Raw genomic sequence first — 69,591 nt, 5'->3', positions numbered from 1 at the left:
CCGCGATTAGGGCACTGACACAGATCGCTGCAAGATTTCACAGGCGTCTCATTACGGCTGACTCGGGCTCGGCGAGGCTTATATAACTCATCTTGCATAAACCTGTCACCCGCAGGAGCTGCTCCGCCGCCCGGCCCCGCCAGCGCCGCCTCGGGGGGCTCCGGGGCCACCGGGAGCTCCCCCCGCGCTGTCCCCGCCTCGCTGAGCCCCCGTGCGGGGAGGGGTTGGGGGTCCCGAGCTGCCTGGGAGGGCTCGGGGGTTGTGCTGGTGTGGGAAAGGATGGAAGGGAATTGGAGCGGGCTTGGGAGGGGTTAAAGGATCTTCGGATCCTCGAGGGGTGAAGGGAACCTCCCAAAATCCAAAATCAGACTGGTGTCAGCGCTAGAGGAACATCTCCTAAGGGAATGTCTCGGGGGTGGGAGGGGTTAAAGGATCTTCGGATCCTCGAGGGGTGAAGGGAACCCCCCAAAATCCGCCAAACTCCCCAAAATGGAGTCAGCCTGGTCAGAGGAGGATCCTTCAGGGGAATGTCACAGGTTTGGGAGGGGTTAAAGGATCTCCAGACACTCGGAGGGGTGAAGGGAATCCCCCAAAATCCACCAAACTCCCCCAAATGGAGTCAGCCTGGTCAGAAAAGGATATTTCAGGGGAATGTCACAGGTTTGAGGGGTTCAAGGGACCCTCAGGCCCTTGGGGGAGTGGAAGGAACCCCAAAATCCAGTTCTGCTGGAAGAGGAGGAAATGTCACAGCTCTGGGAAGGGGGAAGGACCCCCGGAGCCCCCCAGGATCACGGATTTGCCGGATGAGCACGGATGGGAGCGGGTCCTGTAGGGAGCCTCGCTCTGCTGCTCCCGCTCCCGGGATCAGAATTCCGGGATCAGAATTCCAGCAGCTGGAGCCAGGCCAGGGCTCAGTGGAGCTCGGGGACCGCCAGGCCCGGCTGTGGCCTCGGGCAGCCGGGAGCTCCCCAGGAATTGCAGCTGGAAGAGGAATTGTGGGAGAGCTGCTGCCTCTGGAATTCTGTGCTGGGGAGTAGGATGTTCCCGGTGCAATGGGGACCTCTGGAATTCCGTGATGGAGACTGGGATGCTCCCAGGGCAAAGCTGGCACAGGGACCTCTGGAATCCCGTCCTGAGGATTGGGATGTTCCCAATCCAAGGGATCCTGAGGCACCACTGGCCGGGCATCCTGTACAGGGATCCGGGATGTTCCCAGTGCAAACCCAACACTGGAACCTGTGGAACCCCAAACTGGGAATTGGGATGTTCCCAGTGCAAACCCAACACTGGAACCTGTGGGATCCCAAACTGGGAATTGGGATGTTCCCAGTGCAAACCCGGCACTGGAACCTGTGGAACCTCAAACTGGGAATTGGGATGTTCCCAGTGCAAACCCGGCACTGGAACCTGTGGGATCCCAAACTGGGAATTGGGATGTTCCCAGTGCAAACCCAGCACTGGAACCTGTGGAACCCCAAACTGGGAATTGGGATGTTCCCAGTCCATCCCATGGCTCCGCAGAGCCCTCCCAGCCGCTCTGACCCCGCTCCCCGAAGGGCTCCGGGCGCCCCCTCCCCGCAATTAATCCCAGGGTCATTAACGACCGACCCCGAACGGGCCCGGGGGCTGTCAGGGAACATTTGGGGTCATTCCCCCCTCATCTCCCAACATTTCGGGTCTGAGGCTCCCCCCGCAGCTCCCAGCCCGCGTTCCGGGGGGTTTTGTTCTCCCGGGGGTGCTGAAGGCCCCCGCTTCCCACCGAGGAGTTTGGGTGTGCAGAGCCTTCCCTGGGATCTTCCCAATCCCTGATTTTGTGGATCGGTTACCGGCAGCGTTTTGGGATCGGGAGCCCGGTGGACAAAACAGATCCCTGAACCCCGAGGTGCCCCAGGGGCTGCGGGATTGTTCCTGAGCGAGAGGAGGGAATTCCTGCCACCGCCGCTTGCTCCCAGACACCTCGGAGCCGAGGATGCCAGGGAATGCTGGCGCTGGCCAGAACAGCTAATTAAGGATAAATCATTAACGATGAGCCCTGCCTCGCTGTGGGGGGTGGGGGTGGCACCCCGGGTGCCAATCCCATGGATGCGCCATAGGGACCCCAGCGCTGCCACCTGCAATCGCGTCCCGCCCCTTCCTCTGTCCCTTTTCCCTCGTGTCGCTGTTAAAGCAGCGCGGGGACATCTCCCCGACATCCCAGCCTTATCATTAAATGTAAATTACGGGCAATAATCGCTGGCGGGAGCGGCGAGGAGAGAGGAGCAGGGATGGGCTCAGATGGGAAAATGGAGAGCGAAAAGCAAATCTGGACCATTAGCCCGGAGCAGGAGCGGCCGCTTCCCCGTCCTGGCTCCGGGCAGAGCTCCGGGGCCGCTCCCGCTCCTCCGGAGGGAAAAGCGGGAGCGAGAACCGGAATCCGAGGGGCTGGAGCGGTGCCGGTGCTCGCTCTTCCCGCTCCCTTTCCCATCCCAAATCCCCTTTTCCCCTCACCCATGGAGGTTGGAGCCTCCAGCCCGGCCCCGGCTCAACCCCTTTAATCTGCTCCTGTCAGCTGCTGCCGAGCGGGATCGAAATCCCAAATCCGCCTCCCTAAATCCGGCAGGATAACGCCAGGCGGGGAGGGAGATGCTATCAGCTCCTTTTTGCCACGCTCTCCCCGCTCCCTCTTCCCTTCCCATCCCTCCTGGCGGGCTCTGCCTCCTCCTCCTCCTCCTCCTTGGAAGCAGCCGAGGATCCTGAAGGATTTGGGGGTCTCTCTGTGCCCCCTCCCCTCCCCACGCTGCGCTGGGACCTTTCCATCCCCCTCCGAGGCTGCTGGAGCCGATTCTCCGGGGGAAGAGCGGCCTTGCCATCAATTAGAGGATAAAAACCAGGATAATTTTATCAATGGGGAGGTGGGGATTCGCTGTCCCGGATAATGGGAGCATCATGGCTCCAATTAAAGTTGGGAATATTCATCCCGGAGCCGAGCTGACGTTTATTGGGCTGTCAGAGTCAATCTCCTTCAAGAGCTGCTTCTCCAAGCACTTTGGATTATGGATCATTCCTGCCTTTTTAACAAATCACTTTTGGGGTGGGTTTTGATGTTCTCGGTTTCCCCTGAAAGAAGAAAAATCCAGCGGCACAACCCGACCCCGTTCCCGGGAGCTGTTCCTGGTTACATCGGTATGGAAACCCAAAAATTCCGGGCGCGAGGCCGGGATCCCTCCTGGGAAGCTCTGGGAATGTGAGAAATCCCAAAAAACAGGAGGGACGCTCTGTCCTGGCTGTGCCTTGCTCCAGCAGGACGCTGGAATTGCTGTTTTTTGATGCTGGCAGAGCTCCAGGCTCCCACCTGAGCCACCTGCCAACCTCTGGATGCTCCAGCGACAAAAAAACCCAACGGTGGAGCAGGGGATGCTGTCAGGAAAATTGTCCCCGGCGGGTGACGGCAGCCGCTGTCACACAAACGTCTGCAGCCACCGCTGGTTTTGCTCCAATTCCAGCGGTTTCCTCTGGATTTCCAGCACGGCGGGAGGGAAAAGGTCCCCGGGCCTCTCTGCCGGTGCCACCCCCCCGGGGCCAGCGGGGATTGATGGCTCTGGCTCCTCCGCGCTGGGGAAAAGGATGATTTTTATTTTTATTTTTATTTTTAACGCCTCCTCCCACAGCTCGCAGCTTCCCAACCTGCGGGGAGCGGGATGGGAACGGCTTCCAGCCCCATCCTTGGATGTGCCTGGAATTCCTGCTGCCCTGCTTCCCTCATCCCAGGGCGGGGCTGAGCTCTCGGCCTGCTCCAGCCCGCACTGATCCCCGCCGGGATCTCCGGCATCTCCAGGAGCTGGGAATGCGGTGTCTGGCTGAGCCCGATCCCGTGAACATCCCTGGGGAGGGGAATCCACGGATCGGGGCAAAAATCCATCCCAGCAGTTAAATCCCCCATTCCAGGGCTGGATGGAATTCCCTGTGCCCGGGGAAGGGGAGGGGGTCCCAAGGCTGAGCCCCCGCCCGGAGGGGCCAGGACACGGAGCCAGAGACTCAGCGCATTCCCTGTTCCTGGAATTCCGGCTCCCGGGAGCTGCCTGGCCAGGGCTGTTCCAGGATATTTTCCAGACCATTTGCGCGGGCACCTCCAGGTCATTTCGATCACTTTAAGCCACTTATCTGCCCATTTTCCTGCCCATAATATTTCCCTAATTCGATTACTCTGCAGCCTCCGCTCCTGCAGGGAAAGCAGCGGCAGAATTCACCCGGAGCCAGCGGCTGGGCCACGGCCAGCGGCTCTGTCCTTGTGGGGACACTGGGGACACTCCCGGGGACATAGGGGACACCCCCGGGGACATTGGGAACACTCCTGGGGACACTGGGACACCCCCGGAGACACTGGGGCACCCCCGGGGACATTGGAGACACTCCTGGGGACACCCTCGGGGATATTTGGGACACCCCTGGGGATACTGGGGACACTGGGGACACTCCTGGGGACACAGGGGCCACCCCCAGGGACATCTGGGACACTCCTGGGGACACTGGGGACACCCCTGGGGACACTCCTGGGGACACCCCCGGGGACACTCCTGGGGACACCCCCGGGGAGTCCCCCAGGGCCTGTCCGGTGAGCTGCCAGCCCCAGGCCGGGTGCAGCCACCCCCAGCTGCTCCAAGGATCCCGATTTATCCATTCCAGGAAAAACGGGAGAGTTTGGGATTAAAATCCCAACATGGATCCCAAACTGGGATTAAAGGGGAGGGAGGGGATCCCAAATGGGATTGGAAAGGGGGGAGGGAGGGGAGGGAGGGAGGGAGAGGAGGGAGGGAGGGAGGGAGAGGAGGGAGAGGAGGGAGGGAGGGAGGGAGGGAGGGAGGGAGGGAGGGAGGGAGGGAGGGAGGGAGGGAGGGAGGGAGGGAGGAAGGGAGGAAGGGAGGAAGGGAGGAAGGGAGGAAGGGAGGAAGGGAGGAAGGGAGGAAGGGAGGAAGGGAGGGAGGGAGGGAGGGAGGGAGGGAGGGAGGGAGGGAGGGAGGGAGGGAGGGAGGGAGGGAGGAAGGAAGGAAGGAAGGAAGGAAGGAAGGAAGGAAGGAAGGAAGGAAGGAAGGAAGGAAGGAAGGAAGGAAGGAAGGAAGGAAGGAAGGAAGGAAGGAAGGAAGGAAGGAAGGAAGGAAGGAAGGAAGGAAGGAAGGAAGGAAGGAAGGAAGGAAGGAAGGAAGGAAGGAAGGAAGGAAGGAAGGAAGGAAGGAAGGAAGGAAGGAAGGAAGGAAGGAAGGAAGGAAGGAAGGAAGGAAGGAAGGAAGGAAGGAAGGAAGGAAGGAAGGAAGGAAGGAAGGAAGGAAGGAAGGAAGGAAGGAAGGAAGGAAGGAAGGAAGGAAGGAAGGAAGGAAGGATTCTGCTTCCAATAGAAATTCCATTCTGGGAGCCACAGGGAATTGTTTGTATTTTTGTTCCTTTTTTTAAACTTTTAGCCAAGTTTTCCTTTGGAAAGGGATCTTCTCCTGGAAAAGACAGGTTTGAACTTTTGGATGGTGCTTGAAACGTCATTCCCAAGGGAGACTGGCAGGGAGCTGCAGGATCTGCTTTTCCAGGAGGGCTTGGAATGTTCTCACTGCCTCCTCTTGTCCTCCTGGAACGTTCCTCAGCGAAACCCAGGAGTGACAGGAAAATCCCAGGATTTTCCCACCCATGAGCTCTGGGATGTGGAGCCTTTGCTCCATGGAAAGGGAGGAATTTTCCAAGGTTTCTCCAACAGGGATTTCCTGCCTCAGATGGAGATGGGAATGGGGCTGGATTTGGGATGGGGATGATGGAGGCCTGGATGAATTCCTTGAGTTCTTGGAATTTCCCCGTGCCCAACCCAGCTGTCCATGCTTTCCCCATGGATTCTTTTCCCTTGGGAATGGCCTAAGGAGCAGGAAAACCACCCCTAGCCACGGGAATTCACCTCCCTGAGGAAGAGGATGGAGCAGCTCCCGTGCTGGGGATGGGATCAGCCTCCTTAAATCCCATTTTTCCCATTGATCCAACCCATTCCCATTGAGGACTGAGATGGGAGCAGCGCTCCTGACTCCCAGCACCAAAACATCCCCAGTTAAACTGGAAAAGGAAAGTGGCAAATCCCAAAAGTCCCGACTTCATCCCTGCCCTGCGCCTCCCCTCGGGATGTTCCCAAGGGATTCCCGTCCCCAGCGCTGCTCCAGGCCCCGGGAATGTTTTTCCATGAGGATCACGGAGCTGGCCGGGGAGGAGAAGCGGCTGCTGGAGGAGCCTGGAGCGGCGGGCAGGAGCAGATCCCGCGGCTCCGAGTGTTCCTGCCGGGATGAGACAAATCCAAAGGGATCTCGCCAAGTTCCTCGGTGCCAGAGAGGCTGCGGCAGCTCCCGCCTCGTGTTCCCGAGGTGTTTTCCCAGGATCTGAAGCCGGTGTCTCACCCCGGGCTGGCAGCTCCCGCCTCGGCCTTTCCCGAGGATGCGATCCCGCCCATCCCCGTTTTCCAAAGGGTTTTCCTCGCTCCTTCCCCGGTGGGAGGTGGGAGGCTGCCAGACACTGCTGGGAAGCGGCATCCATGGAAATCGTGGAATGGTTTTGTTTGGAAGGGATTTAAACCCATCCCGTTCCTGCCACGGCCGGGGACACCTGGCAGCATCCCGCTGGATCCAGCCTGGCCTTGGACACGTCCAGAGATGGCGCAGCCACAGCTGCTCTGGGAATTCCATCCCACCACCCTCCCAGGGAAGGATTTCTAGCACCTAATTCCCGTTTTCCATGGGATGGGGATCCTCTCCTGGCACCCCCAGGAACGAGGGGATGGATGGATCCTCCTCTGCCGATACACAGGAATGTCACGTTTTTCCAGACGTTTCCCAGTCCTGCTGCTCCACTGGAGCCGTGGAGGCTCGGGAAGAGCAGCCAAGGACGCCGCGTCCAGCCCAGCGCTCCCGCAATTACTCACTTAACATCCCGGGAGTGCATGGAAATCTCATTCCCGCATCGGGAGCGGCCGCCCAGCCCCGGCCGAGCTTTTAGTGAAACTCGATTTGCTGCGTTCGCTGCCCAGGTCGGGTGCGGGACTGGAGCCGGCCCCGCTCCGTGGCTGCTCCCACGTCATTCCCGAGCTCCCCTGTCCTGGGAACAATTCCCTGTGCCCTCATCCCATGGGAACAATTTCCTGTGCCCTCATCCCTGTGCCCTCATCCCCTGGGGAACAATTCCCTGTGCCCTCATCCCCTGGGAACAATTCCCTGTTCCCTCATCCCATGGGAACAATTCCCTGTGACTCCATCCCTGTGCCCTCATCCCCTGGGAACAATTCCCTGTGCCCTCATCCCCTGGGAACAATTCCCTGTGCCCTCATCCCCTGGGAACAATTCCCTGTTCCCTCATCCCTGTTCCCTCATCCCCTGGGAACAATTCCCTGTGCCCTCATCCCCTGGGAACAATTCCCTGTGCCCTCATCCCCTGGGAACAATTCCCTGTGCCCTCATCCCTGTGTCCTCATCCCATGGGAACAATTCCCTGTGACTCCATCCCTGTTCTTTCCCTTCGATTGGAACAATTCCCTCTCCTTTGCCTCCATCCCTGCTCCCTCAATCCAATGGGAACAATTCCATTTGCCTCCATTCCTGCTCCCTCAATCCAACGGGAACAATTCCCTCTCCTTTCCCCCATCCCTGCCCCTCCATCCCATGGGAACACTCTGGTTGTCCATGGAAGGCTCTTCCAGTCCATCCCAGGAGGTTCCTGATCCCAAATCCCGCCCGTCCCCTCTCTGAATTCCCACCATGGGGCTCCGGGGCTGGATCCACATTCGGACACCGAGGGCAGAGCGAGCAGGAATCTGTTCCTTGGCACAAAAAATTCCCGAGCGCTTCCCTTCCAGCGGCGGCGTCTGGCTCAGGTGCCGAGGGCTGGGCTGGAAATGTCAGCTGCGATTTGGGGCTGACGGCGGTGACAGCAGCTGAGGTGACAGCTCCGCTCCCCGGGGAGGGGCCGCGCCTGTCCCCCCCTGGGCCACCGGGGAGTGGCTCTGCCGTGTGCGGGTCACCCGAAATTCCCGAAAATTCCGTGACAGGAGGAGGTGGCTGTGACATCCTTGGTGGCACTGGGACTGTCCCCTCTCAGAGCCACCAGGGGAGTGGCTTTGCCTTGTGCGGGTCACCTCAAATTCCCCAAAATTCGGTGACAGGAGTCACCTCAATTTCCCCAAAATTCGGTGACAGGAGGAGGTGGCTGGGGCATCCCTGGTGGCACTGGGACTGTCCCCTCTCAGAGCCACCAGGGGAGTGGCTTTGCCTTGTGCGGATCACCCGAAATTCCCCAAAATTCACTGACAGGACTCTCCTCAAATTGCCGAAAGTTTGGTGACAGGAGGGGGTCGCTGCAGCGCCTGTGGTGGCACTGGGATTGTCCCCTCTCAGAGCCACCAGGGGAGTGGCTCTGCCGTGTGCGGGTCACCGCAAATTCCCAAAAATTCACCCCAAAATTCGGTGACAAGAGTCACCTCAAATTCCCAAAAATCCACTGACAGGAGTCACCCCAAATTCCCAAAATTTCACTGACAGGAGGAGGTGGCTGCGACATCCCCAGGCACCGTCGCTGGTGGCACCGTCCCAGTTTGGTGCTGGAATCCTGGGATAGGCAGAATCTGTGGGATGTGCCTTTGTCACTCCTGGAAGCAGAGAGGTGGAATTTTAGGGAAGGTTTGGGAATCTCTGGCAGGGCAGGGCCACGGAGCCGGATGGGCCCCGTGTCGGAGCATTCCATGGGCAGGAGAATCCCGAATTCCCAAAAGGTGCTCCCGGGCAGGCCGGGGCTGGGGTGGGAGCCACCAAACCCAGCTGGCACCTCCGGGAGCTCCCACCAGCCCTGGGCTTTATCCAGAGGGGGTTTGGAATCAGTCGAGTTCCTTTTCATCCCGGCTCCTTCTTCCCCCGTGGTTCCCGAGCCGTCAGGAAGCAGCAGGGGAGGGCTTGGGTTCCCCGGCAGAGGTTAAAGAGGCAAAATCAGCTCAGAAAACAGCAGCGAGGGCAAAAATAGCCTCGGCTTTGCGTGGAGCTGTCGGGGTCCATCAGTGTCGGGGTGTTCCAAGGACTCCCATCGCCACGAGGCGGCTGCTGGCTCCTCCTGGGAACGCGATCCCTGAGGAATCACCCGCGGGAAGTGCGAGCGGAGAGCCCTGGCCGGGCCCTGCAGGGAGGATGAGGATGAGGATGAGAGGTTCCCCGGCAGCGGGAAGTGCGGAGGAGCTCTGGGAAGGGGGAGGGAATGTCCCCAAGGGTGTCCTTGTGCCCGCAGTGAACTCGCCGTGCCCTCCGAGCTGCCAGCGCTGGGGCAAACCTTGCCCAGAGTGAAAAAGAATGGAAAATGTTGGAGCCTCATCTGCAAGGGCAGGAAATGAATTCCAGGCCGGGCTGGGGTCGTGGGAGGTGTCGCTGCCATGGCAGGGGTGCCTTTAAGACTTTAAGGTCCCTTCCAAAGCAAATGGGTCTAAAATGGGTGGAATTCCAGGGTTTTGGAGCTCAAAGGGAATAATCAGAGCGGGCTCGGTTTGCTGCACATCCCGGGAGGACAAAGCCCTGATCCGGGAATTCCGGCCCCAAATTGGGCTCTGCAAACGGAGCAGCAGCTCAGGGAGGCGATTCGCTGGTCCCGCTCCATCCCTGGGATTCAGGAGCCCCGGGACTGGGAGCAGAGGTGAGGTTCGGCCTTCCAGCCATCCCTGAGACCCTAAAAACTCCCAGAGGTGCTAAAAAAACCCCGCTTGAGGCTCAGGTTGCTGCAGGTGCCTGAAATGAGGCATTTCCTGGAGGGCAGAGCCAGGGGAAGCGGCCCCGGGGTGCGGATGTCCCCTCTGCTCGTGCCAGTGTCCCTGCCGGGGACAAAGCCAGCCCGCAGCCGAGGTGCTGAGGCTCCTCCCGGTGTTTTTGGGACGAGGAGCGGCTCTGTCCCCGTGGATAACACCGTTCGTTCCTAATCCAGCACGGGAACGAGCTCGGCCGCGTTAATGGGATCGGAATTAAAACCCGGAGCCGGGAGGGAGAGCAAATCCAGCCCATCCCAACGGGATTTAAAGGGAGCGAGGGGAGGAATCAACTCCTGTGCGGGAACAAAGCCGCGCCACGGAGGGGTCTCCATCCCGCAGGGAACGCTGGAGCGGGATCCTCTGGAAGTGCTCCAGGGGTGCCCGTCCCTGCCGGAGGCACTGGGAGCACTGGGAGCTGCCTGTGTCCCTGCAATCGGCTTTGCTGATTAACCTTGTCATCCCCAAAAGGCCGCCAATAAAGCTGTGGAGTTTCTTGGGTGGTTTGTTTTTCCCTTCCCCCCAAATCCGAATATTTCTGTGGGCGCTCGCTGCTCTCCCCCGGCATAACGAGGCCTTGCCGATCTCCTCTGATCCCAAACCCCTCTGCATCCCATCCTAATCCCTCCCTTTTCCCTCTGAGCCGCTTCAGACAGAGCCCTCTTTGTGCCGGCAGGGCTGGGAAGGGCCCGGACCGTCCCCGCGCCATCCTCGCTTCTCCCGAAGGAGAATCCAACCTCCCCTTCCCACAGAAGCCGCGTGAGGAGCGAGGATGGGCAGCGGGGTGCTGCCCCTGATTCCAGATGCTCCCGGGATGTGAATTCGGCTGGAATAAATCCCAAAGGAGAGGCCAGGAAGCCGCCGGCTCCTGCTGAGGCGCCGCGATCAGTCCCGAGCTGGGAACGCTCCGGGATTAACCCCGTGCCACCCCTCCCTCCCGGGCAGGATCAATTAATGTGCTCAGGTAATTAGAGGGGGGCATTTCCCGCTGGATCCCGCTGTTCCCACCCCCAGCAGGCTCTGAGGGAATAAAATCCAGGGAAAGGGCGGCTGGAGCCGAGCGGAGCCGCTGAGGGGACAAAAAGGCTCAGGGGTCACCGGGGGGGGCCTGAGGTTCCCCCTGGCACCGGCCCGGGCCTGGGAAGGGCGGGCAGGGAGGGAATGGAGAGGCCGAGGAGTTGGGAGAGGAGCGGATCCCTGCTCTGGGAATTCTCTCCCTGGCTCCGAGGTGCCACGGAGACAGGAATTAATGAGGAAATCAGGTGGGATTGATCCAGGGATCCAGGCAGGATTGATCTGGGGATCCTGGCAGGATTGATCCAGGGATCCAGGCGGGATTGATCCAGGGATCCTGGCAGGATTGATCTGGGGATCCAGGCAGGATTGATCTGGGGATCCAGGTGGGATTGATCCAGGGATCCTGGCAGGATTTATCCAGGGATCCCGGTAGGGAATGAGCAGGAATTTGCTCTCCTGAGGAAGGGGCAGTGGGCCCTGGGCACGGCCCGAAGCCGCTCCCGCTGTTCCTGGGGTCGCATCAGAGCACGAAGAGGAGGGAGAAGAGCGGGATCCGCGTCCCGGGAATGGCACTGCTGGGAATTCTGCCTGCAGGGGGATGGGTGTAACACCCAGAACAAGGAGCCCGGTCACTGCCGGCTCCACTCGGGAATGGGGAGAGCTCCCCAAACCCCCTCCTGCTCCCCAGCCCCTTTGCGGGGTGATCCAAGTGGAGAATCCTCCCCATTCCCGCTTCCCGGGATAGGATCCACCATCTCCGGGGCTTGTGGGGTCCTGACCCCAAATCACGGACAGAGAGAGGGGTGAGAGTTCGGGCACCCCATGGGGGCGGGAGGATGAGGACGAGGAAGCCGGGGAGGCTGCACCGTGTCCCTGCAGTGGGGTGGTGACCCCATTCCCGGTGTGGGGCAGAGGGGAAGGATGAACAAGGAATTTCCGATGGGAATTTTGGGTTCCCTGGGCTGGGGGCGTGTCACATGTGGGTGTGACCCTCCCAAAAAAAACCCCGCAGTGGGGAGGGCGCAGCACCCGCTGGGTGCCCCCGTTCGGGTGGGGTCCCCCTGCGACCCCAGCGGTCCCCCATTCCCGTGGCCGTCACCCACCCAGGGCTGTGGCACTGTGTCCCCGCAGCTCCCCCGGTGCCCCCCCGGTGCCCCCCTCCCCTCCCACCCCACCCCACCCACCCCACCCCACCCTCCTCTCCCCCTCCCTCGGATGCAGCCCCGGGGGTGGAATTTGGGGCGGGCGGGGGTCTCGCCTTCGCCTCTGCGGCAGCGCCCGGGGTCCCCGGAGGGGCCGGGCAGGTGCATCCCAGCGAGGAGAGGGACGGATGGGAGATGGAGAGGGAGGATAAGGCGGACGGCGAGCCGGGGGGTCCGCGCGGAGCCCTCCCGACCCCCGCCCCGGGCGGAAGGGCGGCCCCGGCGGAGGGGCGGGCGGGGGCAGGGGCGGGGAGGGGACGGCGGCCCCGCCGGCTCTGCCCCTTCGCCGGGGCTCGGCGGAGCGCAGCCGCCCCTCGCCGCGCCCCCTCCCCGGCAGCCGGAGCTCGGCAGAAGCCGGCGGGAGCCCGGCGGAGCCGCCGAGCCCGGAGCGCGCAGCGGAGCCCGGCGGGGATGCGGGAGGCGGCGAGCGGCTGAGGACCCGGCTCCGCGCCGGGCGGAGCACACCCCCCTTCCCTTCGCTTCCAGCCCACCGGATTTGGGATCTACCTGACCGCCTTGGGATTTATTAATTTTTAATTTTTTTTATTGTTCCCCCCCACCTTTTTTTTTTTTTTTTTTTTTCTGATTTTTTTTTTTTGCCCGATTTTTAACATTTTTATTTTTTTTGCACACGTGGAGGAGCGCGTGGATTTCCTACCATGATCTTGGCAAACGCCTTCTGCATCGTCCTCTTCGTAGGTGAGTGGCCCCGGCGGGGGTGCCGGAGGGGGGTGGCGGCTGTCGCCTGGCCGAGGTGGCGCGTCCCCCCCGGGGCGAGGGGCTGAGCCAGCGAGCGAGCCCCTCCGAGCTGGCACGGGCGCTGCGGCACCAGAGGGGCACGGAGAGGGCTTTAACTTCATTTCCTATTCCCCGGCAACTTGAAATGGGGAGGGGGACACGGGAGACACGGGGGACACGGGGGACACGGGGGACACGGGGGACACGGGGGACACGGGGGGCACAAGCCCAGCCGCCCCCCTCGGGGCCGGATCGCCCAGGAGCCGAGCCCTGCCCGTCTCCCTTCCCTTCTCCCCTCGGTAAACCGGCACGGATCGGCGTTTCGGGGGAGATCTCCCCGCTTCTCCCCCGTGTCTCCCGCTGCCCTCCATCCTGGCTGCTCCCCCCCCACCCCTCCGCGCCATTCCAGAGGTTGGGAACGCGGCGTGGAGACTCGGCTGGGAAAGTTGAGCTCGTGGCTCGGGTGCCTGCGCTGGGGAATCGCGCCCGGATCGCGCCGGAGCCGCGGGCGGCTCGGCTCGGAGGAGCTTTGTGCCGGGAGAACGCTCCCAATTCCCGGGGCAGCCTCCTCTGGAAGGAGCCGCTGGAAAGGGGAGCGCCCGCAGCCTGCGCTGCCTTTGGGGTGAAAAGGAGAGGAAATGGGCAATGCTCGGGCTCTGCCCTCCGCGGATCGGGCGTGTCGCGCTCCCGGTGCCATTCCCGGCTCCCGCATCCCGCGGCTGCCTGGGAAGCGATCCCAGCTCGCTGCAGCGCCCGGAGAACTTTGCGGAGCCGGCCTGGCTCGGGCACCAGGGACAGGGACCAGGGACAGGCACCAGGGACAGGGACACGAGGCACCAGGGACAGGGACACGAGGCACCAGGGACAGGGACACGAGGCACCAGGGACGGGCACCAGGGACGGGGACAGGGACACGAGGCCGCCGGGGGAGGCTCGGAGCTTGGCACGGCCTCGTTCCAGAGGGACGCGGGGCTGGGGGTGCTCTGCTCCCGGCTGGAATGGGGGGCACGGGCTCTGCCCTGCTCCCGGCTCCACCCGAAACGGGGAGGGGGCACTCGGGGGGTTGGGGGTACCCTCGAGGGGGTGCCCGGGGGGTGCGTGCGCCTCAAAGCTTTGGGGAGGGGGGGACAGAAAGCTGAGCAGGCGGGGGTCGAGCTCTGGGTGGGGAGATCCCTTGCCCGGGGAGTGCCGGGATCGGGGGGCTCGGGCGGTGCCCTCGGACAGAGGGAAAGAGGTGCTCGGGGGGCGGGGTGGGGACACGAGTGGGGACAGAGTGGGGGGAAAGGTGCTTCAGCCTGGCTGCAGGCACAGCTGGACATCTGGACGTGTGTCCAGGCACAGCTGGATGGCTCATGGAGAGATTTGGGGTGCAGGGACCCCTCAAGAGGACAGGGTCACCCCACTTCAGGCATCCAAACCGGGGCCCACCCGCCCTCACAGTGGGGCTGGCATCGGAGCAGGACACGGTGTCCCTCCACCCCCTCATTCCCGGGTGTGCCCCCCACCATTCCTGGGTGTCCCTTCCCACCATTCCTGGGTGTCCTCCCGGCTCTGTGGCCGCAGGGCGAGGATGAGGAGCTGGACCCCGAGCAGGGACCCTGCACCCCCAGGTTTAGGGATGAGGTGACCACGACGCTTTCCACGGTGTGGCCTCGAGGTGAGGATCCTGGAGCAGGGAACATCCAGCTCTTCCCATCTGGGATCATTCCCGGGAAGCCTGAAAATCCCTTTGCTCCTGGCTGGGAAGCTGCATGTTCCAGAGTGATCCTCGCCAGGAGAAATAATTCCCTCTGAAGCTGCCGGGTGTCCAAAGGTCTCCGGCAGAAGCAGAGCAGGAGAACATGGATTAGAGCTCGGGAAGAGGCGGCTGGAGCTGGGAGAAGCCGTGGGAGAGGCAGGAAAAGGGGCCATGGCCTTGTGCAGCCTCCTGCAAATCCTCACCGTGCTCCGGCACCCCGAGCCTGCCGAGGATTAGTCGGGAATTCTCTGCAGATGTTTCAGCGTGGGGAGCTCGGGGAGGGCGGCTCTGCCGGGAGGGGTTTTTGGGGATAGAAAATGCCCCTCCTCAGTTTCCCCCTCCATCCAAACTCCCCTCTGGAGCCTCGCTGGGAATGCGGAGCAGGAGGAGCGGGGGGCTCTGGGAAAATCCCCCAGCCCGGGCTGATTCCTGCGGGATTTGGGAGAACCACGACAAAGGGCTGTGCCTGCCCTTCCTGCTCCAGCGGGATGTGCCCGGCTCCAGGATCTGCCCCCGATAGTGCCGGATGCTCCGGGATGCTCCCGGACCCTGTTCCCTGCAAAACCGTGGGAGAAAGGTGGAAAAAATGGCAAAAGCCCAGGATTGGGGCCAGCTCAGCCACACAGCCCATCTCTGCTGCTTCCAGAGGGTGGATTTACCGTGGCATTCCCAGTCCTGGCACCGGGATGTGCTGCTGAGGACACACAAGGATATTCCAGGTGGTCCTCGGGCATCAGGGCAAGGATGTGTCCGTGCCTGTGGAGACAGGAATGCGGCCAGAGGGGATTTTTGGGAAGAGAACTGGGATTTCTGGAGAAGTGTGGAGCTGGGAGCTGGCTTGGGGCAAGCACGGCTGGAGCTGGGAGAGGATGGAATGTGGGGGAGCTCTGGAATGGTTCTCCATGTCTGCTGGAGCTCTGGAATGGCTTTTCACACCCAGTGGAACTCTGGAATGGTTCTCCGTGTCCACTGGAGATCTGGAATGGTTCTCCATGTCCATGGAATTCTGGAATGGCTCTCCATGTCCATGGAATTCTGGAATGGCTCTCCATGTCCATGGAATTCTGGAATAGCTCTCCATGTCCATGGAATTCTGAAATGGCTCTCCACGCCCACTGGAGCTGAGGGATGAATCTCCGTATCTGGTGGAGCTGTGGGATGGCTTTCCACACCCCGCTGAGCCCTCAAAAGGCTCTGTGTCCGTGGAGCTCTGGAATAACTTGTCACGTCCATGGAATTCTGGAATAGCTCTCCAAGCCCAGTGGATCACTCTGGAATGGCTCTGCATGGCCAGTGGATCTCTGGAATAGCTCTCCAAGCCCGGTGGATCACTTTGGAATGGCTCTCCATGCCTGATGGATCTCTGGAATAGCTCTCCAAGACCAGTGGAGCTCTGGAATAACTCTCCGTTCCCGAAGGAGATCTGGGATAGCTCTCCATTCCAGTGGATCTCTGGGATAGCTCTCCATTCCAGTGGATCTCTGGGATAGCTCTCCATGCTCAGTGGATATCTGGAATAGCTCTCCATGCTCAGTGGATCACTCTGGGATAGCTCTCTGTGCTCAGTGGATCACTCTGGAATAGCTCTCCATGCTCAGTGGATCACTCTGGGATAGCTCTCCATGCTCAGTGGATCACTCTGGGATAGCACTCTGTGCTCAGTGGATCTCTGGGATAGCTCTCCATTCCAGTGGATCTCTGGGATAGCTCTCCATGCTCAGTGGATCACTCTGGAATAGCTCTCCATGCCCTGAGGATCACTCTGGGATAGCTCTCTGTGCTCAGTGGATCTCTGGGATAGCTCTCCATGCTCAGTGGATCTCTGGGATAGCTCTCCATGCTCAGTGGATCTCTGGGATAGCTCTCCATGCTCAGTGGATCACTCTGGGATAGCTCTCTGTGCCCGGTGGATCACTCTGGAATGTCTCCAAGGCCCTGGAGCGGTTTCCCTGCGGCCACAGCTGCGGCAGGATCGGGTTTTCCCAGCTGGATGCCTCGGGATGGGATTTCCCGGCCTGTGAAGGTGCAGAGTTCCAAAGGCTCATCCCAAAGCACCATCCATGGTGTGCCAAGGCTCCAGCATTCCCACCCCCGGGATCAGCCTTTGGGAGTGCCTGTGTCTCCTCTGGGAATGTCCTTCCATGGATCCCGGATCCTGCCATGGATCCCGCCTGCCTCCCGTGTGGAATATAATCCTGGCAGGCCAGGCCTGGCCTTCCCGAGGGGAATCTGCTGCTCCAGACTGGATCTAACGTGGATGTGGTGGCTCCTGGACGTTCTCCAGACCTCTCGAAACCCAGCGGGGTTTGTTTGGGGACATCGGATGAACACCGGCATTGCTGGGATCTCTGAGATCTCTGAGATCTCTGGGATCTCTGGGATCTCTGGAATCTGCTCTGCGCAGTGACCGCAGCCAGCAGAGGTGTCCCCACCTGAGCCCTGTCCCTCCTCAAAGCTCCCCTGGCAGCTGAGGTGGGCACAGCTGGCTACGGCCACCTGCTCCTGTGGGGCACAGAGAGGGACAGTCCCAGTGCCACCTGCCCCAGAGCCACCAGCCCCAGTGCCACCTGCCCCAGTGCCACCAGCCCCAGTGCCACCTGCCCCAGTGCCACCAGCCCCAGTGACACCAGCCCCAGTGCCACCTGCCCCAGTGCCACCAGCCCCAGTGACACCAGCCCCAGTGCCACCTGCCCCAGTGACACCAGCCCCAGTGACACCAGCCCCAGTGCCACCTGCCCCAGTGACACCAGCCCCAGTGCCACCTGCCCCAGTGCCACCTGCCCCAGTGCCACCAGCCCCAGTGCTACTTGCTCCTGTGGGGCACAGGGAGGGACAGTCCCAGTGCCACCTGCCCCAGTGCTACCTGCCCCAGTGCCATCTGCTCCTGTGGGGCACAGGGAGGGACAGCCCCAGTGCCACCAGCCCCAGTGCCACCGGCCCCAGTGCCACCTGCCCCAGTGCCATCTGTTCCTGTGGGGCACAGCGGGACCCCAGTGCCACCAGCTCCAGTGCCACCCACTCCCGTGGGACACAGGGAAGAGACAAGTGCCCAGCCCCGGGGGTGGCAGGGGGGGACACACGGGTGGCCCCTGTCGCGTTCCTGTAGGTGTCACTGTCCCCCTGCCAGACCCGGGCTGGGAAGGGGCTGCCGGCGGTGGCCGGGATGGTGCCAGGCGGGAGGGGACGGGGACGCGGCTCCCGGGGGCCCTCACCGAGGGGTCACCCCTGCCCTCCGCCCTCGGGGGGCACCAGGGCGGACACAGAGCGGGGTCCCCTCCCCATCACCCCCTCCAGGGTCCCCTCCAGGTCCTGTCATTCCCATTTTTGCTGCTCCAGGGCTTTCCCTGGAAGCTGGAGGGTGGAGGAGGGGGGCCAGGAGTGACAGCGGCTCCTGCCCAGGCGCTGCCTGTCCCCAATTCCCCCGAGAGGCCACAAGCCAGGCTTGGTCCTGGATTTAGCAGGAATCTATTTCCAGGAGGAAAAACCAACACGGAAATGATGGGAATGGTGGGAGAGCTGTGGGAATGCGGGGGGCAGGAGGGGACGGGGCTGGCCCGGTGCCATCCCGGAGGGAAGAGCCTGTTCCGAGCCGCAGCTGCCCCGCGGCCCTGGCGAGGCTGAGCGCTCCAAAAGCCATGAGTCAGATGCCCTAAAAACCCCGTGACGGGGCTGAAAACGATGAGCAGCCAAATCCAAGCTGAAGAGCGGCGTGTGCAGGGAATTGGGATGGACTCGCTGCTTCCCGTGACTCCGGAGAGCGCCGGGAACGCGCCGGGTTATTGATTTGTTTGGATGGAATATGGAACGCGAGATCCCGGAGCCGAGGTGTGGGGTTAACCCTGCTCCTTCCCAGCCCGCACCTGGGAATCTCAGCTGCCGGAGGAGCCAGCGGCATCCCTGGAAGTGCTCCAGGCCAGGCTGGACAAGGCTTGGAGCAGCCTGGGATAGGGAAGGTGTCCCTGCCCGTGGTGGTTTTAAGGTCTCTTCCCACCCAAAGCGTCCCATGGTTGTCAGATCTCGCTCCATGGGCAAGGACACCTTCCACCAGCCCAGGCTTCTCCAAGGTGGCCTTGGGCATTTCCAGGGATGAGGCAGCCACAGATCCACTGGGAATTCCATCCCAGCCCCTCCCTGCCTTCCCAGAGAGGAATTCCTTCCATTTCTGCAACCTCAATTTCTCCTCTTTCAGTTCGACCTTTAAAAGCCCTTCCAACCCAGACAATTCCATGATTCCCTGGCACTCCCCGGCTTTTCCAGCTCAACATTTAAAACCCATCCCAAGACCAATCATTCCAAGATTCTGTGGCACTCCCAGGCTTTCAGCTCCATCTTTAAAATCCCTTCCAACCCAGGCAATTCCAAGATTCCCAGGCCGGGTTTAGCCAGGCTGGGCTGACCTCAGGTGACACCAGCGGGATGCTGGGGCGGGATCTTTGGCAGAATTCCTCTCCTTTGGTGGAGGGAAAGAGAGAAAAAAGGAAGGAAAAAAGCAAATTAAAACCTGTGGTGAATGATCTCAACCACCTCCAGGTCCAGCTTTCCCATCCTCAGGTACACCTTGCCCATGGAATTCCAGAATTCCCAGACTGCTTTGGGCTGGAAAGGGGCTTGAAAATCTCATCCCAAACCCCCTCCCGCCTCTTGGAGCAGTGCAGGGGATTTTGGCACAACCTCAGGTGGATTTGGGGCTCCCCAGTGCTGAGTCTGAGGTGCCCATCTGAATTTCCTGGGGGTTTCATTGGAATTCCTTGGGGTGTTCACTGGAATTTCCAGGGTGCCCATTCCTCTTTCCTGAGGTGTTCATCTGCTCTAGCTGAGCTGCTCACCTGGGGTTTTAAATCTGAATTTCCTGGGGTTTCAATCTGAGTTTTGTGGTGTTTTCATCTGAGTTTTGTGGGGTTTTCATCTGAATTTCCTAGGGGTGCCCATTTTTTTCTCACTGGGGTCCACAGCTGCCCTATCTGGGGGAGTTCTGTGGGAGGGTGCCAGGAGGTGAGGGTGCTCCAGAGGGTGAGGATGTTCCAGGGGGTGAGCATGCTCCAGGAGGTGATGTACTCCTGTGGGAGGGTGCTCCTCTGGTTGAGGATGCTCCAGAGGGTGACGAAGTTTCAGAGGGTGAGGATGCTCCTGAGGGAGGGTGTCAGGAGGTCAGGATGCTCCTGTGGTTGAGGATACTCCTGAGGGAAGGTACCAGGAGGTGAGGATGTTCCAGGGGATGAGGATGTTCCAGGAGGTGAGGATGTTCCAGGAGGTGAGGATGTTCCAGGGGTGAGGATGTTCCAGGAGGTGAGGATGTTCCAGGAGGTGAGGATGTTCCAGGGGATGAGGATGTTCAGGGGGTGAGGATGTTCCAGGGGGTGAGGATGTTCCAGGAGTGAGGATGTTCAGGGGGTGAGGATGTTCCAGGGGTGAGGATGTTCCAGGAGGTGAGGATGTTCCAGGGGGTGAGGATGTTCCAGGGGGTGAGGATGTTCCAGGAGGTGAGGATGTTCCAGAGGGAGAGTACCAGGGGGTGCGGATGTTCCAAGGGCTGAGGATATTCCTGAAGGAAGGTACCAGGAGATGAGGATGCTCCAGGAAGTGAGGCTGCTCCTAAAAGACGGCGCTCACCTTCCTCCCTCACCTGTGCCCTCTCTCTCCCTCTCTCTGTCCCTCCCTCGCCCTCCCCCGGCCCAGATGAGATCCTGCGCTCGCTGGCCGGGCCCCCCTCGCCTCCAGCGCCGGCCCCGCCGAGCTGGCGAGTGCCCGTGGACTGCGTGCGAGCCAACGAGCTGTGCGCGGGTGAGCCCGGCTGCAGCTCCCGCTACCGCACCCTGCGGCAGTGCCTGGCCGGGCGCGACAGGAACACCATGCTGGCCAACAAGGAGTGCCAGGCGGCCCTGGAGGTGCTGCAGGAGAGCGCCCTGTACCACTGCCGCTGCAAGAGGGGCATGAAGAAGGAGCTGCAGTGCCTTCAGATCTACTGGAGCATCCACCTGGGGCTGACCGAAGGTACCGCAGAGCGTGGCGGGGTGGCCTGGGGCGGTGGGGGTGGGGAGAGGGGTCCCAGTGAGGAGTTCTGGGGTAGTGGGGATGGGAGAGGGGTCCCAGTGAGGAGTTGTGGGGATGGGGAGAGGGGAGAGTGGTCCCAGTGAGGAGTTGTGGGGTGGTGGGGATGGGGAGAGGGGTCTTGGTGAGGAGTTTTGGGGTGGTGGGGATGGGGAGACCCCAATGGAGCTCCCTGGGGGTGATGGGGATGGGGAGAGCCTGATGGAGAGCCTTGGGGTGATGGGGAGGAGGATCCTCAATGGAGAGTTCTGGGGTGATTTGGGATGGGGAGAGGGGTCCCAGTGAGGAGTTGTGGGGTGCTGGGGATGGGAGAGGGGTCCCCATGGAGAGTTCTGGGGATGGGGAGAGGGGTCCTGCTGAAGAGCCTTGGAAAGTGGCTTAAAAATGGGGAGAGAGGTCTCCAATGGAGAGTTCTGGGGTGATTGGGGATGGGGAGACCCCAATGGATCAGCCTTGGGGTGATGGAGACGGGGAGAGGGGTCCTGTCCTGGTTTAGGACAAATTTGGAAGGAAAATTCCAAAGGGGAGCCTCTAAAAAGCAGAATGAAGCGGCCCCGCTCCCGGCTGGCTCAGGAAAAGTCACCCCAGGACAGAGGAGTCCCCAAGGGAGCACCCTGGGGGTGGTGGGGATGGGGAGGGGGTTTGGGTGAGCTGGGGGAAATGGGGTGAGGGGTGGTTTGGCAGCTCGGGCAGGGCAGGTGAGCAGGCCAGGAAATCCAGATTAAAACCTCAGGAAATTCAGATTAAAACCCCAAGAAATTCAGATGAAAACCCCCAAAACTCAGATGAAAACCCCAGGAAATTCAGATTGAAACCCCAGGAAATTCAGATTTAAAACCCCAGGTGAGCAGCTCAGCTAGAGCAGATGAACACCTCAGGAAAGAGGAATGGGCACCCTGGAAATTCCAGTGAAAATCCCAGGAAATTCCAGTGAACACCCCAAGGAATTCCAATGAACCCCCAGGAAATTCAGATGGGCACCTCAGACTCAGCACTGGGGAGCCCCAAATCCACCTGAGGTTGTGCCAAAATCCCCTGCACTGCTCCAAGAGGCAGGAGGGGGTTTGGGATGAGATTTTTAAGCCCCTTTCCAGCCCAAAGCAGTCTGGGAATTCTGGAATTCCATGGGCAAGGTGTACCTGGGGATGGGAAAGCTGGACCTGAGGATGAAGGGGTTGTGCCTGAGGATGTAGGAAACCTGTTCCAGAGGGTGGGAAAACCATTCCAGAGGGTGGGAAAACCATTCCAGAGGGTGGGAAAACTGTTCCAGAGGATGTGTGAGAGCTGTACCTGAGCTCCCCTGGGCACAATTCCCTCCCAATCTGGGTCAGCGCAGGAAGCAGCGAGCCCCAAACCCGGCCCAGAGCGGGAATTACGCCTTAATTGTTTTCTCTCCCTCATTAACAATCTTCTCCCAGGGTTTTGCGGGAATGAATGAGGGAACAGGGATGGGAATTGTACCTGGAGGAGGAGGGAAGGGCAGGGATTAAGGAGAGGTGGAAGCTCTGCTGCGATCCTTTACACAAACCAGGAAAAGCCGCCGGGAACCCAAATTTGGGCCTTTTAGCGGCAATTCTGGGGTTGCCCCGCTGCATCCGAGCTCTCCCTGCTGTTTGGGAGGCTCCAGCCTCATTTCTGGGGGTTAATTGAGCTCCAGGCAGGCCCGGTGCCCTTCCAACGCTCGCTAATTTCCCTGGCGAGCAGCAGGAGTCAAGCGGCTGTTCCATTATTTATGGCCGCGATGGAGGGGAGGGCGCGGGGCCGCCTGAACGCGCTTGGATAAAGTGGGAAAGGCGGAGAGGGCAGAGGGAATGGCCTGGAGAGGGATTTGGATCCTGCTCCCGTTCCTGGTGATGATCAGGAGTGAATGGAGCCACCCTCGGGCTGTTCCAAATCCCTGAATTCCCAAATTCCATCTCCCTGAGAGCAGCAGTGACACCGCTGGGATTCCACAGATTCCCAGATTTCTCCCAGATTTCCCAGGAATGTTGCTGTGGAGCGGGATTTGGATCCTGTTCCCATTCCCAGTGATGATCAGGAGTGGCCGGAGCCGCCCTTAGGCTGTTCCAAATTCCCAAATTCCCAAATTCCCTAATTCCATCTCCCTGAGAGCAGCGGTGACACCGCTGGGATCCCGCAGGGAATGGAGACATCCCAGTGGGATCTTTCCCTCCCAGATTTCCCGGGAATGTTGCTGTGGAACAGGATTTGGATCCTGTTCCCATTCCCAGTGAGGATCAGGAATGGCCGGAGCCACCCTTAGGCTGTTCCAAATTCCCGAATTCCCGAATTCCTGAATTCCCAAATTCCCAAATTCCCTAATTCCATCTCCCTGAGAGCAGCGGTGACACCGCTGGGATCCCACAGGGAACGGGGACATCCCAGCGGGATCTTTCCCTCCCAGATTTCCCGGGAATGTCGCTGGGCTCGGAGCAAACCCTCCCGCTTTGCTCCCCCTCTCCTTTCCCACATGAGGGTTTCCAAGTGATCCCCAAATTCCGCAGGAAAAAGGCTGCTGCCTCAGTACAACGACAACTCTGGGATCCTCTTGGTGGAAAACCTGGAATTCCCGGAATTCCCATTATCCCCAGCACCGGGGCGGGCAGGAAGGGGGGGCACAGTCCCAATCCTGGCTCCAGCAGGATCCAGCCCTTCCCATTCCACGTGGAATTTTTCACGTTCTGGAAGATTTGGGACCATCTGGGATCCAAGCATGGATTCTGAGGAAGGAATGCCTGGAACAGCGGGATCGACACTCCAGCAGCCTCCAAGCTGGAGCTTTCAAAGTCCGGCCGATGATTATTTATTTGTGTATTTCTATTTTCATCTCCATTATTTACATTTTTTCTGTGGCTGCTGGGGTTTGGGGAGAGCCTTTCCTCCCCCGAGAGCTCCTTGTCCTGAAATCCGATTTTTCCCAATTTTTTCCTGGAGTTAAACCCAGCAAAACCTCCTGGATTTACCCTGAAATCAAAGGTGGGAGAGGGGTGAATTTTTCTCCTGCCTGGATCAGGGTCTTTCTGGAAGGGGTGGATTGGGATAAACCCATCTGAGGGGTCAGTGGTGAAGGGCATGGGAATATTCCCATTTTCCCAAGGAATGGTGTGGAAAACCATCCTGCAATCTGTGGTTTTTTTAGTTTTTTAAGGTTTTTTGGTTTTAGGTTTTTTTTAGGATTTTTTTTTGTTTGTTTTTAGAGGGGATTTTTTTTTTTAGGTTTTCAGGGGTATTTTTAGGTTTTTAGAGGGCTTTTTTAGGTTCTTAGAGTTTTTTTTTTTTTAAGTTTTAAGGGGGTTTTTAGGTATTTTTAATGGTTTTTAGGGTTTTTTAAGGGTTTTTTTAGGTTTTCAGGTTTGTTTTTTTTTAGGTTTTAAGTGGTTTTAGGGCATTTCGTAACAATAAAAGAACCCAGAGTTGAGTGTGGACCCCAAATCTTCCAGCCTCGAACTCAGCGCCCATCCCCATGGAATTCCCAATCCCAGTTCCCTCAGCTCCCAGAACCCTGTGTCAGAAGGCAGCCCTGACCTCCCAAGCAGGCCAAATCCCCCAAACCAATCCCAAATCCCCTTTTCCTTTAATTCCTGACCCATTTTGCTTTCCCCTCCCTGGGAACTGGGGCAGGATGGGGGGTGCCTGTCCCTGGAGCTGTCCGAGATTATTCACCGCCAGCTTTAATTTGCTTTTTCCTCCCTTTTTTTCCCTCCTTTTCCTCCCACCAAAGGAGAAGAATTTTATGAAGCCTCCCCGTACGAGCCGGTCACCTCTCGTCTCTCTGATATATTCAGACTCGCTTCAATTTTCTCAGGTAATAAAAGCGCCGTGTTTTATCTCCTGCTGCTGAGGCAGAGCCGTTCCCAGGCAGGGAAAACCTCCCCCTCCCTCCCGGGCCTTCATCCCTCGCTCCTCCAGCTCCTCCAGCCTCTCCTTCCCTCCCGTTCTCCCCGGATTTGGGGCTCCCCAGAATCATTTTTGGGGCTTGGATGCATTTTGGGGTGGATTCTTTCTGTTTCAGGCCGGGATTTAGGATTTTATCTCTTGGCCCCAGCTGCCTCCAGGTTGGGTTTATACAAAATTGCTGGAAAACCTGGAATTCCCGGAATTCCCTTAATCCGTGTTGCACAACCCCAGCCCCAGCGGGGTGCAGCGGCTCCGTTCCACGCGGAATTCTGGAGGATTTGGGACCCTCAGGATGGGGTGGAGCTTGGGGGTGCCCGTTTGCTGTTCCCTGCCTTGGGCAGCAGCCTCGAGCCCAGCTCTGGGAATTCTGCTGGGAGAGGGGTGCTGAGACCCCTGGAGCATCCCTGTGTCCCTTTGGAGTATCCCAGTGTCCCTTGGAACCCTTTGGAACATCCCAGTATCCCTTTGGAGCATCCCTGTGTCCCTTTGGAGCATCCCAATGTCCCTTGGAACATCCCTGAGCCTTTTTGGAGTCTTTGGAGCATCCCTGCATCCCTTGGAACCCTTGGAACATCCCCATACCCCAAAGAACATTCCTGAGCCCTTTGGAATCCTTTGAAGCATCCCTGAACCCCTTGGAAGATCCCTGAGTCCTTTAGAGCAGCCCCGTGTCCCTTTGGAGCATCCCTGAGCCCTTTGGAATCCTTTGGAGCATCCCCATGTCCCTTTGGAACATCCCTGTGTCCCTTAGAACATTTCTGAGTCACTTGGAATGTCCCTGATCCCCTTGGAGCATCCCTGATCCCCTTGGAGCATCCCGGTTTCCTCCTCCAGGGAACCCAAACTCCTCCACCACCGGGAACTTTGTTTTTCCCACCCATTCCCGTGACGGCGTTCCCGGGTCACCCCTCAGCCCCTTCCCAAATCCTCAGGGCGCTGCCTCGGCTCCTCCTCGCTCCTCCTGACCCTTCCCAATGCTGGGATTTGGGGGGGTCCCACTGTCCCCACACCTGGGGACACCCCCAGCTCACCTGGGACACTCCCAGCTCACCTGGGGGTACCCTCAGCTCACCTGGGGACACCCTCAGCTCACCTGGGGACATCCCAGCTCACCTGGGACACCTTCAGCTCACCTGGGACACTCCCAGCTCACCTGGGGGTACCCTCAGCTCACCTGGGGCACCCCCAGCTCACCTGGGACACCTTCAGCTCACCTGCGGACACCCTCAGCTCACCTGGGGGTACCCTCAGCTCACCTGGGGACACCCTCAGCTCACCTGGGGACACCCCCAGCTCACCTGGGACACCTTCAGCTCACCTGCGGACACCCTCAGCTCACCTGGGGGTACCCTCAGCTCACCTGGGGACACCCTCAGCTCACCTGGGGACACCCCCAGCTCACTTGGGCACACCCCCAGCTCACCTGGGGACACCCTCAGCTCACTTGGGGACACCCCCAGCTCACCTGGGACACCCCCAGCTCACCTGGGGACAGCTCAGAGTGGGGCTGGCACCTCCCCCCGCCGCCTTTCAGGCCCCTCCATCAATTTTCCCGGCTTTTCCAAGTGAATTTTCCCACGGGTTTTTGGGATGACGCTGCCACCCCCCACTCCCGTCTCCTTTCTGGGATTACATTGGAGTCAGGAAAACGTTGGAGCTGCTGGGAAGAACAGGAATTTAGGTGGGGAAAAAGAGGATTTAGGTGGGAAAAGGAGGATTTAGGTGGGAAAAGGAGGATTTAGGTAGGGAAAAGGAGTATCTGGGTGGGAAAAGGAGGATTTAGGTGGGAAAAGGAGGATTTAGGTGGGGAAAAGGGGATTTAAGAGGTGCTTAAATTGGTTGTGCAACCCCCGTGTAACCCCCGCGTAACCCGCGTGTAAAAAGCGCGGATCATCCTCCCCAGGCAGCGGGGGCAGAGAATCCTGGGATGTGAATCCCGAGGAAATCACAGCCTGTCGAGCTCCCGTTGGGAATTCTCAAGCTCTGGGTGGGCATCCAGCCCTTCCTCCTCCTCCTCCTCCTCCTCCTCCTCCTCCTCCTCCTCCTCCTCCTCCTCCTCCTCCTCCTCCTCCGCCGTCCCCGGCGGCCGTGGGGACCCTCAGAGGGGACAGCTGGTGGCCCCAGCCCCCGGCCCCGCTCCTCGGGCCCCGTTTCCTTCTCTGCTCATGAAATTTTCATGCTCGTGCTTTATTAATGAGCTCCCCAGGAGCGCGGAGCTTCCAAAGCCGCGGCTCCATTAAAATGCAGCCGGGTCCCTGCAGGTCTCGGGCAGGGCAGCAGCGATGCTCCCGAGGATGAGACAATGGGCTGGAGCTTCCCACGGATCCCAAAATCCCGGCTTTGTGCCGGAAATCTGCTCGCCATTCCCAGGGCTCGGGGCCGGGGTGACCTGGGCTGCAGGGAGGGCTCAGTGCATCCCCCAAAACCAGGGGAAGTGAAAAGAGCCAGATATCCCAACCTCTTAAATCCCTTTTTCCCGACCTCTTCAATCCACTTTTCCCCACCTATATCCTCATTTTCCCATCCCTTAAATCCCCCTTTTCCCCACCTATGTCCTCCTTTTCCCATCTCTTAAATCCCTCTTTTTCCCCACCTAAATCCTCCTTTTCCCACCTCTTCAATCCCCTTTTTCCCCTCCAGCTCTTTCCATCCTCTGGAGAAAATCCATACCCTGCCCCCTCCCGGATTTGGGGTTTGGCTGCCAGGGCAGGGGTGAACCCTCAAACATCTCCAGGGGCGTCCAGCTCTGGAACGGCACCTTTGGCACATCCAGGGCTGTCTCCAAACAGCTTTTTCCCCTGGATTTGGGATCTCCTGTCAGCACAGCCTGGGTGAAGGGGACAGGGGAACCTTTCTGGTGTCACAGCATGGGGTGGCACCGGTGGCACTGAGCCCCAAAAAACTCCAAATGTCCCCCAGGGGCAGCAGGAGGTCGGGATGGCACCAGGAAGGGGCTTTGCCTTTTAATTGGGATCCCTGGATCCTTCAGGATCCCTGGATCCTTGGGATCCCTGAATCCTTGGGATTCCTGGATACTTCAGGATCCCTGAATCCTCAGGATCTCTGAATTCTCGGGATCCCTGAATCCTCAGGATCTCTGAATTCTCAGGATCCCTGAATCTTCAGGATCCCTGAATTCTCAGGATCCCTGAATCCTCAGGATCCCTGGATCCTCGGGATCCCCAAATTCTTGGGATCCCTGAATCCTCAGGATCCCTGGATCCTCGGGATCCCCAGCAAGGCTGTGCTGGTGGCTCTCAGCTTGGGGACAAAGGAACAAAAGCCCCCTCCCCTCCCAGCACTGTCCCCTTCAGGGTGGCTGGGGGACACCCAGGATTTGCCATTTGCTAATTAGCAGCACCCTGCAATTAGGCCAATTAGGAGCCAGCAGAAGCTGGGAGCCGGCGGAGGAGAGTCCATGGATTTGGCTGTGGAGGGGAAGGAATGAAGGATGAGGTGGCTGCAGCAGCAGCACCTGGGCCACGGAGCGTGATCCATCATTCCGAGTAAAAAAAAAGGAAAATTCAGCGTTTGTTCCAGGCTGGGGCTCGGCCTCGTCTGTCCTCTCCTGAGGGAAGGAATTCCCGGGATGGATACGGGATTGATCCTCTCATCCCTTTCATCCCTGTCTGGAGCTGTCCCAGTTTTGGGGAGCCCCAGGAGGGGCTGTGGGGGCCACAGTGGAGTTGGGTTGATTATTCTGCTTTTGGAGCTGAATAATTATTAATTAATAATTAATAATTAATTCCTCTTTGAAGAATTGACAAAAAGAAAGAAATATTGCAAATTCACAGCCTGGATTCTGCCCAGAGGGCTTGGGGGGTGTTGATCCTACAGATTGTGCCTGGAATGGGATGGGATCAATCCCGGGCTGGGCTGGAGGTGGAGGGAGGTGACACCGATGCCGGAGGGGTGGCACTGGTGCTGTCACATCTTCCCCAGGTCCAGGGCATTTCCCCACCCTGGTTTTGAGGAATTCTCCCCATCCCAGGCTCAAGGGTATTTCCCATCCCAGGTTTTAGGGCTTCTCCCCAGGTTTTAGGGATTTTTCCTAGGTTTGAGGGCCTCTTCCCATCCCAGTTTTGAGGGCATCTTTTGAGGCCATCTCCCCAGGTATGAGGAATTCTCTCCATCTCAGTGTCAAGAGTGTTTCCCATCCCAGGTTTTAGGGCTTCTTCCCGTCCTAGTTTTGGTGGAATCTCCCCAGCCTTGAGGGAATCTCCCAATCCCAGCTCAAGGGAGTTTTCCCATCCCAGCCTCAAGGACATCTCCCCAGATTTGAGGACATCTCCCCGGCCTCGAGGACATCTCCCCAGATTTGAGGACATCTCCCCGGCCTCGAGGACATCTCCCCAGCCTTGAGGACATCTCCTGGGGACAAGAGCATTTCCCCCACCTCAACCCCATCTTCCCAAACCACCTCCCAACTTTGAGGGCACCTCCCCAGCTTTGCCACCACATCCCACCCCTCCTGTCCCCATCTTCCTGACCCGTCTCCCTCGGTGTCCCTGGGCAGGAATGGACCCGGCCACCACCTCCAAGAGCAACCACTGCCTGGACGCGGCCAAGGCCTGCAACCTCAATGATAACTGCAAGCGCCTGCGCTCGGGCTACATCTCCACCTGCAGCCGGGAGCTGTCGGCCACCGAGCCCTGCAGCCGCCGCAAGTGCCACAAGGCCCTGCGCCAGTTCTTTGACCGCGTGCCCGGTGAGTTCACCTTCCGCCTGCTCTTCTGCTCCTGCAAGGACCCGGCGTGCGCCGAGCGCCGCCGCCAGACCATCGTCCCCTCCTGCTCCTATGAGGACAAGGATAAGCCCAACTGCCTGGACCTGCGCAGTGCCTGCCGGATGGATCACCTGTGCAGGTAAAGGGTGTGAGGGGGTTCTTCTGGCACGGGTCAGGTGTTGGGGTCACCACCTTGGCATTGGTGTCACCAGCCAGGCATTGGTGTCACCACCCTGGCGTTGGTGTCATCTCCCTGGCATTGGTGTCATCCTCCCAGTGTTGGTGTCACCTTCCTGGTGTTGGTGTCATCTTCCTGGCATTGGTGTCATCCTCCCAGTGTTGGCGTCACCAGCCTGGCATTGGTGTCACCACCCTGACGTTGGTGTCACCAGCCTGGCATTGGTGTCACCACCCTGATATTGGTGTCACCAGCCTGGCATTGGTGTCACCACCCTGATGTTGGTGTCACCACCCTGGCATTGGTGTCACCCTCTTGGCATTGATGTCACCCTCTTGGCATTGATGTCACCTTCCCCATCAATGTCACCCCCCCAGCATCGGTGTCACCCCCAGCTCTCTTTTTCCCCGCATTTCCTCGGGAAGCGGCACCGGGACAATGCCCTGGGGAGATCCACGGGGAAAATCCCAGGAAACAGGGATGGAGCTGCATCCCCCAAAACCTTCCTCGGCTGCCGAATTCCCACTCATTCCCCCTTGGAAGCGCAGAGCTGGGAGCCGAGGCTCCTGTTCCTTATGAAACCCATTTGTCACAGGGCACAACCCCTCCCGCCCCCCTCAGCAGCCGGATCCGCTTCCCGACGGCTCCGGCTCCTGCCGGGAGCGGGATCTTTCTCCCATCAAGGTGATGGAGTTTCCCGGCGCTCGGCAGGGAAATAAATGCGAGCTCCGGGTTTTCCTCAGGCTGCGAGCGGAGATGTTTGAAATGTGGGAATGTGGCTTTTTATCAAAAAGTAATCCAAGGAGCCGGTGTCCATGAATAAAAGATACCCGGGAATGGCAGCTCCTCTCCATCAGCGCGCTCCGAGGTGGATGCTGCCGACGGATCCGCGCTCGGAGAGGGATAACGGGGCTGGGGGGGGCTGCAGAGGCCACGAGCTTTAATTCCTGCATGGAATGAAATCCCCACACAAGGAGGGAAAGGGGAAAAGGGCGGCAGCTGCTGGGAGCGTTTGCTCCAAGGTGGAAATGTGGGGTTTTTTTGGGAGAAGCGTGGGAGAAGCTGGATGGGGGCTCTTGCTCTGGAAAATACCCAAATCTGGGATTTATTTGTGTTGGTTTTGCTGTAACCTCAGGGATTTTTTTCCTTGGGATGGGGCACGGATGCACTCCTTGGGTTTTCAGGAGAAAGCCCCGTCCCATCCGCTCCTCTCTGGTAGCTGGGAATGATGGGACACAAAACCCCTCCGTGTCCCCTCATCCCGAAGGAAAAGGCAGTGCCGTGGCATTTCCCGTTATCCATGAGTTTCTCAATCCCACATCCCAGCCCGATGCTCATCCCGATCCGACAGGGGCCTGGTGAGGGCATTGGAGCCGGAGCAGATCCCGAGTGCTCCCAGAGCCGGAGGTGACAGGAGATGAGATAATTCTCCTGCCAGAGTAATTAACCTGCCAGGGTAATTAATTAACCCTCCTGGCTCAAAGCCTAATGAGGGAAAACCCTCTGTGCCGGGATAAGATTTTCCAGAGGGATTTTTCCTGCATGGAGGTCGATCCAGCGGCTGCTGCTCCTGCAGGACAAGATTTCCACCCCTAAAAGAAGCAGAGGCATTGGAGGAGAGGGAAAATGATTATTCCAGTATGGAAAACAGCCCTTCCAGAGCTTTTCCTGGCCCTCCGTGCTGTTTTCCAGCTGTGTGGGGCTGCTGGGCTTGGACACCAGCCCCGTCCCCTTGGCCACAAAGGTCACAAGGAAGCCACGGGATGCTCCATCCTGCCGGGAATGGCTCTGGATGTGGAATGCTCTGGATGCAGGAGGGCACAACATTCCCTGTTGTCCTTCCAGAGGCTCCAGGGTGTCCCTCCTCATGTCCCCTCAAGAACTCACACCCTGCCAAGGGCACAGGACCTTTGGAGTGCAGGATCTGGCTTACCCTGGGCTGAAATCCCAGGTTTTTTGCTCCATATAAATCCATTCCAGCAGCCTCGACCTGGCCGCAAATCCCACGGGAGCTGCCCCAGGACTCCGGGAGCAATCGAGCCGTGATTTGTGCAGCTCAGGAAGCTTTTCCCAGCTTTTCCCAGCTCGGGAAGCTTTTCCCGGCTCGCAGGAGCCTGACAAAGTCCCGGAGTTTTTGCGGCTGATTGCAAGGGACAGGTTTTAGCTCCCGGAATACAAAAACCTTTGGCGAAGCACAAACCTCAGCGAAGGGGAAAGGGAAGGGAAGGGGAGAAAAGAGCTGATTTCAGCAGCTGCAGCTCGCTGGATTTTTCATCTTGCATCAGCAAGTCGGGAACACAAATAATCTGCTCTTACACGCTCCAGTGGTGCCGGTGCCGAAGAAATTCCCAGCCTCCACTGGCTGGAGCTCCTCGGCATCCAAAGTGGGGATGTTGGATCATTTCCTGGGTTTTTATCCCAGTTTTTGCTGTGTTTAAATCCAGGGGGGGTCAGAGATGCTCCTCCTCCCTGGGATATTTGGGAGTCAAGGATTTTGGCCAAGGTTGGAGTGGGGGTGTTGGGTCATTTCCTGGATTTTTATCCCAGTTTTTGGTGTGTTTAGCTTTAGCTGAGGGGGTCAGGGATGCTGCCCCTCCCGGGATATTTGTTTGTCAAGGATTTTGGCCGGGGCTGGGTTGGAGCTTTGGCTCAGGAAGGAGGGAAGGAGATCCAGGCTGGCTGGGAATTGATGGAACGCCAAACACGGGAACAGAACGCGGCCTTTGTTTAGCGCAAACAGCCGCGATGGATGTTCCCTGGATAAACAGCAGCTCCACTTTCCCATTCCTCCCTGGAACCAGAGCCCCGCGCTCGCCTGCCGCGGAAGGAGAAGGGCAGGGAAAAATTGCTCCTGGATTTAATGGGAGCTGGGAGAGCTCGGGTTCGGAGGGGACAGAGAGTGGAGGAGCCTCCAAAGCCGGTTTGGGATTGGGGAATCTGAGAAAACCCCCAGGTCTGCTGGATTTGGGAAGTGGAGGGGCAGCACTGGGGGGTCCCTCACATGAGGACGCAGCTGGGGAAGAAGAAGAGAAGAAGCAGGGAAAAATTTCTCCTGGATTTTCTGAGACCCGGGAGAGCTCGGGTTTGGACAGGACAGGGAGTGGAGGAGCCTCCAAAGCCGGTTTGGGATTGGGGAATCAGTGAAAACCCCCAGATCTGCTGGATTTGGGAAGCGGAGGGGCAGCACCCGGGGCTTCCCCAGCATGAGGAGGCGGCTGGGCTCGGGCTCAGCTCCCTGCGGGCTCGCCAGGCTCTTAGCACGAGAATCAATCAATCCTCGCTGAATAATTAACTCGAGAGGCTTCCCAAGTATTGACTTCATGTGACAGCAGCGAGTCTGGCTCGAGCCGGGCTTTGCTGTGTAAACACCATCTCCTGTTGGGCTCAGTTAGCGGCTCAATGGCACAGAACGGGCCCGCAATTAAAATCAAACCACGCCTCGCTCCGTCCTCCCCCTCCCGGGGAACCGCGGGGCTCCAGGGTTAAAAAAATCCCACCCAAAAAACGCCTTTGAGGCGCCCGGGGTCCGAACGCGGCGGCCGGAACCGCTCACGGAGAAGGGAATTGTTAATTAGTAACTCGGAGGTTGCGCTGGGTTCTTGCCTTAATTATTTTCCCTCTCGCTGGGTTTCCCCTGCTTTGGGAATTTTTCAGTTGGTTTGTTGTGGGTTTGGATTTTTCCTGCTGTGTCCGTATCCCTGAGCAAGGAATGGACATTCCAGAGGTTGGGAAAGCCCTCTGGATCAGAGTCCAGCCTTGGATCCCGTGCCTTGTCCCCAGCTCAGCTCTGAGTGGCACCCCTGGGGTTCCTTGGATACCTCCAGGGACTTCTTGGATACTTCCAGGGGTTCCCTGGACACTCCAGGGATTTCTTGGATACCTCCAGGCATTCCTTGGGCACCTCCAGGGGCTCCCTGGGCACTCCAGGGATGGCGACTCCAAACCCCCCCGGGCAGCTCCTTCCAAATCCTGACCCCTTTTCCACAAGGAAATTCCTCTGGAATTTAGGCCGAGAGCCTCAGGATGACGACAAGAATTCCTTTTCCCTCAAAGCCTCCCTGGCTCAGCCCAGAACAGGTGACTCCTCTCCCCAGACAACTTTTCCTGGATAAAACAAATCCATCCATTGATCTTTTTTCCCTCCCCTGTGAACTCCTTGCTCGATTTGGCAGCGGGTCATCCACAAAAGCAGGGTTTTATTCCAGCTTCCCTCATTCCTTCAGCTGCTCCAGCTCCCTGGGACTCTTTGAATTTACCTGGGAGCGTTTGAGGGGAATTTTTTTAATCTCAGCATCTCCCGGCTTCAAAAGAATCCCTCTCCAGCAGGACGGGAATGTTGGGAGGGCGATGCCCAGCGGGATTTTTGTGTCTCGCCGAGTTTTTTCCGTGTTGTCACAGCTTCCTGAACATGCTCAGCTCGGCAGGAGAGGGAGAGCGGTTTTTTCCCAGCTTTTTTTTTAGAAAAAAATTCCTTCAGCCCCTGTAAATTGCCCGTGAAAAAAAAAAAAAAATTCCACCTCTGGAGGAATCCCGGCGTCTTTTCCATGAAATATTCAGGAGCAGGATGCTGTTGGATTGGATGCGTGCTGAGTTATCACCGCGGCTCGGGGGGGATGGGAGTAATTAACGCTCAATTAAGCTCTTAAAAAATAGCCAAAAAAAAAAAAACCCAAAACCTTCGTGTTTGGTAAATTTTGATGTCAGAGCCTGTGGGATTTTGGTGGTGCTGAATTCCTGCAGGAAAACAGGGAATGGGAGAGGAGCTGGAGGCAGGTGGTCCCTGTAGGGGATGCTTGAAGTGCCCTAAATTTGGGATATGTGCGCTGGGGGTGGGAGGACAGGAGTAAAAATCCCCTAAATTTGGGATTTATGCTCTTGGGATAAATGTACAGGTACAAAAAAATCCCCTAAATTTGGGATTTATGCTCTTGGGATAAATGTACAGGTACAAAAAGTCCCCTAAATTTGGGATATCTGCACCAGGTGTATGTGTAGGAATGCACAAAGTCCCCTAAATTTGGGATTTATGCACTTGGGATAAATGTACAGGTGCACAGAACCCCCTAAATTTGGGATTTATGCACTGGAAATACAAGTATGGAATTAAAAAGGCCCCTAAATTCAAGATATTGAAGTCCAGGTGCCCTGCAGGGATCTTTGGGAAGCGTCTGGATTTGGGAGCAGGGCCTGTTAAACCTCAGGATCCTGGGGCTGCTTTTCCTGGCCCTTTTCCTCCAGGAATCCAAGAGGAGCAGTTTGGAAGCCCCTAATTGGGAATCCAGCCCTTGGAGAGGGTTTGGGATTGGACAATGCCCAGAATTAATTTTTTAATCCCTTTTCCACTCCTTTGGGGGTTTTTCAGGTTTTTTGGGGGGGCAACTCTTAGGAAAGTCCTCCTCCCCCATCCCTCATCCAGAGCCGGCTCTTCCCAACCTTTCCAGGCCATCCCCACCTGCCTCCTCCAGCTGCCAGCAGCAATTTGGCACCGATTCCTCCGTGTTCCCGCTAAGATGGACTTGGCTCTTTCCCTTTCCCTATTTTTCATTTCTTTGGAGCCTTTAAAAAGCCAAAATCCGCTGTGCCGAGGCCGAGCCTTTGTTCCTGGCAGCGAATCCCATCCAGCAGCTCCCAAAGTCCAACGGGAAGGGTGGCGTTTGGCTTGGATATTCCTGAAGGATTTCCCAGCTGCATCCTCATGGATTATGGAAGGAATAACTTTTGCCTCAGAGGATGCTCCGGGCTGGGAGTGGAGCCCTGGGGAGCAGCGGTGACAAATTTTCCTGGCGCTTGGCGCTGAACTCGCCATGCTTCCTGCGGGGAATTGACGTCCTTTCGCCTCGGATTTGGGAAGAGAGGGAAATGCTGTCGGAAAGTTTTATTCCTCTCCCGTGGAGAGGCTGGGGAAGGAGCAGGTTTTTGGATTTCTGCCATTCCCACCCTGGAGCTGAGGTTTGGCTGCAGGGAGGGTGGAGCATCCCCCTCAAAACAAAAACCCTGGAAAAGCTTCTCTGGGATTTGTGTGAGGAAAATCCCCATCCAGGAGCTGAGGATCTGCCCTGGGAATGGGAGTGGGATGGGAGCTCCCAGACCCTCTCAGCTCTGTGGGGAGCTTTCCATGGGCCGAGTGTCAAGGAAGGAAAATAAAGGTGGAAACGGCGCTCTCAGGATGAGGGAGTTTTATTTCCAGGAAGAAGGAGAGGGAGGAAGTTTCCTCCTTGCCTCATGCACCACAGCAGAGCTGCAGAATCCTGGTTTTTCCTGGAATTTCTGCTTCATCCCGAGCTCTTTCTCCTTCCCCATCCTCCCATCCCCATCATGGCACAGCCCCTCAAACCCACCCCCATTCCCTCCCTTCCCGAGGAGATTCCAGCTGTGTTTAATTGGGATCTGAGGTGCGGATAGCACGGCCATTCCCAGGATCCTGTCTCCTCTTGGGAGCACTCGGACAACCCAGCCAAAGAGCCTGAATTTCCCTGGAATTTCACAGCCTGTGTGGGGATGTTGGGAACGGGGCCCTTTTATTCCATTCAAAAATTCCTTCTGTCTGTGGAGGCGGTGCTGAAATCCCGTTGTTTTCCCACTTTTCCTCCTCTCCAGATCCCGGCTGGCCGATTTCCACACCAACTGCCAGGCCACCTTCCAGTCCCTGACCAGCTGTCCCGGGGACAACTTCCAGGCGTGCCTGGGCTCCTACGCGGGGCTCATCGGTGAGTGCCGGGAGTCGGGATCGGGAATGGCTTTTCCCACTGGGATTTCATCCCCGTTCCCTCCTCCTCCTCACCAGGATTTGACATCACCCCCAACTACGTGGACGCCAGCACCACCAGCATCACCATCTCGCCCTGGTGCTCCTGCAAAGGCAGCGGGAACATGGAGGAGGAGTGCGAGAAATTCCTGCGGGACTTCACAGAAAATCCCTGTCTCCGTAAGGCGCTTCCCTGCCCCACTCCTTTTACCCCGTTTTATCACCCCCATCCTTCCTAAATCTCACCCCGCTCCCAGGAAACGCCATCCAAGCTTTTGGGAATGGCACCGACGTGAACGTGGCTCCCAAAAATCCCAATCCAGCCGTGACGGTGCTTCCGAAGGCGGAGAAGAGCCCGGCGCTGCCGGACGACATCAACGACAGCAACACCGCGTACGACACCAGCGTCATCAGCACCTGCACCTCCCTCCAGGTGCGGCCCCAGACTGGGAGCACTGGGAGCACTGGTGGGACATCGGCTGCATCCCATGGGATGGGAAAATGTCGGACTCATCCCAGGGCCGGAAGGATCCGGGCACTGGTTGGGGTCTGGAATGGGGAGGGAGAGATTCCCCGCCCACCTTCCCCCTCACCTGCTAAGGTGACTCCCTGAGGCCGACTGCTCCTCGCTTGGGAGCTGGAATTCCATGGGGTTTTTTTGGGAAATCTGGAAAATCTGCAAGCGCTGGGCTTGGGCATCCATGTTTTGCTCCATGGGTGGAAAAGGAATGGGAGGGAAATGGGATTGGGGAATGGCTGGGGATGTTCCAGGAGTGCAGAGGAGTGGGATGGAGACTGGTGGGGTGTCCCAGGATTCCCGGCAGGATTCCAGGCAGGATTCTGGGCAGGATGACAGTGGGAGTGAAGCGGGATCTACTGAAGCCCCTGGGCTGCCTGTGGAGATGGGATGAGCCTTTCCCAAATCTCCCTGAGCTCCATCACCCTCTCTGATCTGATTCCCGCAGGGAAATTCGGGACCCCAAACCTCCCCGATCCAGGGGCACATTCCCACCCTAACCATTCCCGTTTCTCCTGCCAGGAACAAGGCCTGAAGCCCAACAAATCCAAGGAGCAGAGCCTGTGCTACTCCGAGGTACTCAGGGGATCCCAGGGCCGGGAATTCCATCCCAAAGCAAACAGCTTGGGAACGACATCCCGGCTTCACCGCCTGGAGGTGTTTTCCAACTTTGGGATGCTTTTCCCTAAAATCTCATCCCTGTCCCTCCTTCCCAGGCCCAGCTGACCACGGACGTGATGCCGGACCAGAAGACCTTCACGGATCCCAAGGGGGGAAGCAGCCGGCGCTGGGAGAGCCAGATCCTGCTCCTCATTCCCATCCTGATCCTGGCCTTGGGACTATAGAGGGGCGGGAAGGAGCGGCCGGTGGGACAGGGACGCTCGGACCGGCGCCCACCGGTGCCGCACTTGCGCCGGAGACTGGAACGCTCCCAAATCCCGGGAATGCTGAGCTCCGGAGAGGCAGGAGGAGCCCTCACCACGCTGGGAAACTTTGGTGGTTTTCTTCCTACTTTTCATTTTTCCCAGTTTTGTTTGGTTTTGGTCTTTTCTGGGTCGGTTTTCCGGAGCGGCTCCTGGGAAAACTCCTTGGAAAGGGCTTGGAATTGGGGTCTGGAGCTGCCAACATTGCCGGGGAGGGAAAAAATGTTGGAGAAAAGCTTTGGGAAAGGTGAATTTCAGGATTTTTTGTACCGGGGTGACCACAGGGACAACAAGGATTCTGCATGGGAACATCCCGGAGGATGAAGGTGCCATCGGGAGCCGCCTGGAGGGGACTCCCAGATCTCTTCCCATTGGTTTTTGGGGGATTTTGGTTGGGATTTTTCCTCGGAGAGTTTCCGAATGGAAAAGAAACTGGTGTGAAACGTGTAAGGTTGTGCTGATGTTTTCAATCATTCCAGGAGGAGAGGTTCCATTCTCCTTCTTTCTATTTTTTTTTCAGATTTGGAATTTGGGTTGGGAGTGGATTTTGACCCATCCAGGGTCAGAATTCCCTATTTTCCCTCTCCACTTTATTTCCCATATACACATAACATACGGATATTCCCATATACATAACCCTACCCATCCTGTGGCTTTTTAATTCCCGTTTTTCTCTTTATTTTCTTGAATTTTTTTTATTTTTTTTTTTTGGTTTGTTTCTTTCAATTCCTATGATTCCCACAACTTCCAAATGTATTCTTGGAAAATTTATTTTTTTTAACGATGTCTATAATGGAAAAAAAACAAAAAACAAACCAAAATAAACCAAGGAGAACAAATCAAGAAATGAAACAGCCCCAAAATCCAAGATTCCATAAAAATCTTGATATCTGGTGGGGGGGAAAAACGGGAATCCTTCAGCTGCAGAAATACCAAAATTTGGGTTGGAATTCAACAATTCCTGGCTTTTTTTTTCCTGCAGGAGACAACAAACAGGGAGGCATTCCCAAGGAGCTGCCACATTCCAAATTTTTGGTGGGATTTTGGGAATTTTTATGTGCAAGAATTTCAGGTTTCAAATTCCAGCCCCTCCCTTGATGGAGTTGGGAAATTGTTTCTCCCAAGAAAACCTGGCAGTGCTGGAAATGTTGGGATTTTGGGGCACAGGAAGAACGAGGGTCCGGAATTTCTTATTTATTTGGGATTTTTATTTATTTTGATGTTTTGGGAGCAGCAATGTCAATTACCATCCAGCTGTGCCCATGGAAAAAGGGATTTTGGGAACCTTTGGAGCCTGGGGACGGTAAAATTGTGGAAACACAGAATTCCAGACTGGCTTGGGTTGGGATGGAGCCTAAAATCATCTCATTCCAGCCTCTGCCATGGGACAATTCCCACTATCCCAGATTGCTTCAGCCAGGTTTTGGACATTCCAGGGATGTGGAAAATGGCATGGAAGGATCCCAGAGCTGGAGCTGGAGCTGACGAAGAGGGGAGGGAGAGATGAACATTCCCTTTTCCATCATGGAAAATCCAATGGCGGGGATGTGGGATTTGGCACTGGGAACATAAATCCTATTTCTCCTGGAATTCCTTCCATCCCTGGAAGGGGTGGCTCTGAGCCAGAGCCAGGTGTGGGCTGAAAAAAGGGATTTGGGAGCTGTACAGCACAGTCTGGGATCGCTCCTGGGGGTGATTCCCAATCCTGGCTGTTCCCAGCTTTCCCAGTTTGGGCTCGGAGCCCTGAGTGCTGCCGGGTTTCCTTGGGAAAGAGGCTGGAAAATCCAGTGTGGATCCCTGGGTGTTTTCTTGAGAAAGCTGAGAGTGCTCCGGGCTTTTCCAGGAGTAGGAACTGCTTGGGAAGGTCAGGGAAGCGTCTCCCTCCAGCAGCTGGGCACCAGCCAGTATTCCCAGTATTCCCAGTATTCCCTGCTCTGGAGTTATCCGCAGTGATCTGGATCCTGGGGTTACTGGGAACTACAGGGAATGGGGATTTGCTCCAGGATTCTCTCCAGGAATGGCGATTCCAGGATTCCATCTAGGAATGGTGATTCCAGAACTGGGAATGGGGTCTTGATCCAGGATTCCCTCCAGAAATGGTGATTCCAGGACTGGAAGGGGGTTTTGCTCCAGGATTCCCTCCAGGATGAGGACTTGCTCCAGGATTCCCTCCAGGAATGGTGATTCCAGGATTCCCTCCAGGAATGGCTGTTCCAGCATGGGAAGTGGGGTCTTGATCCAGGATTCCCTCCAGGAATGGCGATTCCAATATTCCCTCCAGGAATGGTGATTCCAGCACCTCTCTGTGCCAGGGTTTGGAGTCCTTCCCATCCTCCCTCCCCTCAGATTCCCAAAATCTCCCCAACTCCACCCAAAACCCAGCCCCTGGTGCTTCCTCCGCCGCATTCCCAGCACGTTAATTACAGGAGAGAATTCCCGTGCTTTGTGTGGAAGTGGAAAATGCTGGGATGTAAAACCCCGGCTGCCGGGATGGATAATTAACTCCGGAGATAATTCCCTCTTCATTTGGACTCAATTACTTTCCCGATAGGAGAAAGTGCTGAAAACACAATTTTTATTTTTTTTTTGGGACGCGGCAAAAAATAATAACGGGAAAAAATCCACTCAAGCTTCTCCTGGGAGAACTTTTCCTTCCTGGGATAAAGGAGAGGATAAATCCCAGTTAATGCTCCAGAATTCCAGCTTGGCATCGCCCTCCTGTCCTTGGAATGTTGGGTTTGGGGCTAAAAGGAGAATTCTGTGATTTTTAGGATGAATCAGCTGGAGTGGGAATGTCACAGGGTTTGCTCCAAGGAGGAATTGCTGGGAAGTGAGGCTTTTTTGCGGGATCATTTGGAATTTTGGAGGACTTTAAAGGAATATTTTGTGTCTCTGGGGTCATTTTGTGGTGCCTCTTCCAAAACTCCCACAAATCCTCAAATTACAATGGATAATTCCATGAGGAATTCCCCCATTTCCCACCTGGAATTCCCCATTCCCAGACATTCCTTGGAGCAGCAATTCCAAGGGGAATAAAAATCCATTTAACCTCTTTGGAAAGCAAAGCATTTCCTGGAATATTCTGCATGAATTCCCAATCTTTTCCCTCCTGGCCATGCTCAGATTCCTGGGAGCAGCCAAGAACACTCAGGAATTTTGGCTCCTTAAGGAATTTTTGCCTCTCCAGGTGTTTTTATTCCTTCTCTCTCTTCCCAGGGCTGTAAATCCCAGCCCGGCTCTTCCAAAGGAAATATTCCAGGAGTTTTTTTGCATCCAGGTTTTTGGAGCGGTTAAAAAGTCCCCGTGCTCCTTGGAGGAAATGCCAAGCAGTGGGAGCAGGGAGGAAAAAATAGATGGAAAAGGATTTTAGGGAGGGTTTTAAAAATAGAGGTTCTTTGGAGGAGAAATCTGGGAAGACGTCAGGAGGGAGCCTCAAACCAGGGGGGAAAGAATTTTCAGGAAAATTGGGATCAATTCATTGAAGGATTGGGGGTGTCTTGGTGTTCTGTGATTTCTCCCAGCAGCTTCAAGTCCTGAAAATCCGAGGAAAAGGGGTGAAAATGTGGGAGAGGGATGGGAGGGTTTGCAGCTCTTTGGGATTGGAGGGGGAGCATGGCTGGATTTTGATCCAGAGAATTCAGGAGAGCTGGACAAGGGATGGAGGGACAGGACACAGGGAATGGCTTCCCGCTGCCAGAGGGCAGGGATGGATGGGATTTTGGGAAGGAATTCCTGGCTGTGAGGGTGGGGAGGGGCTGGGATGGAATTCCCAGAGAAGCTGTGGCTGCTCCTGGATCCCTGGAATGTCCAAGGCCAGGCTGGGATAATCCGGGAGAGTGGGAGCTGTCAGAGCTGGAAGTGGCTCATCCCCAAAGCCCCTTCCAACCCAAAGCATTCCAGGATTCCATGATCTCCTCTTCCAACAACTTCGCAGGACAGACCAAACCTTCCAGTGGAGGAGGTTCAAATCCCAGTAAATTCCAGTAAAATCCCTCTCTGGAGGCTCCTTGGATAATAAAATCCCAGGAAAAATGACAGCCATGGAAGCGCTCCTGTTTAACCTTCGGCCATGGGAAGAAATCCACGAAGATGAGGAAAAGCTCCTGGGATTCACACGGGGTTAAATAAAGCAAATCCTGGAATGTGCCGGCAGTAATTCCCTGCCAGCTGGGACGTTACCCCGGAGTGGGAGTGGGGGCACAAGCGGCAGCCTTTTCCAGGAGAGGAATTCACAGAATCATGGAATGCTTGGGGTTGGGAGAGACCTTGACGCTCCTCTCATCCCACCCCTGCCAGGGGCAGGGACACCTCCCACGATCCCAGGGCGCTGCCTTCCAATTCCTTGGATTTGGGAGCCTTTTAAAGGGCTGGAAAACCAGGAAAAGTTCTCCCAAGCCTCTGCAGGGGGAGGTGTCACTGTCATGGCCGGGGCAAGGCCTGCGTGGAGCCTTTTCCATGACCTTTGGAATTATTCGGGAATTATTCTGGAATTATCCCTGCCTCCCGCTCCAGCTCTGCATCTTTGCATCTGTTAATTAGACTCGGTGGGTGAAATGAATCCCAGCCCTAATTCCCTGTCTGGATATTCATTATGGAAGCGGCAGCAGCAGCTGGGATGTCAAGGAGGATTAAGCCAGGAGCTGGGAAGTCACAGGTGGATTTCAAACCCGTGCATGGAAAAGCTGATGGATCCCTCTGGAATGGAACCTGAAAGCATCCCAACTTCCCTGGGACAGCATGGAAAATTCCTGAACCCAAAATCATCCCGACTTCCCTGGGGCAGCATGGAAAACTCCTTCCCAGTGCTCCCAAAGAGGGAATTCCCCCCAGGCTGGCCCTGAACTGGTCACGGTGTCCTGCTCCCTGTTTTTCTCGGGGATGATAAATGGGGTCGGATCCCTCAGCTCCAGGAATTCTCCCGGCCCCATTCCCAGACCTCGAGGCATAAAGGCAGCATTTTCCAGAGGATGCTCCAGGCCCTGGCTGATCCCTGAGGAGCCCGGGTGGGAACAAGGGCTCCGCTGTCTCCATCGGCCCCGTGGCCCGGGGTCCTCTGGATGACCTCGCTCGGCCACTCCTGGAGAAAATCAAGTGGATAGGAAGCGGGAAGGGGGAGAAAACTTCGGAATTTCCCCGCTGGATCTGCTCCCAACCCCTCCCTGTGCCTGGATGGGGCCGGGGGTCGAGCATCAACCGCAACCCAGAGCATTTGGGAATCAATCCCGGCGCTGATCCCGAGGATTTGAGATGCGTTCCCAGCCCCATTCCCGGCGTCGGCAGTGCGGAGGCGTCCCGATATCCCGAATTCCCGAATTCCCGGTGTCCCGGGGAGGCAGTGCTGGGCCGGGGTTTAATTAAGCGCTGAACATGACGCCGGTTTTAATTCCGTGCGTTGGAGCTGCCCACACAGCCCCCGTTGCCACGGCAACGTTAATTTGTTTTGGAGCCTCCGCTCGGGTGGATTTGGGAATTTTTTTTTGTTTGTTTGTTCATCTCCTTTTCCTTCCCCCTCCTTTCCTTCCCTCTTTCCCTTTCCATTCTCCCCATTCCCTCTCTCCCGACTTTCCCCCCCTTGTTCTCGCTCCCCCTCCGATTCCCTGAATTAAAAAGCACCAAAAATTCCTTACGTGGAATAAAAAATTCCTTCCTCAAGCTCTGGCCAGGCATCCACATGCCACAGTCTTGGGTTTCCCGGGATTTATCCCAAATTATCCCAGCTGCCTTCCCAAATCATGCTCTTGCTCCCAAAACATGAACAGATCCATGGCTTCCCTTTCCCAGACCCTGTCCCAGGTTGAAAATTGGGAATAAATCTCTTGGAAGAGCTGCCTATGATGTCGGGACTCCCTGGAGTGTTTGAAAGGGATTTCGGGGATTCCTTGGAATGTTTGAAAGGGATTTTCCATCTGCTGAACTGCTGAGGGAGAAGAATAAAGCGGAAGAACCAAGGCAAGAGCTCGGTTTCTCCTCGGAAAGGTCCCCCCAGCATTCCAAGGGATCTCTGGGCCATGGAAGTTGGGAAAAAGAAGGGGGATAAAACCTGGATCCAGTGGAAAAGGGATGTAATGGAAGCGGGATGGATCCAGTGGGATGGGTCCAGGGGGATAAAATTCCTGGAAGCTGCGGATTTACGGCTCCCCATAAACCCTCCCCTCTGTCCCTCTCCATTTCAAATTCCCTGGAAAAGTCTTCCACTCAATATCCAGAGCTCCTCACAGGCGAGGCCCATAAATATTCCATGTGCTTGGAACTGGTGCCGGCTCTCCGGGGCTTTTCCCTTTTTCCAGGATTTGCTTTGGGAGGTTATTCCCCCACATCCACCGTTTCCTGCTCTCTCCATCCATAAAATCCAATGGCAAAGGGATCAATCCACAGATTTCCTTGGGAAAGATAGAAAAGCAGCATTTGGGGCAGCTTCTCCTCTAATTAGTGTAATTACGAGGAGCAGCTTCTGGAGACTTCCATGCCTTATTCCGGGAGAAGCTGGGTTAGGATCTGATTCCCCATTTTAGGATCCATTTCCTGGATTAGGATCCAATTCCCCATTTTAGGATCCAATTCCCAGTTTAGGATCCATTTCCCAGGTAAGGATCTATTTCCCAGAGTAGGATCCAATTCCCCATTTAGGATCCATCCCAGAATGGGTTCCCAGCCTGGGTTATGGGAGGTTTTCCTAAAAAAAAGGTGTTGGAACACCGGGATTTTTGCTTCCCACTCCTGGCTGGAACAGAATTGAGCCTGGAATTCTGTCCTGCCCTACTTTGGGAGTTATAAAAGGATTCATGGACAGCAGGGAACCGGGACTGCAGGGAAGAGGAAAAATCAGGAATTTCTGTCCTTCCAGTGGGAACCATGTGTGGCTTCTCTCCTCTCTGATAGAAAATTCCCATTTTTTGAACTCCTGAGTGTCACCCCAAATCCCAGATTTTAAACCAACACGCGCCTTCGCTGTCCAGAAATCCGTGGATTTGCCCAGGCCGTGTTTTTGTGTGGATTAATGATTCCAACACGGAATTTCTTGTTCCATAATGGATAAATTCCCTGTTCGGGGAGTGCCAGCCGTTATTAATTAAGCCCAGCCCAAGGATTTGTTTGCTTTGATGTCTAAAGCTGAAGCTTTTCTTTTTTTTTCCCTCCCTGCTTGTTAAACTTAATCAAAAGCAATCAAAAACGCTTCCCTAAATTAGAGCAAATTAATTCCCAACAAAAGGAGAAAGTCTCCTGTAGCACAAATGGAAAAGGAATTAAAAATAATCAGGGTTGGGAGTCGGGGTAATCAAAATTTAAATATCAGGCTTTGCTCCTGGGCCGCATTTTGGAGGGGTGGGGCAGGGTTAGGACAGGTTTAAATGCCGGGTTTGGGGCTGGGTTTAATTCTGGACTGGATGGGAAAGGTTTAAATGCTGAGTTTGATGTTGGGTTTAATTCCAAAAGGGATAGGAAAGGTTTAAATTCTTAGTTTGGGGCTGGATTTAATTCCAAATGGGATAGGAAAGGTTTAAATGCTGAGTTTGGTGCTGGGTTTAATTCTGTATGGGATGGGAAAGGTTTAAATACTGAGTTTGGAGCTGGGCTTAATTCCGAATGGATAAGACAAGGATGGGAAAGGTTTAAATGCTGGGTTTGGTGACATTCCAGAGAGGAGCCTGGAGGCCGGAGCTCCTGGATCCGGGCGAATTCCAGAGGCTCCTGTGTACATATTTATCCCTGTTTATCCTTTATCCTCCCTGGCACCACCTGCTGCAGTGTGGGAAAAGCTGGGAAATCGCAGCTGCCCACGGGCTCCGAAATCCGGGAACAGGAGCAGGAACAGTGCCCGGGAGTTGTTTCCAGTGCCTGGAAAAATGGGATTTGGAGAAGGGATGTGGGGCCGGGGATAGAGGAGTGCCAGCCTGGATGTCAACAGCTCAGGGAGAATCATGGAGTCATGGAATTCCGGAGTGGTTTGTGTGGGAAGGGACCATAAATCCTGTCCACTTCCAGCCACCACAGCTCCTACTGTCCCAGGATGCTCCAGCCTGGCCTTGGGCACTTCCAGGGATCCAGGGGCAGCCACAGCTGCTCTGGGAATTCCATCCCAGCCCCTCCTCACCCTCACAGCCAGGAATTCCTTCCCAATATCCCATCCAGCCCTGCCCTCTGGCAGTGGGAGCCATTCCCTGTGTCCTGTCCCTCTATTGCTTGTCCCCAGCCCCTCTCCAGCTCTCCTGGAGCCCCTTCAGGCCCTGCAAGGGGCTCTGAGCCTCTCCCTGGAGCTTTCCCTTCTCCAGCAACTCCAAGTCTTTGCTCATCCCAGGACTCCATTGGATTTCTGGGTCAAACTGAGCTGCCCATCCCCCGACATCCCAAATTCCTTGTCCAAGCTGTTCCTTGGACACTGTCCCTGTGCTTGGAGCCCCCTGGCGTGGTGGGAGGTGTCCCTGCCCATGGGACTGGGTGGGATATAAGGCCTTTTCCAACCCAAACCATTCCAAGGTCCCACATGGAACCGCTAATTCCTGCTCTGACACCAAGCTCTGGGGGATTTTGGTTCAGGGGAAAACGAATCCCTGAAATTGAGGAACAGCATTTAATGGGAATGACTGAAATTTTCCCAGTCGTTTCATAAGTACCTGGTGAGGAAACATCCTAAATCCCTCTCTTCCCATTGGAATTCCACTCTCCAAACCACGCTGGGACACGGAGCAGAGCTAGAACCATTGGAATATTCCCCGAGTGCGGCTTTCCAGCGCCAGACACTCGGGATAATCCGTTCAGGCACCGCGGGAATTCGCTGCCACCAAGGGCCATCCCCGGTGTCACCCGCGCTCAGCGTCAGGACCGGCTCCTCGTTAGCGCCAACGCCGAACACATTCCGCTGTTTTCCCATCTCTGGGAGACGGGAAAAAACCCTTCCTGACAGCTTGGATAACCTTTCCCTGCTCCCGTTCTCACTCTGGAAGCGCTGACGTTCCGGCTCGGGGCAGCTGTGAAGAGCAGAGGGCGGCAGGGGAGGGTGGGAAGTGTGGGGTTGAGCCGGCTAAAAATACGGCGAGTCTGGCACGTTCTGCCTTTTCCTTGGAATTCAAAATCCCTCCTGTGCTGCTCCAAGGGTGGCCCTAATTAAGGGTGTCGGAGCGTGAACAGATTGTTTTGGGGTGTGGGGATTTTTTATTCCCATTTTCCCACCGCGGGGTTTTTTTTGGGGGGTGGGGGTTAGCAGCAGATCGTGCTCAGAATGAGGCGCATGGCTTCCCACCGCTACAGGGCAGGGATCGATAGGATCTTGGGAGATTCCCAGAGAAAACTGTGGCTGGCCCATCCCTGGAAGTGTCCCAGGCCAGGTTGGAATCACCTGGGATAATGGAAAGTGACCCAGTGGAACAAGATGGGATTTAAGGTCCATTCCCACCCAAACCACTCTGAAATTTTATTCCTGGTGCTTTTTCCTGTTCCAAAAATCCACTGGCAGGAGGGCCAGGAGCGTCTGTGTCCCCTCCTGAAGCTGGTGCAGAGGAAAATACCCCAAACAAAGCCAAGAGCCGTCAGTTAATTGAGTTTTAACAGCAAAATAATTCCATGAGTCAAAGCCGTGGATCGACTCAATCCCGTCCTTCTGCGGGGGCTGAGGATTTGGGGGTTGGTTATTCCCATTAAATTCCTGCAGCTCCTGCCAGGGGATGCGGGGACGAGCCCACAAAAGCTGCTCGGACCCCCGAGGTTTGGGGTGGATTTGGGGTTTTGGGGCTGTTTGGGGAGGAACCCAACAACCGCAGTGTCCCCGGTCCCCAAATCTGTGTCCTCGTCCTTCTGCCGCAGCCTCGGGATGGATCCCAGCTTCGGGGTCCTCCCATGACCTCCCTTATCCCAGATCAGCCAGCGGGAGGTGAGACCCTTCTGGAAGGGCCTCTTTTCCCCCTTTTTCCCCCCGTTCTGACTCGGGTGACTCACGCAGCTCCTCCAGAGAAAGCTTTTCCTCGGGGGAGCCGCAAAATCCGCAGCGCTCGCGGAACAGCGGAGCCCGAAACCGCAGCAAACGCCGGGCTGCCAATCTGGCCCGGGAGTTTTTTCAATTAAGCTTTTCTTTTCAGGGTTTTTTTCTGTGTGTGTGTTTTGTGGGGGTTTTATTTTTTTTTTCCTCTCCGAGAGGCGAATTAATTGATATTTGCTCAGCGTGTCAAAATAGCTGCGGTGCGTTGGAGTGCCGCGCGCGGATTGGGAAGGAAGGGAAGGGAAGGGAAGGGTGACTCAGTGGGAAGGGAATTAAAAGCAGCAGCTCCTGCTCAAGGCCAAGCTCAGTTCTGCTCCGAGGAACGGGAGGGGAGCACGTGGATTGCAGGGAAGCTGTTCCCAGGAAACCGGCCCCGAGCGGCTTTGGGGGGGATTCACCTCGTTTTCCCTCTTCCCAGGGTTTTCTGGAAAAGTTGGAGCGCGGGGTTGGGGTGTGAGGCAAAGTGGGGTGGAATTACCAGAGAAGCTGTGGCTGTTCCTGGATCCCTGGAAGCGTCCAGGGCCAGGCTGGAGCACCCTGGGGTGGGGGAGGTGTCGTGGCTGGAACTGGATGGGATTTTAGGTCCTTCCAACCCAAACCATTCCAGGGTTTTGTTTTCCCATCCATCAGTGGGTGCTGCAGGAGCAGCCCTGGACACCGGGAATCTGCTGGGAAGGAGGGCCTGGAGTGCCAGGACACAGGGAATGGCTTCCCAGAGGGCACAGTGAGATGGGATTTTGGGAAGGAACTCCTGGCTGGGAGGATGATGAGGGAATCCTGGAATTCCCAGAGGATCTGCTGCTGTCCCATCCCTGGAAGTGTCCAAGGCGAGGCTGGAGCAACTTGGGATAGTGGGAAGTGTTGGGATTGGAACTGGATGGGATTTAGGTCCCTCCCAACCCAAAGTGTTCCCTCATTCCTTGATCTTCACCTTCCATGCAGGATGAGGAGGGGCTGGGCTGCTGGGTTTGGGAATGCCATGGAACCATGATCACAGCTGGATAAACTCATCCCTGGATTTGTTTGCTCCAGTCCTTGGGGGGTGAGACCCCAGAGAAGCCTCTTAGAAACTTTAATTCTATGAAAGATATTAATTAAGAATCTATTAATTACTCTATTTTAGCTCACCTGGGGCATCCCTGTCCCCACCTGGCAGCAGGAAAATCCCTGGATATGTTTAATTCCAGCTTTCCCAGCTCCCACTGCAGAAAGCCAGAACACCCAGTTCCAGGGGTACCAACGTTCCCAGTTAAATCCCGTTTTTTCCATGCCCTCCCTCCTCCCGCTCTGCCCCCATTTATCTCCCCTCATTTGTCACCTTGATCCGTTCCCGATCTCCCAGCGGGGCCGTGGAGTTGAGAGCGGGATTAGGGGGAGTTTAATTGGATCGCCCTCCCGCCTTCAGCTCCAATAAAACTTTATGGAAAGATAAAAATCTCCCAGGGTTTTCCGGAACAAAAGGGGCCGGAGAGGGGACCGGGATCACTTTTTCCACCTCCAGTTTCATTTTTAAATTTTTTTTCCAGTTAAATTCTCTGCCAAGCTGAGCTCGAGGCTGATTAAGCAGGGGAGGGAGGATTTCTGGGAGCTGCGTTATCCCATTTTTCCGTGTGTAAGCACTCGCTGGCTCTGCTCTCGCCCTCTCGCCGTGATTCCCCCTGACAAGAAGATGAATTGGGCTCCGGCCGGGGAGAAAATAACATTTATTTCACATGGAAAAAGTGCTGAGCTGCGGGAGAAGCGGGAGCAGGGAGGTCAGGATGAGGGAGTGGGGATGGGAAGGGAGGGATGAGCCTGGATTTGGGATCCTTGGATATAGAACCCTCGGTTATCCCGGTTTAGGGGCTCAGGTTTAACATTCCAGGCACCGAGAATGTGTTATCCCAGTTTAGTAGAACATCCCTGATAATCTCCAGGCACCGGGAATGTATTTCCAGCCTGGAATTTCCATGGGAAGGCAGAGTGTGGTTTTTGGGGGGGCCTGTGGCCCCTCCAGCCTCTCCCATCCTGAATCCCCATTCCATTGTGTTCATCCTATTCCACTGTGCTCATCCCATTCCATTGTGCTTATCCCATCCCATTTTCCCGCTGTCTTTATCCCGTTCCTTTTCATCTGGGAGGAACCAGGGATGACTGAGGCTTTCCAGAGGGATTCAGGATGGAAGGGAGCTGATTGAGACCCCCCGCTCTGCGAAAATCTGGGAGTGATCCCAGTTCCCTCATCCTCCACTACAGAGCCCAAAATCTTCCCCTGCTGGGGGCTCTCCCAGCCCAAAGCAAAATTCCCAGGAAAAATGGGAAGTGCCACCACTCCAGAGGAACACGAGGAGCTGCTGGATCCAGCTGAAACTTGCAGGAAAATCCAATTAAAATCTGGGAAAATCTGCCCTTTCCTTGCTGGTTTTACTCCTCTCCCTTATCCCAGGAGCTGCTCCTGGTAGGAAAAAAAATCCAAGCTAATCGTTAGGGTGGGAATTGTTCCTGTTAAAAATAATCCTGGCTGGGTTTTTTCCTGTTGCTTTTGAGTCTTTTGGGTTCTCGGCCCAACTTTTTCTTCTCCTGAAGTGACATTTGGGGGGGGAAAGTGGGGGAAGTGTGAAAGGAGGAGGCGGAACAAAGGAAGGGCACAAAAATATGGAAAAATGGGGGTGGCTGGTGGGGAAAGGAGGAGGGCAGAGCTTGAGGATCTTACAGAGTGCAATTCCCATCCCAAACCCCCCAAAAAACAGGGAAAAGGCTGCAGGGAAGGTGCTTGACCCTGCAAAGAGTATCCCACTGGGAATTGAGGGGTTGCAAATGGGGCTGGAGCATCCAAAGGGGGAGCTTGGGGTTGGAGAACCCCTTGGAGCTGGGAATGTCAGTCTTGGAGCACCCTTGGAGCTGGGAATGTGAGGATTGGAGCATCCATGGGGACAGGGAATGTTGGGCTTGGAGCATCTCTGGGAGCTGGGACTGTTGGGTTTGGAAAATCCCTGGGAGCTGGGAATGTCGGGTTTGGAGCATCCCTCAGATCACTTTTCCCGTGTTTTTGCCTTCCCTTCCCCCAGTTCCCATGGCTGTCCCAGCCCACCTTGGAATTCCCTTCCCACCAAACCCCTTCGGGAAGCATCAGACAGGGAAATGGAGACAATTCTAGATCGAGAGAAATTTCCTCCACTGGAATCAGACAGGACCTGGATTCGCTGCCAGCTCCCCCGGGGACAGCAGAAGGGACAAAGGGACATTGTCCAGTTCTTTCCGGCCCTAAATCCAAATTTTGTCAGAGTTTTCCAAACCCCAACTGGATCTGATGCAGGCTGAATATCCCAGGACAGAACAGGGACTGGAATGGCTCCATTGGGATCAATTTTTACCAGATTTGAACTTTTAAAACGTGCATTTCTACACAGAATTATTCTGTGCCTCAGTTTCCCCCCTTCTGACTGCTCCAACTCTGCTTCCCCTTTGTTTTCCTCCTCCCCTGATCCCAAAATTCCTGATTTTTTGGGCCCCGCTGGTGAAACCTTGGGGGTTTCCAAAACCCCCTTCGCCTCCTCTCTTTCCACTGCTTCTTGGGGCTGCCCTGTGCAGCTTTTCCGCCCCAGTGCTCATTCCAGAGGTTTTCCTGCCTGGAGAGGCCGCTCCAAGGGGCTGGCAAAGGAGCGCTGGTGCCTTCGCGGCTCCGTGAATGGCCCAATTCCCGTTTTCCAGGGAGAATGCGACGACTTTCCCATCCGGCGCCTCCGCCCGCTCCTGAAAGCTCCTCCAGAGGGAAAATCCCGATTTCCTTTGCCTCAAGGTGCCCGATCCAAGCAGCCCCAGTGCTGCCAGGCTGGATCAGCCCCATCCCCCAGCCCTAGGGGTCTCTGGGCTCAGGTCTTGGAGCAAAAAATGAGGAAAAAAGTGGAAAAAGAGGAAAAATGAGGAAAAATGAGGAAAAATGAGGAAAAATTAGGAAAAATGAGGAAAAATGAGGAAAAATGCGGATTTTTGCCCGATCAGCGCATTCCTGGCAGGGTTGGGGGTGTGGGGCTGCAATCGGCGCTGATCCATGGATGTGAACAACCCAGGAGTGACCCAGCAGCATCAAGAGATAAATTAATTGCTAGAGAATCGTTAATGAGGCGTTGTGAGTCAGCAATGGTTTGATCTCAGGCACGCGAGGAAGGAGATGCTGGAAAAGGGTTTGGATTGAAGTTGTTGGAAAAGGGTTTGGATTGAAGCCGTTCCAGCCCCTCCATCCCATGGGTGAGGATGGGCTGTGATTGCAAATGAGGCTCCTGGAGCATCCCAAAGCCCCTCAGTGTTTCCAAACGAAGCGTCCCAAACCTTTTGGTTCACATTCCCAACTCTGTGGGATGCTTGGGATGGCGCTGTCACTGACCCCAAGCCATCCCATGCCATCATTCCCACCTGGAGCTGCTCCAGCTCCTTCCCAATCCCCTCCAGGTATGTCCAGCCCAGGTTTGGTGTGGCTGAGGGGTTCTGGGTGTGAATCTCGAATATTCCTAAAATTATCCCTTAAAATCCACACCTGCTCTGCCCTGATCCTTCCAAGGGGTCAGGAATGTGAACCCCATGGAAAGGTTGGTGAAACTGTGGACATCTCCAGCCATTGGTCCCCAGGCCATGCAGGAGTTGGTGGCACTGGGGACATCTCCAGCCATTGGTCCTCTCTCCATGGAGACTTTGGTGGCAGTGGGGACATTGGCCATTGGTCCCCTCCGGAATTTGGGGTTGGTGGCACTGGGAACATCTCTGGCCTTGGTCCCCTCTCCGTGTAGGGGTTGGTGGCACTGGGGCCATCACCAGCCATTGGTCCCCTCCCCATGGAGAGGTTGGTGGCATTGGGGACATCTCTGACCATTGGTCCCCTCCAGAAGTTGGGGTTGGTGGCACTGAGGACACCTCTGACCATTGGTCCCCTCCCCATGCAGGGGTTGCTGTCACTGGCCCGCTCCCCCCGGAGCCGCCTCTCCGGGCAGGAAAGCCTCTGGAACGAGCGGAAAATCCAACCTTTCCAGAGGCCAAAGGCGGCGGGCGAGGGAGGGCGGCCGCTCTCAGCCGGGTAATGGCTCGTGGCTGACAGGGAGCCTCTGTTCTCCTCCTCGGAAAAGCTTTTAAGAGCCCCGGGAAGGACGGGCAATTACGGGAAGGTTCACGCTCTCCGCGGGGCCCTGCGGATCGCTCGTGGATGTTTTGCCGAGCAGGGAGAAAAAAAAAATGGGATTTTGGAGAGAGGGAAAAGCGGAGCGGTCAGAGCCGGCCCCAGCTGCTCCTGGGTTAATGGAGATCCGTAATTAGCGCTGCTCATCAGGGGAGGGTGGGGCTTGTCCACAAAAATCCTGGAGAGATCCAAAGGTCAGAGCTGGGGGAGAGGGGGAAGTGAGGGAAGGAATTTTGGGTTGGCTCAAAGGGTGAGTGCAGCTGGGTCAGTGGCTTTTGCAAGGGGTTGGTGGCACTGGGGACACCTCAAACCTTCCCCACAGAGGGGTTGGTGGCATTAGGACACCCCAAACCATCCCCAGGGGTTGGTGGCACTGGGGACAGCTCTGGGCACAGGTCCCCTCCCCACAGCGACAGCTGAAGTCTGGCAGGAATTCCAACCTCCACCAAACCTTTCCCAGGATTCTTCCCAGCTGGAAGTGGGTCAGGAGCAGCTCCCCAAGCCAGGAGCTGAGCATCAATTTTAATTTCACCCGTGCAATTCCCGCTGCTCAGAGGTGCCATCCTGATTTATTCCAGGGATTTCCAACCTGACGGAGCCGCTCCCGGGATCCCCAAAGAGCTGTGCTGGAGGCTCTCAGAAATCCCAGGAAATCCACGATTCCAGAGGCTGGAAAACCACCCCCCGTCCTTCCCTGTCCATCACCCGGCACTGGCGTCATTCCCGATTTCCTGCTGAGCCACCAGCGGGGAAAGTGGGATTGGGGGATTTCTCCCCCTCCTCCCGCGCTGTGGTTTTCCGCACGGCTGGGAATTGTGGCTGTTTCCATGTGTTTTCACTGGAATCCTAATTCTGGGAAAAAAATCTTTCCATATGGAGCTGATTTAATTCCTTTTCCCTTGGCTCTGCTTTCCCTTCAATCTTCCACTGCTTTCCCTTTTCCAGGGGCAGAATTCCCTGTGAATCCCTGAAAGTCCTCCTGGAGAGGAAAAGTGGGAGCAAAACAAGATTCCTGGAGCCTGGATGGGGCTTTTTTTGGGATCAAACCACTCGGCCAATCTGTGCCGAGGGAGCTGCCACCTTCCCCGTTAATTCCACGTGCAAGCTGTTTTTCCAGGGAATATTTTGCTTCACCGGCATCCCAGCAGGGCTCCATCCACCTCCCGCTGCTCGCCCTTCGCTTGGAAAAGGTGATGGATGCTGTTCCCGCTGCCAGTCCCTTCCCACACGGATCCTGTCGCTTCCCAGGAGCCGGAAAAATCCACAATAATTCCCTGCGTCACCTTTGCCGGGCTGCCAAGGCCCAGGAAAAAAGCGGTGGAAAAAGCTGGATTTTATAAAATCCTAAAGGTCAGGGCAGCTGTCAGGAAATCAATGGTGTGATGATTCCATAAATAAGCTGGAAAAACAGGGATAGGGGAGAGGGAAACCAGGAGCAAGAGCAGCTTGTGGGGCCAGGGGACAAAAACTCCTGGGATGTGTTGGAGGACAAATTCCAGGAAAAGAATCGGATCCAGATGGCCAGGGCTGGATGTTGGGGATGGGAATTGTCCTTCTGGAGCCAGATCCAGCTGGAACGTGGGAATTCTGTTTCTCCCTGATTATTTCCATGCGCTGGGGATTATTTTTCCCACTAGGAGAAGGTGGATGCTCGGCTCTGCTCTTTTCCAGGCGGGATCAGCCCTTCTCACCCCATGGATCTCGGGTGGGCGGATAATGAATTCCTGCTGGGCTCTGGAATTGTCACTCCCGAGAGGAATTGCAGGAGCAAGGAGGCTCTGGGCCCCAGGAATTCCTGCGTAAGGTGCAGTTTTCCAGCGGGAAATTCTCCAGCTCCTGTCTCTTCCAGCAGTGCCAGGATTAGGTGGCAGATCCATCCAAATTCACTGGGATTCAGTGGCAGATCCACCCAAATTTACAGGAATTCACTGGCAAATCCGTCCAAATTCACTGGGATTCAGTGGCAGATCCATCCAAATTCACTGGGATTTGGTGGCAGATCCATCCAAATTCACTGGGATTTGGTGGCAGATCCATCCAAATTCACTGGGATTTGGTGGCAGATCCATCCAAATTCACTGGGATTTGGTGGCAGATCCATCCAAATTCACTGGGATTCAGTGGCAGATCCATCCAAATTCACTGGGATTCGGTGGCAGATCCATCCAAATTCACTGGGATTCAGTGGCAGATCCATCCAAATTAGGCAGCCCAGTGTCTTCAGCAGAATTCCTGAATCCTGTGGAGCCATTCCCAGGAACTCCCATGCGTTGCTCCCCTCCTGCTTTTCCTCACTGTCCCGGACTCTGTGGGGAGCTGGGATTGGGATTCCCACTGGGAATGGGATTCTTCACTTCCCATCCTCAGAGCAGGAGCTGGGACATCTCTGTCACCTGTGTGTGTCCCAAAATTTGGAGGATGTTGGATTTTGGCCTCAGGATTCCTACAAATCCCTGGAATCCCCTTGGAGCTGCATCCCACAGGCTCCGATCTCTGCTGCCCTTTGGAATCATCATGTTCCTTGTGGGATTATTCCCTGTTTATTGAGCAGGGAATGGTGGCAGGATCTGGCTCTGGAGGCAGGGGAACAAAAGGGATGAGGGGCCATCATAACTTTTCCAATCTTTTTTTTTTTTTCCCTTAAAAACCTGGATCGGATGATCCCGGCTTGCTGGTTCTCATTATCCCTCCTGCTCATTAATTAATTATCAGTCCTGTTCCACATCCAAATCCCTCACTAATCCCTGGATGGGATTGCTGCCAGTTGGAAGCGCAGGATCCCAGAGGCGACCTCAATTTCCCAGCCCCGAGGAGCTTCCCAAATGTGATCGGGAAGAAATTTTAGGAATAACACAAAAACAAAGGGAAAAAACTTGGAGAGGAGGATCCCAAGCTGTGGCTGCCCCATCCCGGGAAGGCTTGGGAGTCCAAGTCTCGGGAGGTCTCCCTCAGGCTGGGATTCATCCCATCAGAGCCACTGGTGAAATCCTGGAGCAGCCTTGGATTTGTCCCGGCTTTTTTTCCCATGGATTTGCAAGCTCATTACACGGCCAGGCCTGACGGCATTCCAGGGAGGAGCAGAGCGGGATAATCCCACCACAATCCCAAAAATCCAGCCTGGAGCTCCATGGAGGTGTGGCTGGGGGAACTCCAGGTGGAGGGATGTCCCCACATCCCTCATTCCAGACCCCACATCCCTCATTCCAGACCCCACATCCCTCATTCCAGACCCCACATCCCTCATTCCAAACCCCACATCCCTCATTCCATATGCCAAAGCTCCTCCGACCACCTTGGGAAGCAGAATTCCCTCCCAGCCATCAATTTGGGTTTCTGATCCCTAAAAATGCTCCGGAACACCTAGATTCCCAGGATTTAAGGAGCAAGAGGCGGGATCCTGGATCACCAAGGACACGGCTGGAGATCCTGGGAAAACAAAGCGGATCCTGATTCCTGCTGCCATCCCTGGAAGTGTCCAAGGTTGGGTTGGAGATCCTGGGATAGGGAAGGTGTCCTTTTCCAGGGATGGGCTCTAAGATCCCTTCCCAATTCCATGATTCCACAATTCCCAAAAAAGAGCTGCCTATTAAACCCATCCGACCCTGCTCCGATGCTCCCGGGGCTGTGACATCCATAAAAATCGGGCCCAGGAAATCAATTATTCCAAGGATTTGAATATTTGATCATATTCTAGGAGCCAGCAGGCAGTGCTTGGAATGCCGAGGGCACATTCCCATTCCATGGCCGGACTCTGAGGGCTGCAGAAGGGGTTTGGGAATTCTTTAATTAACGTGATTTATGTCCCTTCCCTTGATTGAATCCCTGGAGCTTCAGGAATCCGTCAGAGGGAACAGGCGGCATCGACTTCTGTGTCCAACCCGGAATCCCGGTGGATGTGGGGTGGTAATGAGGAAAAATCCTGTTGGAAAAGGAGCTGGAATGTGCCTGGATGGGCAAACTGGGAATGAGGATCAGGGATCCAACAGGCGCTGGTTGGGAAGTCCCTGATCCATCAGGACAGCCCAGGTGGATCCAGAGGATCCAAAAGGAGCCAAGATCAGGGATGGACAAGGAGCCAAAAGCTGGAATTTGCTTAAAACCAGGGAACCGAAGCCAAGCCAGGTCCTTGGGAGCTGAGGAAATGAGGGATTTGTACCTCAGGATGAGGAGAGGAGCTCTGGAAGCTCCTGGATATCCGGGATCACAGCCCAATTCCCACATCCTGCTGGAGCTCTTCCCTTCCACAGGCTCCAGCCCCATTCCAGAGCTCCCAGCTGGGTTTTCCCCCTTATTTTTAGGGATTTGGGCGAGTTCCTCCTCCCTCTCCATCCCAAAGAAAACAAAGGGGAAGTGGGATGGAAGCTGAAATCTTTGGAGAGGGAGGATGGAACAAGGCAATTATTTTGTGCTTGGAAACGATTCCATAATTGTGCCAGGAGTTGTGTCCAAAGGGAACCAATAAAGGGATTTAATTGGATTTGGGAAGGGGAGCGGAACGAGCAGAACTCATCTCTTGGGATGTGCCGGAGCTCAGAGTGTCCCAGCAGGAAAATTTGGGATTGAATCCATTGATTTGGGGGGTTTGGAGCAAATTCCCTGGGACTGCACCAGTGCCTTTTCCCCAAGGACCTTCCTGGGATGTGGGAGAGCCTTTGGAGCAACCCAGAGCTCCATGGCCACCATTCCATGTGGGAATGGTGGCACCTGGATCCAGGGATCACAGGAAATGCCCTGATTATAGAAAGGGGAAACTGAGGCAGATGTGGATCATGGGAATATCCAGGTCTGGAAAATGTGGGAATGAGACAGGAATCTGCCCCCACCCCCACCCCCAGGCAGCTGTGGAGGGGATTTCAGCCCTGGGCTTGGAATTCTGGGAAGTTCACAGGAAGGGGCTGGGAAATAGGGAGTGGAGCATTCCCAGAACATCCGAAGGGGTGTGGGAACCTCCCATGCCCCAGGCCTTGCCCGGAATCCCCCATTTTCCCACTGCTCCTCATGGAATAACTGATGGGAATTTGGCATAACAACAAATTTCCAGGAGTCAGGAATTCCCACACGGGGTTTTTCCCTCTGCCATGGATCACCTCATCCTCACTTGGATTCCACCCAGAACCTGCCTGGATTTTCCTCCACTTCCATCTCCACCACCCCCACACTTGGATCCAGCATCCCTCTGGAAAAGCAGGAATTGCTTCTCTCCCACCCCCAGCTCTTGGAGCAAGGAGTGAATCCAGGCTCTGGATAATGACCTGAATGAATTTTCACCTTTCCAATTGTTAATTCCCAACATCTTCGCTCGGAGTATGGAGCCATGGAGACTCCAGAGGTGGAGATTCCTTCCCATCCCGAGTTTTAAGGAGCAGGAAATCCGAGCAGGAAGCGGCTGCATTATTTAAAAATGTGCTGCTGAATAATTTATCCTGGGAGTCTGAGCACGTTGGACAATATTCCATTACAATATTCCATTAAAAAAGAAATCAATTACAATTTATGGAAGGGGAAAAAAATAAAACCTCCTTTCCCTGGCTTGTGGAAAAATGCTGCGGAGGCAAAGATCCCGAGGTTTCCTGGGATCAGGGATGGTTTTTCCCCTAAAACTGTTCCTCTTCCATCCAACTCCGTGTGCCGGAGGAGATCCCAAGGTTTCCTGGGATCAGGAATTGTTTTCCTCCCCTAAAATGCCTCCTTTTCCATTCAGTCCCTGTGCCAGGGGGACATCCCAAGGATTTTTTGGGATCACGGATGGTTTTCCCCCTAAAACTGCTCCTTTTCCATCCAATCCCCTGTGCCAGGTGGAGATCCCTAGGATTTTTGGGATCAGGGATGGTTTTCCCCCCCTAAACCGGCACCTTTTCCACCCTGCCCCTGTGCCAGAGGGAGATCCCAAGGTTTCCTGGGATCAGGGATTGATTTTCCCCATAAACTGGCTCCTTTTCCCTAGAAACATAAAGCAAAGCAGGAATTCCCAGGAACAAGTGGCGGGAGCAGCTTGCAGCCGTGACCTGCAGCCCCGGGAATGTGTTCCCAATAATCAGCCGCTGTTTATTTAATGGACAATAATTCCGTGCTGAGCTCCGGCGGAACACGGAGTTAATTAAAAATGGCTTTGGAATCCTCCTCCAGGGAGGAGATTTTGTTTTATCCAAGGATTTTTTTATTAATATTCCTTTCCCACTTCTCTTCCCTCCGTCCGACCCTGCTGTTGGTTTTATCTTTTCCCTGGAATGCTGGGGCTGGATCCGGGTGGATGCCCATGGAAAGTGGGTGCTGGAAGGGGTTTTGGTTTAATCTTCTGGGATTTGGGAATTTTTCCCTGTGGGAAATGGTGGAAAATCACCTCTTTTTTCCTGGGATTTGGGGCTGTGTTGGGTGGGAACCTCTGGGAGGGAATTCCAGCCCCTTCCCTGCATCCCTGCTGGGATTTGGGAATGCTGACGGAGGCACAGCTGGACACTCTGAAGTGTCCCATCCCAAAGGGAATGGGGTGAGATTTTGGGAAAACTGAGGCTCATGGAGCCCATCCACATTGGCACTGAGAAGATTCCGGTGCTGTCCCAAACCTTGGTCATTCCCACGGTGATCCCACTGGGATCAGCATTCCCAGTGACACATCCCCATCCCAGGTTCCTTTGGATGTGTTTTATCCCATAAATCCCCACCGGGATCCATCCATGGGATCAGCATTCCCTGCTCCTCTTTCCCAGGCTGCTTTGGATGTGTTTTATCCCATAAATCCCCACCGGGATCCATCCATGGTGTGTTCAGCCATGGAATACTTCCACATCCTCCTTCCCACGGAGTCTCCAGGTGGGAACATCCCCCTCTGGAATATCAGCAGCTCCATCACCACCGGGCTGTGAAATCGGAGCCGAGGAAGCACAGCTGGGAATAATTCACCTCCAACCTGCCGGGAATTCCCGCGGGAAGGAGGCCGCGGCTCCGCTCGGGATCATCCCGCTGCTGTTTCCTTGGAGCAGCCTCCTCATCCCGGCGGATCTGATTCCTCCTGATGCTCCCTAATGGCTCCTGCTCTGCTGCCGAGTGGTTTTTCCCTCTTATTTTTATTCCTGTCTCCTCTTGTTTGGATCAGGTTTTGGCTGCGTTATCCCACTGTTTTTTTATTTTTCCTTAGGGATTTTCGCAGTGTTCCGGAGCACGGGGTAAGGATTAAAACCAGAAGAACCATCCCAAAAAATCCAAGCAGCTCCAAATAAAATATTTTGGAGAAGGTTGACCCAAGATCCTGATAAGTCCGGGTTTATCCCAATAAAAACCGGCCCCCCCCTTTGCTGCTTCCTGCCCTCCAAAGAATCCGGGAGGGAAAAAATCCCATTTTTTCTCTTTTTGTCTGACTCTGGGGAGAAGAAAAGGAACAAAAAACCCATCCAGGCTTTTTTTTATCCAAACACTTTCCAAGTTAATTTCCAAAAGCTGGGAACACTCGATAGTTTTAATTAAGCTGCTGCCTGGGGAAATCTAATTTGTGCAGCCAAAACCTCTCACTTTCCTTGGATAGGGATCTTACTCCCGGGAACGCTGATGGTTCAGGCAGCAGCAACTCCAGGGATTTGATTTTATTCCATTTTATTCTATTTTATTCCATTTTATTCCATTTTATTCCATTTTATTTGATATTTTATTTTATTTCACCATGGAAATCCCACGTTTCCCAGTTATTTCAGCCTGGCTGGAAAATGGGAATCCAGATTTTTTCCAGGGATCATCCGGAGTCCTTGTGGGAACAGCTCATTCCCCCAAACTTCAAATCAATCAATCCCAAATTTGATTTCCTCCCTCAGCAGCCATCCAGCTTTAATTCCTGATGGGAACATGGAAAACACACCAGGATCATTGGGAATACTGCAGTGGGGTTGGGATTGGGGTTGTTTATTCCTGATGGGATTCGTTGATTCACTGGAATTGATTAAAGTGATCCAGGAGCAGGGAAAATCTTGGATCACAATCCCACTAAAAACTCCGGTTCAGCTCCTTCCCAGACCTCATCCTGCTGCAGTTCCAGCTTTTCCGGAGGCTGCCAAGGAAAGGGTCAATTCTGGGAATATTTTTAGCCCTGGCACCTGCCGTGGAGAAGGAAGGTGGGATTTGCCAGCTGACTCCAGGCGGGATTCGGGAGCAGATGGAGCTCCCTGGCTGCTGACAGGGCTGTGAGGAGAAGCTTGAATTTAAATTTTGGGAGCCTTGGGTGCTTTTCCAGCTGGATTTCTCCTTCCTTTTCATGGAAGCAGCCATGCTTGTATTGGATTCTGCTCGTTTTCCCAGACAGGAGCCTTGGGACGGAGCCACGGGAATGGGAATTGCAATCCGGGATAATTCCTCTCTCTGTTCACCCATTCCAAGTCCATTTCCTTTTCCCATCCAAGGAAAGTGCAGGAAAATGGGGTTTAAATTCTCCTGCTGGGATTGGTTGGAGCTTTAGGATCCCCCTTTCCATGGAGTTATTTTTTAGGGAAAACAGGAGCTACGGAAGTCCCTGAAATCAAATTTTGAGCCTGAATTAAGTTCAAAAATCCTCAAAAGCAGAGCCTGGAGCAGGGCTGAGCATTCCTGCGAATTATCCATGGCCAGGGAGAGCCGGAGACGCCCTCAGGAGCGATCCCTCTTCCCGGAACATCTCCTAGTCCATAAATATTCCCCCAAAAAAGCAGGACAAAGGCTGATGGGTAAAAGATTGGCTGGAGGATGCGTTATGGCACTCACTGCAATCCCAGCTGGGGGAATTTATGGCACCGATAAATTCCCTGTAAAAGGAGGCTCCGCTGCTGGATGGAGGAGCTCAATCCATCTCGGATCCGTGGCAAATTCCCATGGCCACAATTCCACAATGTTCTGGTTTTCCCATTTCAAGGGGAATTGGGATCGATTCTTTGGGGGATTTGGCATAAAAAGATCAAAAAGGCCTTGTTGAAAAGCCCGGCGGTGCCGTTTGTTCCGGGATTTCTCCGGGATCCTTCCCATTCCCACAGCACTCAGGGATGAGGGCTCGGAGTGTGGGAAGATGCCTGGAAGGAGGGAATGGGTGGTAACAGCCACAATTCCTGGTTTTAGGGCAGCAGAATTCTCTTGGGAGCAGCTTTTCCGTGCCCACTCCAGCACCCGTGTGGATTTTCTGTGGGATCGTTGGGAAGCTGCCGCATCCATGTAGGATCTGCCTGTCTTTGGGATCAGAGCATTTCCCATGGCATCCCTGTGTGTCCCCCTTGGATTCAGTGATCCCACACCCATTTTCCAGCTGATTTTGGAATTTTCCTGAAGGTCCAGGCTCTGTCTGCATCCCTCCCGGGATCCAAGCCCTTCCGTCCGGATATCCTCAGCACTTCCAAAAGCTGTGCCAGAGGTTTGGGAACAGCTGCTCTGCACCAGGAGATCAAACTGGAGGCAGGGAATGGAAATGGGAACGGGGATGGGAATGGGAATGGGGATGGGGAAAGGAATGGGAACGGGAATAGGAATGGGAAGGGGAAGGGGAATGGAAATGGGGATGGGAATGGGAATGGGAACGGGAACAGGGATGGGAAGGGGAAGAGGAATGGAAATGGGAACAAGAATGAGACAGAAATGGAATGGGAACGGGAACGGGAATGGGAATGGGAATGGGAATGGGAATGGGAATGAGAATGGGAATGGGAATGGGAACAAGAATGAGACAGAAATGGAATGGGAATGAGAATGGGAATGGGAACAAGAATGAGACAGAAATGGAACGGGAACGGGAATGGGAATGGGAATGGGAATGGGAATGGGATGGGGGCTCCTCCCAGCTGGAGCAATTCCCGTTTTATGAGCCAGGAGAGGTAAATCATGGAGAGGAGGGATGAGGAGGAGCAGGAGGAGCTCATCCCACTGCCTGCAGGTAAATCCCAGGATGGGACAACGAGGTCCCCCCAGTGAAATCCCAATGGAATTGGCTCCACTTCTCCCTTTCCGCCAGTGCCCCATTCCCGACTGTCCCTTGGTCCTTTCCAGGACTCATCCCAGTGGGAATGGGATGCAGGAATTGTCATTCTGGGATGCTCCGGGGGATGGAGCCAGGCAGGGAGGGTGGCAGTGCCACTGCAGCTCCCAGTGACCATCAGGAAACTCCAAGGGTGACATTCCAGGGATAATGGGCAAAAGGAAAGGATGAGGGCTGGGAATTCCCACTGCTGGATGAGCCAGAGCTCCCCCACTCATGGATTCGGAGCCAGCGGGAGCAGCGAGCACTGGAGAGGGTTAAAGGAGCAGCTGGAGCACCAGGGAGCTCAAAACTATGGAAAAAACTGGGATTTATTCCCAAACCCAACATATTCCGGAACAATTCCAGCCCGGAGCCTGAGCTGAACTTCCCAGTTCTTTATGGAGGTGACATTTGCATGGAAATGGGATTGGAGAGCGCTTTTAGGGGAACGCATTCCCAGCTGCTCCTGCTGCTGGATGACCTGGAGGGATCAGCTGGGATGAGCTGCATCCATGGGAGGTGGGATGGGATGATCCCTGCTCCTTCCCACCCTGTCTCTGCTCCCAGCACCTCCTCCCTTCCTAAACCCTCTGGAAAACCCCAAACCCTGAGCTACTCCTTTTCCACGTATTCCAGCTTCAAACTTTGATTTAATTCCATGTTTTCCCCTCATTCTTTCCCAGGTTTTCTGCTCCAAAACAAACCTGGCCAAGCGCTGCTCTTCCGCAGCTGCTTCCTCTCCTTCCCTCCTCATTCCCAGCCCCATTTTTCCCTCTTTTTCCCTTCATTCCTGCATTTTCAGCCTCCTCACCTGGAATCTGCTGCATTCCCAGCTTTATTCCGGGGAAATTTGGCCTCGGCCCCATGGTGCTCAGCCATTTTTAAATCACATCCTCTCATTATTTACACTTTAGAACCCACTGTGTTTTTTCCATGTCCTCTTCCCATCGATTTTTGGGGAGGCAGGAAAGGAGCTCAATTATTCCCCACAAACCAACATTTTGTATCTGTGGAGGGTTTGGGGTTTTTACTTTTATTTTTTGTGTGTGTTTGACATTTTTAGAAAATCAATTCCTGGTTGGGTTTGTTCAGGCTCCAGGAAAGAGCTGACACAAAGCCGATGTTTATTCCAGGAGTATCCATCCAAACCCTTATCCCGGATTTATCTCCGGCCCAAACATTCCCAAACTCCCCTGGCTGGGTTTTGGATGCCTGAGAGGTTGGGAATTGCTGGTGTTATTTAAGGAAAAAAGGGAGTAAAACCCGGAGATTTTTAGGACTAAAAAGTAAAAATGAAACTAAAAATAACAATGAAAATTAAATTAGAATTGAAATTGGAATTGGAATTGAGATCAAAATGGAAATTGAAATTGGAATTGGAATAGAATTAGAAATAGAAAGAGAAGTAGGATTTAAATCAAAACTGGAATTGGAATCAGAATTGGAGTAGGAATTGGAATTGGAATGGAACTGAAATCAAAATTGGAATTGGAATTGAAATTGAAATTAAGTTAAACTTGAAATCCAAGGCATTTATTGGCTCCAAACATTCCCGGTTTTCCTCTCCTGAAAGGTCCTGAATTCCAAGGGTGCCAGGGGAGGAAAATCCATTTTCAATATGCAAGGATTCCCTCATTTCTTGATTTTCCAGCTGGGATGAATCCCCAGCACGGATCATTCCCATCCTGGTGTTTTCCAGCACAAGCAGAGGGCAGAACCACATCGTTAAAGCTGCTGAATGATTAATTACGGGGCTGCTAATTAGCTGGGAGAGGTCAGCGCTTGAGCTGGGATCATTTCTGATGAGTCCAGCAGTTCCCGTTCTCCCAAAATCCCGACCTGTCCCAAGGCTTCCCCAGGCAAAGGATCATAAAGATTTCCCCTCATAATTCCTCCCTGTCTGTTAATTAGAGCTAATTAGTGCTGATTTGGGTTGGATTTCTGAGCAGGTGCAGCATGGAAGGGGATGGGGTCCCCAGTGCTGTCCCCAGTTCATGCGAGGGATTTTATGTCCCTTCCCAGGGATTCCTTGGCAAATCCGTCCCCTCGTGCCCGTTCCCAGCTCTTTGGGATCCCGGGAATGTCTGTGGTGGCTTCTCCCCATCCCTGGGCACCTCTGCAAGCCATCCATAAAAACCAGCGGGAATTCTCCTTCCAGCCCTTCCCAAGGGCAAAATGGCAGCAAAAAACTCAAAAAAGGCTGGGAAATCCTTTTTTGGGAATTCCAGAGGCAGAGGAAGGGTTGGAGCAGGAGCCTGAGTTGTTCTGGTGCTGGGGGGCTGCGTTTCCTATGGATTTATTCTGAGTTTTCCTAATTTTTGTTGTCTCCATTTTCTCCCTCCCACAGGCGATGTCCCCATCACCGTCCAGTCCTGGGGGTGGCCACATACTCATTCCCCATCCAAAAATCATAAATGAAGTGGGAATGAAGCCAAATAATCCCAAATAAAGGGAGCACACAACCCCAGGGAATTTGGGATGTTCTTCCCGTGCTCCCGCCTTTCCCACAGATTTAGGGGCCATTGGAGGATCCAGGCAGGGCAGGGACATCAGCGGGGACATCAGCAGGGACAAAGGACAGCCGGTGCTAAATAAAGTTCCCATTATCCCTGGGCAGGAGGAGGGAGGGAAGGAGGGAGGGAAGGAGATCGACCAGGCTGTAAATTTTCGGAACTGCCCCCAAAAAGCTTCTCCAGGGAGAAAATCCGAGGGAGCGGCCGGGCTGGCTGCAGATAATGGATTCCTCATTAATTAATAATGAGCTGTGATGGAGGCTTTTATTGATCCTTCGATATAAACCTGACCCCCCTCCATGAATAAAACATGGATAAAAAATGGGATCGGAGTGTGGAATGGGCTGAGTTACGGCCGGTGATCCCGAAATGACCGGGATGGATTGCAGGGCTGTGGGAATTGCTAATGGATGGCAGCCCCTGATCCCCTGGGATCCTGCAGCGCCAGCCTGGGGGGCCCCAAGGCCTGGGGACAGCGGGGTGGGGACAGTACCACTCGGCCCATGAGAAGGATTGGAAGGATCCCTAAAAACCAGGATCATGCGGGAATGTCCTTCCTAGCTTGTTTGTGGCCTGGCAGCCACCCAAGTGCCACCATTGTCCCTGTAGGGGCTCCTGAAGGATGCTCAGGAGATGCTGGCTCTGATCCATCCATCCCTCTCCTGGTTTCCATCCATCCATCCTTTATCCATCCTTTATCCATCCTTTATCCATCCATCATCCATCCATCCATCCATCCATCCATCCATCCATCATCCATCCATCCATCATCCATCCATCCATCCATCCATCCCTCTCCCTCTCCCTCTCCCTCTCCTTTAACACCTCATGAAAAATCCCTCCTCAGACACCCCATGGCTCCCAGTTTATGGCAAAGCCGTAAAGGGGCCAAAGCCTTGGATCGCTCTTCCCATGCTCCAAATGTGGCCTGTTCTGGGGATAATGGGATCCAGAAGATCTCTGGGATCCAGGAGAATGGTGTGAATGTTGAAATTCTGTGTGAAATTCCACAAAAAGAAAGGATTTAAATAAAACTCTTTGTTTTGCTGCTCCCTCCTCCCCCGCTCCAGCTCCTTCCTCCGCTTCCCAATTATTTCCGGAGATTAATTTTGGAGACAAGGTGAGGGAAGAGAGGAGGTGGGAGCATTTATTTACTGGCAGAATGAAACTCTGGGATAAATATTTGGAGACGGGAAGGGAACGGGAGCGATAAGGGAGCCACGAAAGCTGCCTGGAATGAAAACCGCTCATGATGGAATCCCGGGAAAAGGGGAAAATAATGGGATAGCTGGAAAAGGGGAAACAGTGGGAACACACAGGGAAAGGGGGACATAATGGAAAACGGGGAAGAGGAATTCTGGGATTCTCTGTAGCGCTCGGAGCAGGGAGCCCTCCCTTCCTCCGGTGGGATCGAGGCGGTTGTTGGAGTTAATGAATTGTCGGGGAGCATTAGGAACTACAAGAGCAGCAGCTCCGGAGCTGCCGGAGAACTCCGGGATTGACAGGGAATGACAGGGAACAACATTCATTTGTTTGACGTGGCTTTGATGGGGTTTTTCGGGAATGTGGGGCAGCTCTGTCTCCCCAGCTTGGCCTGAAATCCTAAATTATTTTCTTTACCCCCAATATCATCCCTGATTCCAGGGATTGCTCCCCTTGCAGCATTCCTGGGATGGATCAAACCTGACCTGATATTGATCGGGATTTGGAGCTTTTATTCCCAGACAGGGACATCGATGGGAGCAATGGAGCGGGAAATGCCATGGCTCGGCTCGAGCCAGCATTAAACTCATTTTTAGGAATAAAATCCCGGTGTTTTTGGAAATGTCTGGCATCTCTCCAGGATCCTTGTGCTGGGTGAACATTCCCGAGAACCTACAGCAGAATTTTTAGCTGTGTTCCCATGGGAAGTTTGGGAGGATTGGGAAGGGGTTGGGAAGGGCCAGCCTGGGTGTATCATGGAATATTGGGGTTGGAAAAGCCTCCAAGGCCATCGAGTCCCAGCTGTGCCCAATCCTGGTGCCACATCCAGGCATTCCCTGGACACACCAACAGCCATTGGAAAAGGGGCTGGGAATGGCCTTGGGGAGGGGAACATCCCTACAGCACCAGGAGCACTCAGGAATAAGATCCTGACCCTGGGATCCACATCCCAAGCCCAAATTCTGGGATTTATGAGCAGGAACTGCACCAACAAATCCTCTCCAAGAGCAAGGAACAGCTCCATCCAAAGGTTCCTTTTGGGATGTTGTTGTTGAATTCCTGAACTCATTTCTCCAGGATTCTGGGAAGCTGCTCGGGATGCTGAGCACGGCCCGGCTGCCGTGAGGAGATGGCTCAGCCCCAACCCCAGCAGCTGCTAATCCCGGCTGTTAATGAGGAGATTTGGGATGAGAATTCCGGCATGGAGGAGGCTCCTTTCATCCCCAGCAGCTCCCACATTTTCCCTCCGCCAGAGCCACCCAAACCCTGCCTGTCACCATTCCAGCCACAATTCCCTTTCCCAATTCCCATCACAATCCCTGTCACAATCCCTATCACAATTCCCTATCACAATTCCCTGTCTCAATTCCCATCAGAATTCCCTTTCCCAATTCCCTGTCCCAATTCCCATCACAATTCCTGTCCCAATTCCCTGTCCCAATCTCCCTCAATTAACAGCCAAATTCCTCATTTTAAGTACCAAATTCCCTGCCAAAATTCCCACTGGGAATGCCACAATTGAGAGCCAAAATCCAGTGGTTTTCTCCTGTATTTTCCTTTCCCTGGAAATACTCCAGGGGTATTTGAGGCATCCCTTAATCCCTGGAATCTGTGATCCCAAATTCCTCCATCCCCATGTTGTTTTTAGGGTTTTATGGAAACTTTGGGAATGTCTGGACCTTTTCTAAACTCGGGAGAATTCAATTCCGAGCATCCAGGGTTGTTTTCCCTCCCTCCCATCCCATCATTTGCATTCTGCTCGGGATTCGCATCCCGGCAAACGGAGCAGCCTCATAAATTCATGAGAGCCGATTCCTGGGGGGAACGGCAGGAATGTGAGCCTGAAAAACTCCCGGAGCAAAAAGCTTTTCCCTGTTTTCCCTTCCCTTCCCAAACCTTGGCCTCGGGCACTCCCAGGGATCCAAGGGCAGCCGCAGATTCTCTGGGAATTCCATCCCAGCCCCTCTCGGCCCCCGGAGCTCCTGAGGGGACGCAGGGACTGCTCGGGATGGGACACGAGGTGGGAATCCCGGGGAAAGGGCGGGATGTGATCCCTCTCCACAGGCAGGGATGGAATGAGAGACATCTCAGGGATGCTCATAATGGAGCCTGGGATCATTTTCCTGCCCAGGGATCATTTTCCTGCCCATCCAGGATGCGGTGGGAGCCTTGCTGGGAATGCCCTGGGAATGTGCCCTGGAGCGGAATTTTCCCTGTTCTGCACCCCAGGAATGCCAGGCAGCTCCTTGGGATGGGCAGGACCAGTATTCCCAGTGGGAATTGCAAAGCATTCCAACACCAACCTGGAAAACCCCGCCCCGCAGCTCCGAATCCAAGTCCGGGAAAAATAAATCCAAAAAAAATCCCCAGAGCACGGCTCATCCAAGGGTTTATTCCAAGGTTTCTTGTGGGGTTTCTCATCTCCCACCCCTCCCCGGCCGCTCTCACCTCTGGCATTCCCAGCTCCCGCTGCTTCCCGAAAAACCCGGCCCGAATCCTCCCGTCCCTGCCCTGGCATTTGATTCCTTATCAGGGGGAGATCCACAGAGGGGAGGAATTTATTGTGGGAATGATTGGATAACGCAGAGCCAGGCGGCTCCGTGACCTTAAAATCCTCCAGTGAGCAGGGAAAGGGGAAAAAAAACGGGAGAAGAAAAGACTCGGGAAGACTTTGCTGGAAAACGGAATTGGGGATTTTTTTTTATCATTTCCAGGCTGCTTTAACTCTGCCCTCGGGGTCAATCCGCGCCGGAACAACCTTTGCTTCCAAGAAAATGTTACAGCCGGGGCCGGTCCCAGCAGGAATTCGGGATCAGGGGGCTTCGGGAGGGAAGTTCAATGCCAGGCAGCCGGAAAAATGAGGAATATGCCGGGTGGGATTCAAGGAGAGCCCCCAGGATGATCCCAGGGCTTTGGCACATCCAGGGAGCAGCCGGGATTAGCAGGTCCGGCCTCCCTGAGGCGTTTTTCCTGTGCCAGGGCTTTGTTTATCCCGATTTTCCCCCGGTTTTTCCCGGTTTATGAGCCGCCCCCCTCCTGCTGGATCTCCCACCTCAGCGCCGGCGGTCAAAAAAGGACGGGATGCGTTTCCATGGCAACAAATGCCTTCCAAAAATCAGGGCTGCGGTCCCGTCCCCGCTCCCGGCCGGATCCGTCCCCATCCCGGCATTCCCGAGCCCTGGGAAGGGCTGAGCTGCTCCATTCCCGGCCCCGGGATGCGGATCCAAGTTTGATCCTCTTTGGAGCATTCCCGGCCGCCTCCCCGCTGTTCCTGCCTCGGGCTCCCTTTCCCAGGGCCTTGTGTCCGCT

The 69,591-nt window shown here is 55.4% G+C and overlaps 1 protein-coding gene across 2 annotated transcripts; it reads left to right on the top strand.

Moving 5' to 3' along the window:
* The first annotated feature begins 10,472 nt into the window (after positions 1 to 10,472).
* GFRA2 (GDNF family receptor alpha 2) lies at positions 10,473 to 38,344 on the top strand. 2 transcript variants are annotated; one of them, XM_086865526.1, is made up of 10 exons: positions 10,473 to 10,727; positions 12,622 to 12,681; positions 20,135 to 20,449; positions 24,228 to 24,311; positions 28,920 to 29,268; positions 35,905 to 36,014; positions 36,092 to 36,232; positions 36,310 to 36,485; positions 37,092 to 37,145; positions 37,286 to 38,344. In XM_086865526.1, exons 1-10 carry the CDS (start codon positions 10,718 to 10,720, stop codon positions 37,412 to 37,414), a joined length of 1,428 nt encoding a protein of 475 aa, XP_086721652.1. In that variant the 5' UTR covers positions 10,473 to 10,717; the 3' UTR covers positions 37,415 to 38,344. The 2 variants fall into 2 exon arrangements, with proteins under 2 accessions (XP_086721652.1, XP_086721651.1); XM_086865525.1 differs by lacking the exon at positions 10,473 to 10,727 and having other exon boundaries at positions 12,336 to 12,681.
* The last annotated feature ends 31,247 nt before the right edge of the window (positions 38,345 to 69,591 follow it).

This window comes from Cyanistes caeruleus, chromosome 29 (genome assembly GCF_971803275.1).
Source record: "Cyanistes caeruleus chromosome 29, bCyaCae1.hap1.1, whole genome shotgun sequence".
Classification (NCBI taxonomy): domain Eukaryota; kingdom Metazoa; phylum Chordata; class Aves; order Passeriformes; family Paridae; genus Cyanistes; species Cyanistes caeruleus.
The sequence above is the reverse complement of the archived record's forward strand: the minus strand, read 5'-3'. Positions and strand labels throughout refer to the sequence as shown.

Coding starts and splice junctions, on each gene's coding strand:
- GFRA2 (XM_086865526.1), top strand. Junction 20,450..24,227: donor CCACCTGGGGCTGACCGAAG/GTACCGCAGAGC, acceptor CTCCCACCAAAG/GAGAAGAATTTTATGAAGCC. Junction 36,486..37,091: donor GCACCTGCACCTCCCTCCAG/GTGCGGCCCCAG, acceptor TTCTCCTGCCAG/GAACAAGGCCTGAAGCCCAA.